The sequence below is a fragment of the Xenia sp. Carnegie-2017 genome, unplaced genomic scaffold, assembly GCF_021976095.1.
Source record: "Xenia sp. Carnegie-2017 unplaced genomic scaffold, XeniaSp_v1 HiC_scaffold_20, whole genome shotgun sequence".
Classification (NCBI taxonomy): domain Eukaryota; kingdom Metazoa; phylum Cnidaria; class Anthozoa; order Malacalcyonacea; family Xeniidae; genus Xenia; species Xenia sp. Carnegie-2017.
Window position 1 is genome coordinate 3911216 of NW_025813483.1, and position 57922 is coordinate 3969137.

General features: G+C 33.9%; 5 protein-coding genes and 1 pseudogene across 6 annotated transcripts; 3 read left to right on the plus strand and 3 right to left on the minus strand.

The window, feature by feature from the left end:
- Positions 1-3618: 3618 nt before the first annotated feature.
- LOC124442705 (major facilitator superfamily domain-containing protein 9-like) lies at positions 3619-6544 on the plus strand. The gene is made up of 5 exons (XM_046993195.1): positions 3619-3972; positions 4145-4232; positions 4323-4366; positions 4604-4733; positions 5258-6544. Exons 1-5 carry the CDS (start codon positions 3922-3924, stop codon positions 6250-6252), a joined length of 1308 nt encoding a protein of 435 aa, XP_046849151.1. The 5' UTR covers positions 3619-3921; the 3' UTR covers positions 6253-6544.
- Positions 6545-8342: 1798 nt separating this feature from the next.
- On the plus strand, positions 8343-13738 carry LOC124441069 (major facilitator superfamily domain-containing protein 9-like). The gene is made up of 6 exons (XM_046991500.1): positions 8343-8573; positions 8746-8833; positions 8924-8967; positions 9205-9334; positions 9859-10245; positions 12831-13738. Exons 1-6 carry the CDS (start codon positions 8523-8525, stop codon positions 13445-13447), a joined length of 1317 nt encoding a protein of 438 aa, XP_046847456.1. The 5' UTR covers positions 8343-8522; the 3' UTR covers positions 13448-13738.
- Positions 13739-13839: 101 nt separating this feature from the next.
- On the minus strand, positions 13840-29466 carry LOC124441094 (kinesin light chain 1-like). 2 transcript variants are annotated; one of them, XR_006946867.1, is made up of 2 exons: positions 27429-27456; positions 13840-14158 (listed from the first exon to the last, which is right to left on the minus strand). XR_006946867.1 is itself a non-coding variant. In XM_046991526.1 (2 exons), exons 1-2 carry the CDS (start codon positions 29424-29426, stop codon positions 14140-14142), a joined length of 1140 nt encoding a protein of 379 aa, XP_046847482.1. In that variant the 5' UTR covers positions 29427-29466; the 3' UTR covers positions 13840-14139. The 2 variants fall into 2 exon arrangements, 1 of the variants encoding a protein (XP_046847482.1); XM_046991526.1 differs by lacking the exon at positions 27429-27456 and adding an exon at positions 28306-29466.
- Positions 19692-27107, minus strand: LOC124441090. The gene is made up of 5 exons (XM_046991523.1): positions 26812-27107; positions 24645-24816; positions 23274-23551; positions 22020-22206; positions 19692-21463 (listed from the first exon to the last, which is right to left on the minus strand). The coding sequence occupies exons 1-5, from the start codon at positions 27101-27103 to the stop codon at positions 20515-20517; spliced, it is 1878 nt and encodes a 625-aa protein (XP_046847479.1). The 5' UTR covers positions 27104-27107; the 3' UTR covers positions 19692-20514.
- A 9918-nt stretch (positions 29467-39384) lies between the features above and the next one.
- On the plus strand, positions 39385-40130 carry LOC124441070 (annotated as a pseudogene).
- A 10508-nt stretch (positions 40131-50638) lies between these two features.
- Positions 50639-56466, minus strand: LOC124441093. The gene is made up of 5 exons (XM_046991525.1): positions 56195-56466; positions 54901-55072; positions 53537-53814; positions 52279-52465; positions 50639-51725 (listed from the first exon to the last, which is right to left on the minus strand). The coding sequence occupies exons 1-5, from the start codon at positions 56412-56414 to the stop codon at positions 50777-50779; spliced, it is 1806 nt and encodes a 601-aa protein (XP_046847481.1). The 5' UTR covers positions 56415-56466; the 3' UTR covers positions 50639-50776.
- Between the last annotated feature and the right edge of the window lie 1456 nt (positions 56467-57922).

A 57922-nucleotide genomic window follows, 5' to 3' on the forward strand; every position in this document is an offset into this window, starting at 1 on the left:
ATGATCTTCATTTTTCTTAAGTTGAAGCTTTAGGTGGAAGTTTTCGAGCATGGCTATCATTATATTAACAAAAACATATTCCGAGAAGGGTAACTTTCTTTATCACACTACGATTCAACGAAACTTACAAGTCCAAAACGAGCTTTTCGAGGTATCCAAAGACCAAACTCTATTTCATTGACATCAGTTGACTTTTTAAAGAAAACACCTAAAAAATGTAACAATAGAAAACCAAAAATGACGAAACGCGTTTACTTAAATCGTAACCAATTGTCAAAAATTAGAGAAAAGTAGCAAATAATAAGTCTTCACATATATTTATTGAGCTAAACGAAGATTGTTCAAATTTTTTTTCCTACCAGTAAATGAACGTGAACTAATCCTTCTACAATGTCAAAGAGAATCCGCCACATTCTCTGTTGGTTCTTGTACTATCCCTCGTCAATAACATTCCTTAGAGTACTCTTTTCACAGTACTCCTTCTGTTTAGACAAAGTTTGCTGAGTACAATTTAAGTCTTCTTGCAAATCTCTAGTGGTGATTGCTTCCTCTTCACTTTCGAAATAAGATTCATGAGCAGTTCCCACTACTATATAACACGTGAGCCAACGAGCTTCCAAACTGTATATGCGATTCATGGATATTTCTTTCGAACATATCTTCAGTAGACTCCGTGATTGTTTTTGTATTGGAGCGTAGTCTTCCCTTGAGTTTTTATCGTCGTCAACATGCTTGGAATTATTCGTGTTTTCATTGGTCAACGAGTCCTCATCCGAAACTCCCGAGCGTACGCTAGGTGCTTGAACTACGTTCAATTTGTTTCTTCTCTGTCGCGCTTGATTTTGTTTGACTGTTTGAAGTTTCATTTTCGAGTATTCTCTATCTCAATCCACGAATCTGTTATGAATATTAGAGCATTGTTTATGCACAAAATATGCAGATACAAAGTTATGGCGAAAAACAAAAACACCTCTAACATTGACACAGATATTACGAGTGGCGTAACAAAGTGTTGACGAGTTTGATATGCACTTGTCAAAACAAGCTTAAGAAGACAAAGAGCGTGTCAAAAATATATGATTGATAATTTGCTAAGCCCATATACAAGCACCAATTTCAGAGCTCGCTAACTTGACAATTTATCTCAGCATGCGTAGTCAACTGTACCAACTCTCCAAATTCATGGTTATCACAACGACCAACTGTATGTACTAGTACCGATTATGGAGTAATTAGCTCGCTCAGTCACAAATTTTCAGAAAAATCATCTGCGCATGCGCAGTCCGCTTGAGCATGCGCAGTTGAATTGACCAGCTGCCCAAAGTTATGGTCATGGCAACGACTAAATGCATCTACTACCAATTTTGAAGTAAATAGCATGTTTAGTAACAATTAAATAGAAAAAACATCTGCGCATGCGCTCGAGCATGCGTAGTCCACTCGATTAATTGTTCATAGTCATGGCAACGGTTAACTATATGTACTTGCACTACATTTGTGGCAATTAACTCACTTAGTCGCAAATTATCAAAGAAATCAACTGGTCATGCGCAGTAGTGACTTTACTACTACCACAACTTTCGTAAGCCTTTGAATTTATGTATATATATAAAGCTAATACTAGGTGTAGTAGATGTCAACTGGCAGTGGAAGCTGGGTGCGATATAGTATGCAGTGCCTTAGGGACCCAGACTTCGGTCGCGACCGCACTCTCCATGCGTAACCTGAGCAAAGCCTATCGCAGGTGATCTCAGGGTCTGATGGGTGGAAGCTTGCTATTGCATCTCCCAAGTAGGATAGCGTGGAGGGGCCGAAATCTCCGACCGAAACGTTGACATGCGGCGTTCTAGTGCCTTACGCTTAAGAAGGTATCGGCAAGCATGGACTGAAAACGGTTTCGAATTTTATCTTTTTCTTTACAAGAGTACTTCTAATAAAATAAACATCTTCTGACACTGTGCCTTTTTCTGACACTTATAATTTAAGACAACCTGAAACATGTTGTATACAATTTTTATGGGTTTATATCTTTCTGATTTTATTCTCTCATTTACTGTTTCTCCTGTATCACAAGCAAACCATCCATGGGCTTTATGGCAGACAGGATTATCTGGTTCCCTTAATTAACATTAGACGTTCAAGTGCTTAACTATCTCGTGCTATTGCAAGGTATGCACAATACTTAAAGAAAAATTTAAAAAAATTTTGTAAATGTGTTTACAAGGCATAACAGGATTTTCTTTGATGGGGTAGGAGACATATTACTTGCTTACTTGCATAGCATTAACTACTAATTAGTGTAGCATTATCTACAAATTAACCCAAGACATGTGAATGTAATTGGTTAATTATATTTGGGAAGTAATTTTGAAGTTTTTAATTTATGCAAAGGAGAGAGATCTTAAGTACCAAGTTTGATGAAAAAGCAATACTTAAAGTACTGCTACTGAATTTTTTTAGTGAAATTGCTGACATGAAAACTTGTTGGCATTCTCAATTTTGGTCATGTATCGAGCCGTTACATTTCAAACAACAAGCCAGCTTCAACTGTGGTGTAATCATTTGCCTTGTAAGTGAGCACTCCCACAGACAATTGACTCTGTTAATTTATACACTGCTCATTTCTTGTAGTTATAGCACTAGATTTCTACACAATTTAAATTATGGTCACAAACCACAAGCATAAATATATATAAATATATATTATGGTTCATTTATGTACATTAGTTTTAATAATTTCCTTTTCACAGTTTGCAAGGTGGTGTATTTGTGAAAATTCAAGCTTAAACATAAATTTTAAAATGGAATTAGAGAGAGAGAGAGAGAGAAATTAATATCACTCATATTTGGCTCTTGCTGACACGATGACATTCATGAGTATGTTTTAACCAGTCTTTAAAGCTTTATTTAGTGCATGAGAAACTTAAATTCATTTTAAATTCATTTCTTTGTTTTGTTGTAGACGAAAAGCTGGTGTTTGAAAAATATGCAAAGACAATTATGGTGAAGATTGGCTTGGACGCGACAAATGCTTTCAGTTTTTCCATTCCAGCTGTTTAAATTTAGACTTTTCTGCTGCTCTTTCAACTATTTGTTTTGTCCACGCTAAAACTCTTAGCATGATATCTCACAAATTTCTACATTTACCATCTCAACATTAAATAAATTTCCAAGAAAACAGGTGAACAGTCTTAAGTGCTTAAATCATCATGTTGGATTTAGAAGAAGTAAACTTGAATGGGTAGCACTTAAAGCTTGGCACAACTTTGTCATAATGTCTTATCCATTTCCTGTGTTCTGCTTGCAAACCTCTTGCTTTATACACTCTCAAAGCATGGTTGCAGTTTCTTAATTCAGATGCTTAACTCAAAAGTCAAAAATTGATTACAGTCAAAATACAAAAACAGTTAAAATCATAAAAATAGATAAGAAAAGAAGGAGAATACATGCCTGCTTTAGACGAGTGCAGAAAAAAGTTTTCTGATTCAGCAATCAATTGTGTAGCACCATCCATAAACTCATAGAACACGTACATCGTTTTTTGTTGACTCTTCAGTTTCTACATAATGCCACTTATAAGCACATATTGTCAATATCAGATAATTTTCTTATCTTTCTACATTTGAAATACAAATCATTTTAAAGTACAAATCAAATTAATAATTGCAACTTTATCCACAACACTGACCATAATGCATCGCAGATGCATAAATGTTTCCCGTTTCCTACAGGCACCTTAGTGCCTCAGATCATAACATACCGGGATCGTATCAGAAATTTTGATGTTTGTTTTTATATAGAATTCTCACAAATTTCTTTTGTTAAGCAAATTTTTATGAACATCCGGTCAAAGTGTTACAAGTACAACTGGCTTTCGCTACGTCTTTCTTATTCTTCCGTGGATAATCGTAATAAGTCGCGATGCTTTCTCGTCAAAAGTTGATCAAGTGTTGTTATTTTGTTGCATTTATGGTAAGTTATAGGAAAGTAGTTTATTATAAGACATTCATGTACTAATTTTTCATTTTCTACGATATGTAAATTGATTGTGGTCGCTTTTCAGAATTATTCGGCAATTGAAACGAAACGGGAGATAAAGCTAGTCTCGTTTATGAGAATGTATTATATATTTTCTTTTTTAAAGGATTTGTTCGCAGTTGGTATGTTGCTACCATTGTTCAGCCGTCGTGGTCGTGAACTTGGAGGGTCTCCTTCGATGATTGGTCTCGTAGGTCAGAAACAACCTTCTGTTGTATTTTATGCCCTTTTCTTCATCTACCAAACAATTTTCTTATAAAATTTTACATTTGGTTACGTTCCAGGATCCATTTATGGCTGTTTACAGTTCTTGTCGAGCCCAATAATGGTATTTATATATTTATATACATAAAATTACATTTGGTTGTAATTATAGAATACACTGCCACATACTAAACTACCTGCATACCTGATCAGAACCCTAATCCTTCCCTTCTCATCACCAAGCTTGATTGTTGTGTGCAATCTTTGTGGCAATGTAGTCTATATTCTACAATTGTGTCAATACATCGAATAATGTAATGTATAAAAAGGCCACATCAACTCTATTTACAAACATATATAGGGCAAGGCAAGTGATGTTTGGGGTCGGAAATCGGTCTTGCTTCTTAGCTTTTTTGGTTGTTTCATTGGTTATTTATACATGGGTTTGGCAAGCACGATTCTCATGTATGCTCTGGCTCGATTACCTACAGGTTTGATATTTTATAATATACAGATCTTTGAACTTGTTTCCAAACTAGTTAATATATAAACCTCGAAGAAAGTACTCAACCCACTGAACCCAGTTAAAAGAAGCAAATTGTACAATAATTGGGCATTAAAATATCTCGAGATTGAGAAGAGAAAGATGTAAAAACTCTTAGTTTGATTACTTTCTTTTCAATACTTCTTTTTAATGAAGCAATTTCAATAGCAAAATTTTTGTTTTATACGCTCTTAAACTCTATCACTCCAGGCAAAAAGACTATACTAAATGGTCACCTTGCTTTATGAAAATAAGCTTAAAATCACCCAACAATTCTCAAAAAAATTTTTTTATGTCATTCAATAATGCATAACACATCCTATTTCTAAGGCATGTTGTCTCATGTATGTTCATGGTGTGTATAGTTTTTAACTTACAACATGGTAAAGTTTTATTTTAGATGTATGCTATGTGGCTGTTATGAAGTTCTGTTATAAAGCATCTTATCTACCAATTTTTAACATCTTATAGGCCTTTTGAAACATAGTCAGTCATCAGCAAAAGCTTATTTATCGGACATCACATCACCTGAGGAAAGATCAGGTGTATTTGGTTGGTTCAATGCATTTGGAAGTTTTGGTTTCATAATCTCACCCATTATTGGTGGTACTGTTGCTATGCACGACAATGGATACTTCAAGGTTTCACTTTTGAGCTGTAGCGTGTATGTGTTGGCTATAATATTTGTATGGTTTGTCTTTGATGAAAATAAAATAAAGTTGGAAAACTCCTACGTGGATAAAAAAGTTGTGGAAGTGTTGGAGGGTGATGAGAAGGTCAATATGAATCTTAACAGACATAAAAAGTTTGAAATGGAAAGTGACTTGGTTAATGACAAACAGAATGACAAAGAGAAATCATTTTTCTCCAGAATCGTCAATGTTGTTGCTGTTTCATCAATTGTGAGTGTTTTTGACTTGTTGCTGATACGCATCATTATGGCTCTAGGTATGTTAATATATCGTAGTAATTTTACTGCTATGTTGGATTATCGTTATGGTGTAAATGCTAAAACAACAGGCTACATTATATCCTATGGTAGTATTGCTGGAGCAATATCTGGTATGTCAGTGGGCTCTATATATAGTTACATACAAAGTGATGTAAAGATGATGTCGATTGGTGGAATTTTGATGATGTCATCTTTATTTGGGATAGCGATGTCACCAAGTATTTATACAGTACTTATATGTATGATACCATTGGCTCTCTCCAGTGCCATAATGAGAGTTAATTCGTACAATCTAATGTTAAAGCGTGTCAAACCAAAGGAAAAAGGTGCCGTCATGGGTATCGCAGACTCATTGACATCCATTGCAAGAATGTTATCACCAGCTATTGCAGGTTTTGCTGAAGAAGTTAGTGCTATTGGACCATGTTGGATTGCTACACTTTGTGGCTTCATTGGTGTTGTAATTATGTTGAATTTAAAACAGGATGATGATAGACGTGAGAAAATTGAATAATTATAAAATAATGCTGTAGTTAATTTTTCATTTCTAATTTTAAATTTAGACATGGGCATTTGTTATCACATTCCAAAGAATAAGGTCTCACCACTGAATGCGCTGTACGTTTACTTAATTTATCAAACACTTCATCCACCCATGACTGTAACATAGCTCTATTGTCTAGAAATAACTCATCAAAATTATTTCGCAAAGTTATTTCTTAAATTCTCTTAATGTTGTACAGTTTTCTAATATCTTCATGAATTAGACGTTAATAAATTGAGCTAGTTTCAAAATGAACCAATAATAAGACTCGTAATTTAGCTTTTTCTTATTTAAAATATCCCAATGTATTTCTTTAGAATAAAATTTAGAAACCGTAAGTTGAACTTTCTGTGAGAGAGAGGGGGGCAGTTACTAGCCTGCTAAAACCTTGCCTTAGCTGCTTACCTTGTTAATGTATATACTGAACAAATAGGACCGCACGAACGTCTCGCAAATTGGATTTATTTAATGAAAAAAATCTTTAATAGTGGATAGACAGCCTATAGATTTTCCATACCTTAATAAACTGCGGAACGTGAACATGGTTATTTCCAAATAATTTCGTTTCAATTTTATCGATTGCCCGTTAAAATCCTTTCCTTTTTTTTGTAATTTCCCATTTTACTGTCAACTGATTGCAGATTTTTTTCAGTAATTGCAATATTGACAAGGTCAGGTCCGAATGTTTTCGTTTGAATTTTTATCGCTCGTTCAAAAAGATCTTTTGCTTTTTCGTACTCTCCCATATTATCGTAAACCAAACCCAGAGTGTTGTACGTTTTCGCAATAATAACATGGTCAGGTCCAAATGCTTTTGTTTTAATTTCTATCGCTCGTTTATAAAAATCTTGCTTTTTCGTACTCTCCAATATCTCTGTAAACCGCACCCAGATTGTTGTACATTGTCGCAATATTAACATGGTCAGGTCCAAATGCTTTCGTTTTAATTTCTATCTCTTGTTCATAAAAATCTTTTGCTTTTTCGTACTCCCACATATTTTTGTACACTGAACCCGGATTATTGTACTGGGATGCTGTTCCCTCAAATTGTTATTAACTGTCTAACGTAGTCAGAATGAATTTGAGAGCTTCAAAATATGCAAGTCTCACAAATCAGAGTTTTCATCAACAACAGACTTTACTACTACCACAACTTTCGTAAGCCTTTGAATTTATGTATATATATAAAGCTAATACTAGGTGTAGTAGATGTCAACTAGCAGTGGAAGCTGGGTGCGATATAGTATGCAGTGGCTTAGGGGACCAGACTTCGGTCGCGACCGCACTCTCCCTGCGTACCCCGAGCAAAGCCTATCGCAGGTGATCTCAGGGTCTGATGGCTTGGATGCGACAAATGCTTTCAGTTTTTCTATTCCAGCTGTTTAAATTTAGACTTTTCTGCTGCTCTTTCAACTATTTGTTTTGTCCATGCTAAAACTCTTGGCATGATATCACATAAATTTCTACATTTACCATCTCAACATTAAATGAATTTCCAAGAAAACAGGTGAACAGTCTTAAGTGCTTCAATCATCGTGTTGGATTTAGAAGAAGTAAACTTGAGTGGGTAGCACTTAAAGCTTAGCACAACTTTGTCATAATGTCTTATCCATTTCCTGTGTTCTGCTTGCAAACCTCTTGCTTTATACACTCTCAAAGCATGGTTGCAGTTTCTTAATTCAGATGCTTAACTCAAAAGTCAAAAATTGATTACAGTCAAAATACAAAAACAGTTAAAATCATAAAAATAGATAAGAAAAGAAGGAGAATACATGCCTGCTTTAGACGAGTGCAGAAAAAAGTTTTCTGATTCAGCAATCAATTGTGTTGCACCATCCATAAACTCATACAACACGTACACATCGTTTTTTGTTGACTCTCCAGTTTCTACATATTGCCACTTATAAGCACATATTGTCAATCTCAGATAATTTTCTACATTTGAAATACAAATCATTTTAAAGTACAAATCAAATGAATAATTGCAACTTTATCCACAACACTGACCATAATGCATCGCAGATGCATAAATGTTTCCTGTTTCCTACATGCACCTTAGTGCCTCAGATCATAACATACCGGGATCGTACCAGAAACTTCGATGTTTGTTTTTATATAGAATTCTCACAAATTTCTTTTGTTAAGCAAATTTTTATGAACATCCGGTCATAGTGTTACAAGTACAACTGGCTTTCGCTACGTCTTTCTCTTTCTTCCTTGGATAATCGTAATAAGTCGCGATGCTTTCTCGTCAAAAGTTGATCAAGTGCTGTTATTTTGTTGCATTTATGGTAAGTTATAGGAAAGTAGTTTATTATAAGACATTCATGTAGTAATTTTTCATTTTCTACGATATGTAAATTGATTGTGGTCGCTTTTCAGAATTATTCGGCGATTGAAACGAAACGGGGGATAAAGCTAGTCTCGTTTATGAGAATGTATTATATATGTTCTTTTTTAAAGGATTTGTTCGCAGTTGGTATGTTGCTACCATTATTCAACCGTCGTGGTCGTGAACTTGGAGGGTCTCCTTCGATGATTGGTCTCGTAGGTCAGAAACAACCTTCTGTTGTATTTTATGCCCTTTTTTTCATCTACCAAACAATTTTCTTATAAAATTTTACATTTCGTTACGTTCCAGGATCCATTTATGGCTGTTTACAGTTCTTGTCGAGCCCAATAATGGTATTTATATATTTATATACATAAAATTACATTTGGTTGTAATTATAGAATACACTGCCACATACTGAACTACCTGCATGCCTGATCTGAACCCTAATCCTTCCCTTCTCATCACCAAGCTTGATTGTTGTGTGCAATCTTTGTGGCAATGTATTCTATATACTATAATTGTGTCAATACATCGAATAATGAAATGTATATAAAGGCCACATCAACTCTATTTACAAATGTATATAGGGCAAGGCAAGTGATGTTTGGGGTCGGAAATCGGTCTTGCTTCTTAGCTTTATTGGTTGTTTCATTGGTTATTTATACATGGGTTTGGCAAGCACGATTCTTATGTATGCTCTGGCTCGATTACCTACAGGTTTGATAGTTTATAATTTACAGATCTTTGAACTTGTTTCCAAACTAGTTCATATATAAACCTCGAAGAAAGTACTCAACCCACTGAACCCAGTTAAAAGAAGCAAATTGTACAATAATTGGGCATTAAAATATCTCGAGAATGAGAAGAGAAAGATGTAAAAACTCTTAGTTTGATTACTTTCTTTTTAATACTTCTTTTTAATGAAGCAATTTCAATGGCAAAATTTTTGTTTTATAGGCTCTTAAACTCTATTACTCCAGGCAAAAAGCATATACTAAATGGTCACTTTGCTTTATGAAAATAAGCTTAAAATCACCCAACAATTCTCAGAAATTTTTTTTTATGTCATTCGATAATGCATAACACATCCTATTTCTAAGGCATGTTGTCTCATGTATGTTCATAGTGTATATAGTTTTTAATTTATAATATGGTGAAGTTTTATTTTAAATACATGCTATTTGGCTGTTATGTAGTTCTGTTATAAAGCATCTTATCTACCTATTTTTTACATCTTATAGGCCTTTTAAAACACAGTCAGTCATCAGCAAAAGCTTATTTATCAGACATCACATTACCTGAGGAACGATCAGGTGTATTTGGTTGGTTCAATGCATTTGGAAGTTTTGGTTTCATAATCTCACCCATTATTGGTGGTACTGTTGCTATACACGACAATGGATACTTCAAAGTTTCACTTTTGAGCTGTAGCGTGTATTTGTTCGCTATAATATTTGTATGGTTTGTCTTTGATGAAAATAAAATAAAGCTGGAAAACTCCTACATGGATAAAAAAGTTGTAGAAGTGTTGGAGGGTGATGAGAAGGTCAATATGAATCTTAACAGACGTAAAAAGTTTGAAATGGAAAGTGACTTGGTTAATGACAAACAGAATGACAAAGAGAAATAATTTTTCTCCAGAATTGTCAATGTTGTTGCTGTTTCATCAATTGTGAGTGTTTTTGACTTGTTGCTGATCCGTATCATTATGGCTCTAGGTATGTTAATATTGTTGATATTTGAGTGATTCATTACAATCATAAATCAGGAATACATAGAATAGAAATATAATTGATAGAAAAAATAGTTCATGGCTTCCCGTATAACATAACATGTGCTAAGTTAACATAAATACTTCATGCAATAATATTATAGTGTAACATTACATCATCAATAATACTTCATATTGCTAACACTCCCACTTAATGTGCACTATAATATTTTCTTTTTCTCCTTTAAGACATCAGCATTATGAGCTATCTCATTTTCAAGTCCCTGGAGATTTTTCTGTGCTTCCTCGAGTTCTTCGCGAACGCCCTTCAAACGCTTTTTGACATCATCGCGGCCAAGCCTTAGATCGCCATTACACGCCTCTAACTGGTCGATGTGATCTTCTTGCTCCTTCAAAACTTGCTTCAATTCAGTCATGGTTACTGTATCCATGTCGCAGCGACCTTTAAGGGTTGTGATCTCGCCTAGTCTTTTCTTTCGCCTCAAGCTTTCTACTAAAGTTTTTAATAAGTTTCTTGTGCACTTCCAACATTTCCTTTTTCTCCTTTAAGACATCAGCATTATGAGCTATCTCATTTTCAAGTCCCTGGAGATTTTTCTGTGCTTCCTCGAGTTCTTCGCGAACGCCCTTCAAACGCTTTTTGACATCATCGCGGCCAAGCCTTAGATCGCCATTACACGCCTCTAACTGGTCGATGTGATCTTCTTGCTCCTTCAAAACTTGCTTCAATTCAGTCATGGTTACTGTATCCATGTCGCAGCGACCTTTAAGGGTTGTGATCTCGCCTAGTCTTTTCTTTCGCCTCAAGCTTTCTACTAAAGTTTTTAATAAGTTTCTTGTGCACTTCCAACATTTCCTTTTTCTCCTTTAAGACATCAGCATTATGAGCTATCTCATTTTCAAGTCCCTGGAGATTTTTCTGTGCTTCCTCGAGTTCTTCGCGAACGCCCTTCAAACGCTTTTTGACATCATCGCGGCCAAGACTTAGATTGCCATTACATGTCTCTAACTGGTCGATGTGATCTTCTTGCTCCTTCAAAACTTGCTTCAATTCAGTCATGGTTACTGTATCCATGTCGCAGCGACCTTTAAGGGTTGTGATCTCGCCTAGTCTTTTCTTTCGCCTCAAGCTTTCTACTAAAGTTTTTAATAAGTTTCTTGTGCACTTCCAACATTTCCTTTTTCTCCTTTAAGACATCAGCATTATGAGCTATCTCATTTTCAAGTCCCTGGAGATTTTTGTGCTTCCTCGAGTTCTTCGCGAACGCCCTTCAAACGCTTTTTGACATCATCGCGGCCAAGCCTTAGATCGCCATTACACGCCTCTAACTGGTCGATGTGATCTTCTTGCTCCTTCAAAACTTGCTTCAATTCAGTCATGGTTACTGTATCCATGTCGCAGCGACCTTTAGGTTGTGATCTCGCCTAGTCTTTTCTTTCGCCTCAAGCTTTCTACTAAAGTTTTAATAAGTTTCTTGTGCACTTCCAACATTTTTTTCTCCTTTAAGACATCAGCATTATGAGCTATCTCATTTTCAAGTCCCTGGAGATTTTCTGTGCTTCCTCGAGTTCTTCGCGAACGCCCTTCAAACGCTTTTGACATCATCGCGGCCAAGACTTAGATTGCCATTACATGTCTCTAACTGGTCGATGTGATCTTCTTGCTCCTTCAAAACTTGCTTCAATTCAGTCATGGTTACTGTATCCATGTCGCAGCGACCTTTAAGGGTTGTGATCTCGCCTAGTCTTTTCTTTCGCCTCAAGCTTTCTACTAAAGTTTTAATAAGTTTCTTGTGCACTTCCAACATTTCTTTTTCTCCTTTAAGACATCAGCATTATGAGCTATCTCATTTTCAAGTCCCTGGAGATTTTTCTGTGCTTCCTCGAGTTCTTCGCGAACGCCCTTCAAACGCTTTTTGACATCATCGCGGCCAAGACTTAGATTGCCATTACATGTCTCTAACTGGTCGATGTGATCTTCTTGCTCCTTCAAAACTTGCTTCAATTCAGTCATGGTTACTATATCCATGCCGCAGCGACCTTTAAGGGTTGTGATCTCGCCTTTTCTTTCGCCTCAAGCTTTCTACTCAAGTTTTGAATAAGTTTCTTGTGCAATATCTTTATTGCTACATATCGCTGCCTTGGATGACATGTATCCTCTGCTTGTACCATCACAGATGACTGACCTTCACCAACATTTGCGATAACTTTGTACCGACCAGCAAGGAGAGCTCCAATTACTGGCTTGAACTTATCTTCTTTAAAACTGCTGTTGAGACACAACGACTTATTTGTTTGTTTCTTGCTTGCTTTATCATCAATACTTGAATACAACATTTTAAGACCCACAGTCATTTGAGCAAATATAGAACGTTCAGAAGGATTCGGACAAACACACAATCGCTGAAAACAGTCCCTAGACTGGTGAGGAGGTCGAAAAGAATGCATATATTTTTTCGTTCCTTTCTTGTGTAAAATAAGCTCAAAATTTCATTGTCTATTCAAACGGCAAACAACCATCTTGCAAACACATTACAAAATCTAACGATATATGTTTCGCATCCATTTTCTGGCATATACAACCACAAAAATATCGTAGTAATTTTACTGCTATGTTGGATTATCGTTATGGTGTAAATGCTAAAACAACAGGCTACATTATATCGTATGGTAGTATTGCTGGAGCAATATCTGGTATGTCAGTGGGCTCTATATATAGTTACATACAAAGTGATGTAAAGATGATGTCGATTGGTGGAATTTTGATGATGTCATCTTTATTTGGGATAGCGATGTCACCAAGTATTTATACAGTACTCATATGTATGATACCATTGGCTCTCTCCAGTGCCATAATGAGAGTAAATTCGTACAATCTAATGTTAAAGCGTGTCAAACCAAAGGAAAAAGGTGCCGTCATGGGTATCGCGGACTCACTGACATCCATTGCAAGAATGTTATCACCAGCTATTGCAGGTTTTGCTGAAGAAGTTAGTGCTATTGGACCATGTTGGATTGCTACACTTTGTGTCTTTATTGGTGTTGTAATTATGTTGAATTTAAAACAGGATGAGGATAAACGCGAGAACATTGAATAATTATAAAATAATGCTGTAATTAATTTTTCATTTCTAATTTTAAATTTAGACATGGGCATTGTTATCACATTCCAAAGAATAAGGTCTCACCACTGAATGCGCTGTACGTTTACTTAATTTATCAAACACTTCATCCACCCACGACTGTAACATAGCTCTATTGTCTAGAAATAACTCATCAAAATTATTTCGCAAAGTTATTTCTTAAATTCTCTTAATGTTGTACAGTTTTCTAATATCTTCATGAATTAGACGTTAATAAATTGAGCTAGTTTCAAAATGAACCAATAATATAACTCCTAATTTAGCTTTTTATTATTTAAAATATCCCCAATTATTTCTTTAGTATAAACATTTAGAAACCGTAAGTAGAACTTTCAGTGAGAAAGTAATCGCTCATAAAAATCTTGCCTTTTCGTACTCTCCCATATCATCGTAAACCTAACCCAGATTGTTGTACATTGCCGCAATATTAACATGGTCAGGTCCAAATGCTTTCGTTTCAATTTCTATCTCTCGTTCATAAAAATCTTTTGCTTTTTTGTACTCTCCCATATCTCTGTAAACCGAACCCAGACTGTTGTACATTGTCGCAATATTAACATGGTCAGGTCCAAATGTTTTCGTTTCAATTTCTATCGCTCGTTCGTAAAAGTCTTTTGCTTTTTCGTGCTCTCCCATATCTCTGTAAACTAAACCCAGATTATTGTACTGGGATGCTGTTCTCTCAAATTGTTATTAACTGTCTAACGTAGTCAGAATAAATTTGAGAGCTTCAAACTATGTAATATGCAAGTCTCACAAATCAGAGTTTTCATCAACAAGCGTGTGATTATTTAAACAAAAATCAAGTTTATAGTCTTTTCGATGGTCTTTTCTAGCCGCCATTACTGTGACCCCGCGCTTTCTATTCCTTTTAATTATATATAGTTCAGATGAAAATTAAGATCGATGGAAGCATAAATCAGGGGCGGATCTAGAGTATGTCAAATCCGTCGCGCGACTGATGTTTGAAACTCAAAAATTACCTATTCATATTAGTTAAAAATCATTAATTATTCTTACTTTATTATTGCATTTACTTCGTGATAAAAATCCAGCTTTATTTATTATTGAAAACTAATGACTAATCCAATGAATATCTCCTTGGTAACCAGATCAGTTGAATTTTAATTGACCTGGAATAACCGACTGATAAGCGGGGTGGCTTGACTGGTTCGACTTATAAAGGAGTCTATGAACGCCAGAAACGCTATTTTATTGGTCAATGGCCAGATCAGTGGACAGTCTGGAATAATCTCGACCGATAATAGGGGTGGCCGGACCTATAAGGGAGTCCACTTGCTATCGTGTAATTGGTTCGTTTAAATTTTTGTCTTACTGTGATTGGTTTGACCTATTTCGACTGATAGCCAACTGAACTAACATAGTCAAGCTCACTGTCTGAATTGAATGTTTGATCGTTTCTCTATAATTTTCTAAAGCATGATAGAAACTAAACTACAATCAGATGGAATTTATGGAAATCTTTTACAAATTCATATGTTGACATGAATGCTGCTTTACCAAACTGGGAATTTTTTCAAGAGGGCGAAAAATTTATGGATGAATTGTAAATGCTTGGCAAAGACGATCTCGCGAGCGACATTTCAGTCATTGATGTTCAAAAGCAAGCCAACATTGTTTTGAGTTTTATCTGCAGAAATTTACATCGAAAATTGTAAGTAAAGGACAAGTGAAGTGTATGCATGAATGTAATATATCAAAGTCAATTTATGCGAGTGTGTGATGCGATTTATGTTAATATGGCGTATGGTAAGCAGATAGATGCTTCTAAGGGGCTGTTTACCTGATCCCGGCTAGCCGAGTTTCAGTGAGGCGTGAAATGATTTTGAGGTATTGAAAGGAGTCGAAACTTCAACCGTAAAAATTACAACTGTTTGTTTAAGCACCACAAGTCATTCCTGTTGTAGTTCTCAAATTAAACCAAATTGGTTGTTGTAATTTTAAATGTTTTGTGTAGTTATCAAACCAGAATATTGTGAAATTGCCAGAAAAGATTTGTCTGATGAAGAGTATTGAATCGTTTCCATTTGCCAAAATCATTTAACGCTTGACTGAGTCCCGGTTATCCGGGCTCATGTAATCAGCCCCTAAAATTGTTGTTGCCGAAGGACTTTTAGCTATGATTTCTTTAGTGCTTAGGGAATCGTGACCGTATATGGCAGCGAAATCCTACATTCCTGCAAATATATTTCAATGGACAAAAAATCTGTAGCCATAAGGCGCCATACTCTTATTTACTTTATCATAAACAAATGTTTGGGGCTTTTCAGTTTATGATCATTGATCATTCAATCATTAGACAGTTATACTACATATTGTTTAAGATTTGAGAAAACTAACATTGATTACATGAGAAGCTGTTTACTATAACCTGTGATTTTGAGTCTTATGATCCATGAAGCTTTTTATTTTGACAATTTGACTGGAATGGTATTAAACCTTAGTATTTCAGATACGTGAAATGTTGTCCCATGTCACATATTGTCCCCTTTTCTAACTGAACACCTCATGTAGAGATGTAAAGTTGTGTTAATCTACGGCTCATACCAGATTGTTTGCCATAAATTCCAAAGGGCTATTGATGTATGAAAAGCATTTTCTATAAAGTAAAAATGTCTTCCTATGTATGCAGATAAACCTTGAAATTTGGCAAAACAGCAAAGTATTTTTCATGATCACTAGGTAATTTTTCTGATGATCATTATAATTTCTAAACTAAATTATTTCAGATTTACATTTAAATGAGCTTTGATCATATGAAATGATGTTTATCTAGCATGACACATGAACCAATTTTAACATTCATGTAATTATATAATTAAAGACATGTTGGTTACATTCTGTTTGTAATTGATAATACAATGCTACTAGTGATTGCTATATAGCACACCTTGAAGAAGATAATAGTCAAGTGAAATGCCTAATAAACATTTATGGCATTCAGCTGTCCTTATCTGCAAATTTTCACTCTGATAATTTTGCTTAAGCTTTGGCAGAAAAAATTTTGAGTTTTCCTCAAAAGGTGAATTTGCTAATACTGATGTGGAGATGGGTAAAGGGTTACAATAAACGTGCATGGTTTGAAGTCTGAGCTTTTCTATATCTATGAACTGTCACTTATAGTACCAAATTTCTAACTTAACTCATTACATAGAGGTTTGAATGGGGTCTCTAGGGGGGTCTATGCCTGACAACTTGGTAGAAATTTTTAAAGGCTATATCTGTTTTTGAATATAGCATTATTGTAAAATAAATTTTACGTTCCTAGACATGCTAATGAGCCATATATTTGGCATAATAATGAGCCTAAATATTAGGCAAAACATTCAAGTATTGTTCACTTCATTTTTTTTTTGAAAAAAAACGTAACCAAAATGTGTTGTATTTATGCAAAAACGATGCCCACAAAATACATTTTGTAATGCTCTGAAACGCTGAAAATGGCATTTTTAAGGCTCAGAAATTCAAAATTTCTCAGGAGAGATAGCCTCAGACCCCCCCAGGTGCGGAGCGCCTCTGATGTTTTATGACTGATGTTTGAAAAATCCTAGATCCGCCCCTGGCATAAATATTTTAGTGTTCTAATACATCAAAGATAATCAGTTTTATGGAGCAATTGAAATTGCTCAACCAATAGTGTGCTCATGTTCCATGAAGGATGTTCTAAGGTATCTATGAAAACAGTAAAAACATAAAAAGAAAGTAAATAAAAGCTACTCAAGTTTTTGCATGAATTGCCCAGTGGGATTTCTCACGCTCCAAACATGTTTTTCTAAACTTAAGAACTTTCAGTTCTTTTCATGTTTCCTACATAACTTAAAACTTCCCACAAATCACCGATTTTACTAAAGGGGGAGGGGATGGTAGCTGCCTCACGCCAGTTTACCATGATACCATGATTTCTGCCACTGTGTACAATGAACGAGAAAAGATATAATATAATCTCTTAATGCTTGGCACTCATAGACGCGTTTAAAGTTGCCAGAGAATTTAATTAGCATGGTTACGAGTGATAGCTTTTTGGGAAAATTATGGACAAGCATGTTTTTCAATAAAATTGAGACATTTTGTTCAGAAACTATTTTAGAATTGAGAAATTATTTCATGTCTATTATTAGCTCAGAAAACAGACAGCAGATTAAGATTACAAAATTGTAATTTCTAGATTTATTAGAACGTGTAAAATATATCGTACATAAACTGCAAAAAGAGAAAAGTGTTTTGACATTGGGTTAGAGACACACACAAAAAACAGTATTTACACAATATAAATAGTGAATCACTTAAAACATATAATTTATGAAAGCTGTAGTCTTATTTCATTTAGTTCATTTATCCTTCGAGTTAACAACAACATAACTGTAGGACCAATGGGTTTGTCAGACGACATGCGAGGAGTAAGGAAGTAAAACATTTACGATTTATGGTTAATGAGTTCACGGGTCTTGATTTATGTTCACAACAAGAGTATTAAGTTGGTTCATTGTGGGTTTACAAACACTTTACTATTTGTGAGTAAATATCAAAGTTGTTATTTATCCATAACATATATTTTGATTCCAATTTTTATGTAATTTTACAAAACCTCATTTTTTGTAAAATCATACCCCACTTGCGTAAGAATACGTGGAACAGTGTGTCAGCAATTTAAATTTTTAAATCTTTTTTGGGCTCATAGATACAAACAACATCATAGTAAAGTCTGTGTATGTATGAATATAGCCTTTGGAATCAAATTATCTCTTTTAGTTTTTTTCATCAAACCTCCTTTGGGTTGAGAAACGCTTGTTTTTCACAAAAACCAATCTATAGTTGTTAACATTTTGTCATATTTTACAGATAGAATTGTGTATACACTGCATATTTAAAAAATTGAATTTTATTTAAATAATCATGTACCAAAGCTAATTGTAAAATTGTGTTTTATGGGTGAAATTTATCACAAAAAATTGTTTCAATCTTCCCAGTGTTGTAGAGTATGTTATCCATTGTATGTTTTATATTGTAAATTGTAACTGTTAGTTTCTCACTTACTGCAACATTTGTATTTTGTAAAACCTGAACCAATCATCTTTTTATCTGACATGTAGGTGTTTCAATGAACTATAAATTTTGACGTTCTGTAGGCCTTTCAAAAAAGTATTCAGTCATCAGCAAAGGCTTATTTATCAGACATCACTTTATCTATCAAAGACAGTATTGTGTCTTTTAGCTTTAAAAACAGTCCTTTCAGAATTGTTGGGTTGGTGTTGTGGTTTTAAACAGTGCTTTTAAGAGCTTTTGCTTTATTATTTTAAACATTCACCATGGTATTTGCTGTTTTCAAAAAATATTTTACATTTGTCACCACGACAATGGCTCTGTTTTACTAATGATAGGTTTATAATATGAATCAGAGGTTTAGAAATAAACATCGAGCCATCCTTAAGTAATCGTGAGGGTATTCCATCGAGACCTGTACCTTTGTTGAACTTCAAATTTTTATTAAGTGTTTAAAAACTGTGGGGACTTAGACGTGATGAAAAGTAAATTCACAACCAAAATCAAATTTATCTGGAATAGGTTGACTCCAGATGCAATGGTCCTTTTATCTTAAAATATTTTACTTTTGAAAAACTTGCAATTGTTGAAAAATATCTGCAAACTCACTAACAATCGGGTGTTTATGGCTTGTCGTTTTCCTTTATTTGAAATGATGTACAGGTACTTGTATTGGGGTTCTTTGACCGCATTTCTTTTCCTTTCAACCATCAACTGAAATCTGCTGAAAACACCTACTTTAAAAACCTACTTGATGAGAATGCGTCATCTCAGGAGAATTTCTGTAAGTGCATCAAACAATTGTTTCCATCAAAAAACCCCGATCCAAGTATTTGTACATTGTTTCAAATAAACGTAAAATAACAAGAAGAGGGCATAGGTAGCAAAGTCCTTTTGACACAAGTACGTCTTGTTAAAATTTTGCACGCAATACTATAACTGAGACAAAAGAAACATCAACACAAAATGTGCTCTGTTAATGTGACGCTGTTGTGATAGCAAGATAAACATCGTACTAGATACAGTAATTATTAATCATTAATAGCATTCTGTGCTTTTTACTGACACATAAATTAGAAATTTTAATAAAATATATACGTTTGCGGTTTAATAAAAAAGAGGAAAGGAATTCTTCCTATTTCTTTGCAATATTGAAGTTTTATTTGCCAGTGTTGCATAGGAAAAGAAAGCTCACGAAATGTGTCTCACTTTACAACTATATAACAGCATTCTATGTTTGTTTTCAAAATATTACAAACGTTAAAAGAAACTAAAATGAAGCCAGCCCGTTTTTATTCATGCAATTAAAATATTTATATAGCTTTTTAAAAAACTTGCATTGTGTAGTTTCTAGTGAAAATTCGGAAGTCGAACTCTGTTACTCTGTATCGCTTTGTTGCTTCAGCATAGCCTCGTAATGCGTCCAAATTCATCCAAAAAACAGGATTTGCATTTGTGTTTTTATTCTTTACATACTTTTGTAATCTTGAATTTCAAACGATTGCAATTGTGGATATCTTTGTCTAGTTAATTTTTAATGTTTTTAGACATGATTGTTGGAAAATAATATTTGCATGAATTAATGCACAAAATACGGTTCTTGGTGGCTATACAGTGAGGAATAATTTTGAGTGATTTGCCTTTATCCAATGAACATCAAGTTTTTGGCTTCAAACAAAAACGTCATTGGTTTCAACTTTCAAAAGGATTTTTAAAACGGAGAAATGAGCGAATTTTCTCTCTAAGGTGTTCCTTTGTCGCCTATTACCACCGTGAGAGTCTTAGGTAATGATAGCTTTATAACATGAACCAGTACTCAATGATTTGTTTTAGATTTCAATCATTCAGGAGATATTTAATACTTCTTTTAATATGAACTGCAGTCTACCATGTAGCATGCTATAGATAGCTATATAATTAAATGAAATATAATTAAAAATGAGAAGATGTTTTAGCTACAATCAAACATCATTCGCACACTCATGGAAACAGCCACAGTTCTCTTCACCAAATAAATTTTCCAAAGCTATATCTAGTTTGAAACATAAACAGTACTCATACTCAGGGTTGCAGATCTTTTCGTAATAATACGCACCAACACCATAACAAAAAGGAATTCTTCTACCATCTTCATCATGGAAATATACCAGCACACCTGACTCACCCTTTTCAAGGAAAGTTTCATCACACTGCACCAAAACAGCATCATCAATATCAATCCTGTTTTCAGGATCATGACAGAAATAAGAATCATTAACAATTTCTCCTTTCAAACGCCTATTGTCATATTTTTTCACTTCAACTAGCTCACGTGCTATGTTAACTCGTTCGTGCAGCTCCTCCCATACACCATTCCAAGTTGGGTTTTGTATTCCTCTTCGTCTACAATCCACTGTTTCGAAAAAATTTCCATTGACTTCTATTGACAAAATGTCCGTATTCTTTTCTAAATTATAGCTGTTGAAATGCCCTAATGGACTTGGAGGCGACGTGTAGTTGTATTGATTTGTATTCAAATGTAATTTGAATTTGTTTGGGTCATTTTTGTTCTGATTTTGCATTTCATACAATGTGTCAACACCATCTCCATTGTAACAAACATGGCAACATGTCAACGCGTAATGTATCCCGTTGTGACAACAGAACATTGTTAATGTGCCTCTTGAAACTGTCCCATTGTTACTTCCTACTTCAATCTTTGATAGCAGTTGAAGCTTCGGTGTCGTGGATGGTTTCGGACGAAATTCAAAATACCTCAAAGCATAAGGTTCAAAATTCTTATTTATTTCATTTTTCAATATATCTTCATCAAAATCTCCATTATCATAATCAACTGTGATAAACAAATGGAAATATGGTATCTTCTCGTTTGGACCGACTTTTCCATACTCTCCCCGCATCCAAGGTAAACTGTAAAATAAAAAAGTGAAATGTTTAGCAAATAGCAATTATGTATGTGTAATCGAATTTTAATAGTGAACATTTGGGGAGGGGGAGAACGTAGCCAATTCTTGTTGATCGTACTTGTGCTTAATTTTACGGTAAAATACGTAATATTATTAATAACATCGCTGCGTCGAGATCTTCTGTTATCACAGGGACAGCTACTGATGTATTATCTCCTTAAACATACCATGAGGGACGTTTAGACAAAATATGCCCCATCAATATTAAAACCAGTGCTCCTTGTTTCCACATTTTAATCTCATTGCCTGTAGAATATATGCTGCTCCACAATTTATGTTGTTGAGTGGTAACAGATGCTTGTCTTTTCTTTGCATTGGCAACTTCCTTGTCACTTACTTATGAAAACCGGTAATAAACCATGAACTACTTTGCCGGACAAAAATTAAAAACTGCTACACAAGATTTAGTTTCAAGTTGTTGATTGAGGCTATGATTGAATTCATCCTTATGTATCAACTGTAGTCTTTTTAGACCTAAATGACTGTAGAGAAAAGTTCACCTTTTGAGCTTCATACGCACATCTTTTCGAATGGCAAATCTTTTATCAAGAAACATTTCTTCAAATAAACGATCATCATTGGATTTATGACGAGAGTACTTCTTTGACGTACTATAACCAGGGTTAACATCGATGGAACTTTCTTCGTTAGAATCGTCTTTAAAACTGGCATAGTGATCAGGAAGACCTTAAAAAACATAACATATAACTTAAAATAATTAAAGTACTGAATTTGTAAACATATTTGTTGGTTCTGGCGAACCATGGTACGGTTGTTCAATTGACAATCTGAACAAACGTACATCAACACACGCTTTACGTACAACACAATTTAACAAAAGATGGAGTCGCATGGTCCACCAAGTCACAAAGTACATTGTGACCCAACGACGCTTTACGACTTGCAATTTAAATCAACCTTTAAAATGTGTTATATACATTTATGATTAAAGCTTTATTTCCAAAACACATGCATATCATTAGGTTTCATATCGTTATTTTATTTAAGGGAGCCTGGCATTTCACCCTGCTTCTTTTGCTTGCTTTTTGGACAAACCTTTTGTTATCCGTCTTTATGAGCTTAGTGCACACGCATATAATTTGCAAGCCTCAGATTAAACTTGCTGACGAATATCGATGCATAAATACAAGTGTAGATATATAAGACTGCTAAAAAGAAGAGCCTGCTTTCCAATCATATGATGACATCGTCAAGAGAACGTACTTATTAAACATCAAATCAACTTTATACTATGACAACATCAACATAAGTTGTTGCTTATCTAAAAATCGTACCCAAGAGCTGTATCACCTGTGGGCTATTCTATGCTGTTTTTCATTAACACTCCGGAATCTATCTTACTCAGAAAAGGACGCTCGCATTTAGTGGTGACAACGTTCTTTAGAGCATCTGTGTCTAAGCTGACGTCCGAAATATTTCTACACTTCCTTCTCCAAATCTTTGCTTATCTTCAATTATTTCCCATATTGTTTCCAGTCGGGCTCTATGATGCCATTTAGAGTGCAAAAAATGTTTTTATCATCAACTACTCCAATGTCATAAGGTCAGTGGTTTGTTAAATGTTTATTTTTTTAATGTGTATAATGCGTTAAAAGCAACAAGCATCTGTTTTTATCTATTGTTTTATCTCTTTGAGTTCTTACAAAAAATATAAAATTTGTACCAGATCGTGACCGTTTTAACGAATCAAAGATGTTGCTTCTTATCTTTGTTACAAAACATTGCGACAGTACCTTTTGCCTTTGTTTCACATTCATCTTCAATATTTCCTCTCGTGGGATTTGGACCTTTCTCCCTTTTTATGACTTCTATGTCTGGTGACCAACGAAATTGCGATTGCTCTTGTGGTTCCGGTATAAAGTCAAAGTAATGAGAAGCTTTCCATCCAAAAGTTTCATCAATTTCTTTTCTTAATGCATCTTCATCATTTTGTCTTTCTGCTGCTACAGTCACAAACAAAGAAAGACGAGGCTTCCACCGTACACCATATCCACCACAAATCCAAGAAAAACTATAAAATATTATTTTCAAAGTCAAACAAATATTGAAAACAATTAATCTTAATACATAATCTACCATGTTAAATGAATATTAATTTCATATTCATGATACAATAAATCAAAGTAGTGTCGTTCAGAGGTTACTATAGCGTTGGACAATTTTGGTACTGATATTTTAGCAGTAAACTTAATTCAACAGTCGCTTATAAAGACTCTGTATAATAAACAGAGTATCTTTACCGCTTAATTTGGTACGTCTTTGGTACAGCAAATAATGAAATTTTTGAAAATGCAAAATGTTTTACCAGGGAAAATACCGTTGTTAAAAGTCCTTCAAAACAGGCTTTGTGTACGAAAAATTTATCGGAGAACAATTCATTATTCCCTTTGAGTAAAAATATGGACTGTTTTGCACAAGCTATCAAAATTTTAAGCAATTTGGGGCAAGCGCTGGCCATCGCCAGTTCTTTAAAACTTGATTTTTTTTTCGTTTTTGACTTTTAAAACAAAGTTTTATGACATCATCCCAAATTAATTATATGCATTTCTGAATTTGTCATAAAGTACAATATGAAATTAGCAAGCCAGTTACCATACGTATGAATGTTGCAGATAATAAAACTTAGCTAGTGTGAAAATAACATGGTTGCCTCGAGATCTTCTGCTATCACAGGGACAGCTTTTGATGTAATATATTATCATATCAAAAATCATCCAAATTCCCCTTAACCATACAAGCTTTTACAATACGAGTTTAATGAAAACCGTTACTATTCAGTCTAAAACAAAACCCGTCAATAGTGTTGATTGTTTACGAAATTAATATGTTAACCTAGGGTTAAGAAATTCAATGCACCTAGCGAGTAGGTTAAAGTTAATCCTTGTTTTAACACTAACCGAAGTTTGAGCAACGGAAATTAAACCATAATAAACCTACTTGTCTATCCAGTGGTAGTAAAAACTTTTCGAGTTTGCAGATTTTTTTTTTCAATAACAACCGATGATGTCATCAACAATAAAACGTAAATTTCTGCTTAGTGTGCGCACTCATCTTAACGAAATATTTAATTAGAGGAAGTGTAGAAACGATTTATCGAGACTTACCTCTTTAATTTGTCAATAATCTCATCTCGAATATCGTTATGTTCGTTAAGAAAATTTTTGATAAAGAAATCATCATTGTTCTTTACATCATCTATGGGAGGTACATAATGCTTCTTCACGGTATCAACTGTGAGATCTAAATCTTTCGTTGCTTTTATGGAAAATTGCATGTCTATAACAACAATTGTAATGATTATTAGTTGGTAAACAATTTACGAGGATTACCTAATCAGTAAAGTAGCGATGTCAAACATGCATACATGATTTTTCACAAAAGTACTTTTATCTAAAGCTGACGAATTAAGGTTCAAGTTAATTTGAAAAATACAATTTGATACATTGATGATGTTTGCGTTAAACACTGAATGTTTTGACGAATATTCAAAACGTTCATCAAAAATTTTAAAACGTGAAATTTTCTTATTTCATTTTTTGAAACTAACGTTTTCTCTGCATTTTACTCATCATTTTGAGCTATCGCACACTGAATTTGGTCGACAGAAAGCATTGAAATTTGCGTTTGAATATGACATATTTCCTTGTTGTAATGCGAACTTCAATTTCAGCCCCTGACTTCATTTAAAGGACGGAAGAAAAATTTTAAAGCTATTAAGTTAATAAAAATATATAGGAACCAGAACATTTCCAAAATGAGTTTTACATTTTTTTATGAGTTTTCTTTGCAAAAATCGAGTATAGTTGGTGAAAAAGAGTAATACGAATAAATAAACAACATATACAAGCCGTTATATTTTATAAACTTCTAAAATAAACTTATAATTCTCGATGAACTGGGTGCCGCATCCTTGCGCAGTCTTTAGTTTAATACACGCGCAATGCATGTTGTCAGAAACCAACTGCAATTCGCTTAGTTCCAGTCTACTATAGTTTTATAAACTTCTCAATAAGACTCATAATTCTCGAAGAAATGGGTGCCTTCCTTTACGTAGTCTGTGGTTTTGTAACCCATGCAATATCAAAATGCACATAAAATAAGGAGAATTTTTTTACCAAGCTAGTAACGTAACGATACACTGGAAGTAAAAATATGGCGATTACGCAAAATTCGGCAAAAAAATCGTCAATGAGGACAATATTGTGTTGCTGGTTGGCCAAACGGGAAAAAGTTGTACAAACGGTAAACACAAAGAAGGAGTCTTACACATCGTTTTCCCCTGATAGACAAGGAGAGGCTGAGTATATGAACAAAAGTGGTGAGGAGACATCGACTAAAATTGTTTCTCAACAGTACTCAAGCCGTACTATGTTCAATGCATTTCGCTGATTCTGCATTCACCGCAAACGCAGCGTTCAAAATCATTAAAAGTACGAGACGACAAACGACAGTTGGATAGTGGCTAAATTAACAATTGATTTAGCTACTATTGTATCCTCAACGATGGAGTTCGAAAGTAAATTTTCATTTGCTATATCAGAGTTTTCAGGATCCGAACCGCATTCGCTTTTACTGCTTGATTTCAGTCAAACCGTCAGGAAAAAAGATTCGATTTAGTGGGATGTACAGACATTTTGTTATATAAAAAATGATGATAGACAGGCTTCATTGAAAGAGCAATCGGACTTAAGCGAAAAAAATAGTTGAATATACAAATACTTCCCCCGTCCGATTTGGCGTAAAGAGTTTAACATTTTACCCCTGATACCAAGAGTTTTATTAATGAAAATATTAAGATAATTTGATGATTAAAAGTCACAGGTAAGCATCAAAAAACTCTGCGTTTGTTTTATACTGGTGCAGTAGCAGAACAGTTCGATTGTACTGATACAAAAAATGCAACAAGAGCTTATTTGTCAGCAAAATGTAGCTAACTATAAAAAAAATTGATCACGTGTTTTGATAACACAAACTATGAGGTTCAATCTAATATCTTTCATATTTTCAAAATCATCCGTTTTAACAGTTTTCAATTATTTCAGAAACACTTAGCTAATACACCATAACGAATAAGCTGTTCCGCGCAATGTTTAAGTTTTCGACAACAGCTATGTCTTTGTTTTACTGTAGTTTCACGTTTTCATTTCTTAAAAAGTCATTTGTTTTCATTTTTTGAAAAATCAACAAATAATAATTTCAAATTTCAGTGGAAAATAGCACGAAATCATCAGATTTTATGATTATCATTTGGCTTACTTATGTTACACTTACTTTTCTCATCAGCACCAATTAAATTGGTTAAAATTTTCATTGCTCGTTCATAAAAATCTTTTGCTTTTTCGTACTCTCCCATATTACTGTAAACCAAACCCCGATTGTTGTATGTTGTCGCAATATTAACATGGTCAGGTCCAAATGCTTTTGTTTCAATTTCCATCGCTTGTTCATAAAAATCTTTTGCTTTTTTGTAATCTCTCATATCTCTATACACCAAACCCAGATTGTTGTACGTTGTCGCAATATTAACATGGTCAGGTCCAAATACTTTTGTTTGAATTTTCATCGCTCGTTCATAAAAATCTTTTGCTTTTTCGTACTCTCCCATATCTCTGTAAACCAAACCCAGATTGTTGTACATTGTCGCAATATTAACATGGTCAGGTCCAAAAGTTTTCGTTTTTATTTCTATCGCTCGTTCGTAAAAATCTTTTGCTTTTTCGTACTCTCCCATTTCACTGTAAACCAAACCCAGATTGTTGTACATTGTCGCAATATTAACATGGTCAGGTCCAAATGCTTTTGTTTGAATTTCTATCGCTCGTTCATAAAAATCTTTTGCTTTTTCGTACTCTCCCATTTCACTGTAAACCAAACCCAGATTGTTGCACATTGTCGCAATATTAACATGGTCAGGTCCAAAAGTTTTCGTTTTAATTTCTATCGCTCGCTCATGAAAATCTTTTGCTTTTTCGTACTCTCCCATATCTTTGTAAACCAAACCCAGATTGTTGTACGTTGCCGCAATATTAACATGGTCAGTTCCAAATGTTTTTGCTTGAATTTCCATCGCTCGCTCGAGAAAATCTTTTGCTTTTTCGTACTCTCCCATATCTCTGCAAACCGAACCCAGATTGTTGTACGTTGTCGCAATATTAACATGGTCAGGTCCAAATGCTTTCGTTTGAATTTTGACTGCTCGTTCATAAAAATCTTTTGCTTTTTCGTACTCTCCCATATCTTTGTAAACCAAACCCAGCTTGTTGTACGTTGTCGCAATATTAACATGGTGAGGTCCAAATGTTTTCGTTTTAATTTCTATCGCTCGCTCATGAAAATCTTTTGCTTTTTCGTACTCTCCCATATCATTGTAAACTGAACCCAGATTGTTGTACGTTGCCGCAATATTAACATGGTCAGTCCAAATGTTTTGTTTGAATTTCCATCGCTCGTTCAAAAATCTTTTGCTTTTCGTACTCTCCCATATCTCTGTAAACCGAACCCAGATTGTTGTACGTTGTCGCAATATTAACATGGTCAGGTCCAAATGCTTTCGTTTGAATTTTGACTGCTCGTTCATAAAAATCTTTTGCTTTTTCGTACTCTCCCATATCTTTGTAAACCAAACCCAGCTTGTTGTACGTTGTCGCAATATTAACATGGTGAGGTCCAAATGTTTTCGTTTTAATTTCTATCGCTCGCTCATGAAAATCTTTTGCTTTTTCGTACTCTCCCATATCTTTGTAAACCAAACCCAGATTGTTGTACGTTGTCGCAATATTAACATGGTCAGGTCCAAATGCTTTTGTTTCAATTTCTATCGCTCGTTCATAAAAATCTTTTGCTTTTTCGTACTCTCCCATATCATTGTAAACTGAACCCAGATTGTTGTACGTTGCCGCAATATTAACATGGTCAGTTCCAAATGTTTTTGCTTGAATTTTCATCGCTCGCTCGAGAAAAGCTTTAGCATTTTCATATTCTCCATTCTTCCAAAGCAACCCACCCAGCTCGTTGTACGAATATGAAACATCAATATGATCAACACCTAACATTTTAGTTTGAATTTCTGTTATTTCATAAAGCACTTTAGTTGCAAGTTTATAGTTGCAAAATCTTACTAAAACATCCACAAAATATTTTGCAATTTTCCAATTTCTTTCATCAAGTTTTTGTTTTGATGATTTTACATCGATCAACTTATTTAGGAAATGTTGAAATGATGAATTTGTTATGAATTTAATTAGATGTGGAATTATTTTGATTTCATCTTCTCTGTCTTCAAAACGATTTAGTGCCCAAGCAACTTGACAGGCAAGATCAGCTGCAGACTTTTTAGAATTGTTTTCGCTTTGTTTGCAGCCAAAGGTCTGCGACGAATAATTTACGATGGCTTCGTGTACAACGCTGTGCACGCGGATGTCGTTGTTTTCCGTTTGAAAGAATAAAGAACAATGCTTTAATTGAAGACAGATATCTTCTGCAGATTTTTGGGGATCGATGCTTTTAATGAATTGTATTATAACATCTTGTGGTAAGGGATCGAAAGATATTATTGAGAAAAGTTTAAAAACATGTTCCAATAAGATGGATTCTTCGGCATTTTTTTGTACTGCTAACATAACAGTTTTCATTCCTAAGTAAGATGAGTTTATTTTTTGAAAATAGCCATCCATGTTCTGTCGCTCTCCTTCATTCAACTTATCAAAATATTTCTCCCACGTGAATGTCGGATTTACACTTTTTACTCTACCTACGTAGGAAGCAGAATTTGCCAGAAACAACGGTTGACGATCTAATTTGTCTGATACATTCTTTAAAAATTTTTCATCTTCATTATGAATATCAGACAAGACAGATAGAAGTTGTCGACATTCTTCATTGTTCATACCATGACTAATTGAAATGTGTTTATTTAGATTTCCATTTGGTGGTATAGCATCTGTATTTTGAACATTTACTATAATTTGACCATTTTTCCAACTATGATCACCAACTTGAGGTAATAATGGATAAATTTTATGAAGTTCAACCACGTTATCTACAACAATCCACCATGTTTGCCATGATTTCAGTTGTTGTGTCAGCAATAATTGAAAATCTTTGATTTTGTCTTCGCTGCTTTTTGTTTCTTTTAAAATATTTACAATGACAGTTTTCTCATTGCTTAATCGTTGACAAAGTTCAGCATAAGTTTTCAAAAGAGAGTCGATATCTTTTCCGTCGAGTGTCATCACAAATGTCGTATTCTTTTCCCAGTCAAATGAGTTATACATTTCTTCGCAAATTTGTCTAGCTGTTTGAGATTTACCACTGCCAGGATTACCAGAAATATAGTAATATGTCAGTTCATTATTGTTAGTACTGCGCAAGTTATTGAGATCTGCTGTGATTTGATTAAATAATTCTGTACGTTTAACCACATCGTGATTTGCTTTGCAAGGAAGTACTTGAAAAGAATTAAATCTATTTTGCGGATATATAATTTCATAAATTTCATCTAATCGAAATCCTAGATCTTGGAACGAATGTTCAATATCACAAACCATTTTGTAAAATTCGGTATCAGATACTTTACCACCACAATCATGGATAAACTTGTTTCTAACAATGCGAAGTACATCAACTGCAGATCTAACTTTTGGGTGGATTCTTGTTCCAATTGAGTTGGAATACAGTATTGCTGCAAATAGTGTTGTACAATCCCAATTACTAGTGTCACCCACTTGAAACTTTAACAAAATATGTTTGTCAAGACGTTTCTTTTTTGACATTTCAATACCGAACAACTTCTGGCCACTAACTTTAGTATTTTCCCATGCTCCAAGGGATCCTTTGTAATGTGTGTCCCACTCATGGATAAATAAATCAACAAGTTTCTTTTCAACAACATCTGTAAGTATTTTTTGCATATAGTAGCTATTCCTTTCTTCTCTTAAATCCATCTACGGGAAATAAAAGAAGATTTAGATAAACATCATTTGTTTTGTTTTTCAATTCTAATTCATGGACAAAGAAAATAGTTGAATGAAGTTTGATAAGGTAAAGTTTCAGTTCCACATACATGTAAGTGGTTTTAACGAGTATGGCATTAGAAAACTGTCAAAGACTTGTTTGAAATTTGATAGTTACACTCAGAGTAAAATAATTTGTGACAAGCAGTGAGCCCAGCCAATAGTAAGTGAGAAAAATGAAATGTCAAGTAAATTATAGTTATTATTTTATATTATTTTCTAGAAATGTGATCGGGGGAAATATGTTCAATACCACAATTTCCAGTCTAAAAAAAGTTTGTGACTGTGAAGTGTTGAAAGAAACTTAGGAGGAGGCCTCCAATAAAAAACAACAGTAGTCGTCCTGCAATTAGGTATTTGTGGGACAGTCGGACATTTTGTTCAGTTTTATCCCCCTTTAAATAAAATAGTGTATCATATTGCAAGCATCATTTCCGGCAAAATGGCGCACTTTGATTGGCTCAGCAACGTTTTTGCCGGTCCATTATTTTCCCGTAATGGACCGGCGGTCCAATGCGAGTAATTTTCCAATTAAACGTAAACAAAATTCGTCAAACAAAGAGAAAAAAACGCAAAAAAAACGCATAAAAAAATATAAGTCGAAGGAAAAACACTCGAAAAGTGAGTTATTATTCATACAACATAATTTCAAACGATTTATTTCTTACTGACGAGAACTAGAGTAGTGAAAGCCAGCCCGTACAAAACAGCGAGAACAAGAAAAAAAAGAAAGCTTCCCTTATAACCCTCACTTTCTTGTTCTTTACTGAGAATTTACTCCAGTCGATTGTTGCAACGGAGTGATATGAAAAGTACAAATGAATGCCATAAAACGTAAAATTTGCTGCTTTCTTTAGGATGAATTGAAAAATTTCCTAATAAAAAATTTCCTTGTGGGTTGAGGGGGGGGGGGGAGAGGGGTACAAGGTGTCAAGTCAATTTGGCCAAAGTGAAGTGAAAATATATTTATTTATTATGTTAACCCTGCCCTTCAGAAGCAGATAAATCGTTTGTAAAGCAACCATTATACTGTCAACATCCTATGTTTTCGTATACCAGAATTTGAAATTTCGAAGTGACAAAAAAGTGTGATGGCAAGTCTGGAATGGAAGCTTTCATATTTAAACTGGTAAATCAGGTTACGCTCAACATGGTCGCCAATTTGATTTTCTGAAAGCACTAAAGAAAAGCCTATTTCTCTTAATGGAAGAATAAGATTACTTTTTATCAAAACAAACAGTAAAATGCATACAAGAATGTGTGTGCAAAAGTTGATTATTATCAGGTTCATCATCTGTGGCCATCCATGTTATTGCACTGGAAAAGCACATGTCGGGTCATTTAAATCCTGCTTTCGGACAAGAATTTTCTACTCAACAAGACCTACATCAAAAGCAGTTCTAAATTTTTTCTTGCACAAGCCTTGGCCCCTAAAATTTTTTCTGGCGCATAACTTTTCCTTTCTTAGCACAGTAAAGCCCTTATCGTAGCATATCGACATTCTGAGCTTTTTGCATTTTTTAACGAATAAACTACTCAAAATTCATTGAAAATACTATCTGAAATTCTACCTCCTAATTCTGCCATTGACCAAACATAGCTGACGTTCTTCATGAGAATTTAAATTGGTCTTAATTTACCTACATATAAATGGCAAAAAGCCCCAGAATGTCATTATGTTAGGATAAGAGCCTTACTTGTCTAAGGCACAAAAAGTTGAACAGAAGCTCTTTTGTTAAGAACAGAAGGTCTTTTGTTAAGAACTACGTCCTTAACTGATGCGCACCAACTGTCGAACAGTCATCTGAAAAAAGACTCGCCACAGCACTGTCTGAAAAACAATTTCACGTGTACATGGGTGGAAAGTTATCAATGAATCTTATAAAAGCACGTTTGAAATTGTGTGTTTGGGATAAAGGCCTGTGCCAAAAGAAATTTAGAATTGCTTTCGTGTGCATGCAAAATATCTTGTACCGAAGAATATTAATTGTTATTTAAAAGAATATTAAGTTGTTTATCCCAAAACCTAAAACAGATTATTTAAAGCGTTCCTTCTCACACAGTGGAGTTTAACTTTGGAAAAGCTAGCCTGAGCCACTTAGGTTATCTTTATGTCAATAATATGGGTTCCATAATATTTATAAGAATGTAAATAACAGTTCATATAGGCAAAACAATTCTTAAGAAAATGATGTTGTTCTTTTCCATTTAATGTTCAAACATTGAAGAAGGCTATATTTACTCAGAAATCTTTAAGCACAACAAAAATGCAAAAATAACTAATAGGAAAGTTTAGACAAATGACGTCATGTGTGACGTCATAAGTCATAGTCTTTCTCGGGGGGGGGGGGTTAGGGGCATGCTCCCCTGGTTAAACTTCTAAATCTAGAGTCCTTCAGTATCGAATCCAAACTTTCAGAGTTTAATAAGGACAATTTTTACAGTAAGTAAACACTAAAAATCAGCATTATTGAAGTAAATTTAATATTTCAAATACCACGCATTAAAATACGTGTGTCCTTTAGAAAGAACTAAGATTCATTGGTTTTATTATGCCAACATAATTCCTCTTGACACTAAATAGTACTTTCAAAAGAAATCAGTGTGGTAAAGCAGAATGTATAAATATGTTCCCTCTCAAATAATGTTAGATTGACACCATGCATAAACATAGGACTTTGCAGCCTTTCTTGGTTCATAGGCAATAAGCAATTGCAATGTGTCATTTAGTAAGAATAATTTCATTGCGTCAAAGTATGCTTGTAGTAGCCACTGAAAATATTATTTTCTGCTTCTAGATTTTATTAAAACTAGAAGCTTTGTAAACGTACAAGTTGTGAATTAAAGAAGTTAGGATTGGTAGTAACATAAGCAATCAATAATATATCGTCCCCTCCCACCCTTTCATAATTTTTACACTAATTTTATCTTTCTGAAAAGGCATTACCTCTGTGCATCAGGAGGGCAAAGCCCCCCTTGTCCGTGCCACTGCAAAACAGCTAGGCGGTAAAATGAAAAATGCAAAATTTATATTTTAGCAATGACCAACATCTATAAAAAGAAACAGTAATTTTAAAATTTTTTAGCAAATTCAATTTTCATTTGATTCAATTTAATAAATCTTGCACATTTTATAATTACTACTATTTGTTTCCATTATTAAATGTCGTGACTTATCTGCAAATTAATTGACATAAACATTAAAACACACACGGCAGCCTAATCATATATTTTAATGTAGTGTAAAGACTGTTCTTATGTTTGCTGCTGTTGATTATTGTAAAATATGTGCCAAGGAAGAATAACACAATATTAAGAAAACACGACTGCTTTATCGGTTTTAGCTTTAACAGAAGTTTAACCACAGTACCCTGGCAAATTGAATAATTTGATAGCAAATTCAATTTTAATGCACTTTAATGTAAATAAAATTTACACACAGTTTACTTTTATTCATGTATTTTGAACTATTTTGATTATCAAACACCCCAACTTATATGAAAGCTGACGGAAATAGCCATGAAGTAAGATGAAGCATCCAGCCGAACAATTTTTGATAACAGACGTTACAAATTTTTAATATAGCTAAAAAATTAGAAGTAAAATCTTTTCAAAATATTTAACGACTTATGTTGTGCAAATAAAACTGCAAATAAAAGTCTTGTCCTATTATATTAAATGGCTAAATGTCAATACAAAATGTCGCAGCGTTTTTGTGAAATTTGATGTTTTAATGGTCTTAAACATTGAGCTGGAACTCCTTTCTAGTTCTATTGACCATTTTGTAGCTCGCAACTTCACACGGCTATAAATTATGAGACTATAAGAGTCTGACTATTAATATCACAGTCAGCTAATGTTTATACAACACCTTATGTATGACCAACCTTATTACTACCGTGAAATTGGCACCACATTGGCCACCACATTCAACGCAACATTCATCACAACATTCATCACCACATTCAACTAAAATTTATCATTCAAAATGATAAATTGAAAAATCGTCTTTACAACACTTTTTCTACCAAATACAACAGTAAAAAACAATTCTTAACTATTTATTAATATTTTACTGTCCTTAACCATCACAAAGAAAGTAGAAAGGTCAAGAAATTGAAACACTAAACTTTAGGTTACAGTGTACTTTCCATTTCTCTTAATTAGCGTATAATTTAAAAACTACACGGTAGAATTTTTTTAAACTTGGCCAGAATATAGATAATTATATTGTCTAAAATATATCCAAAATCTGGAGAGTGCACAAAAAAATAAGTTGTAGAAAATCATCTACAAAGTCGGATGACACGAATACGCTCAATATAATCTTATATAATTAACTTCCTATATCCAGGTAACTTTGCAAACAAAGGCCTATAAATAAAAAACTACACGGTAGAATTTTTTTAAACTTGGCCATATTGTAGATATTCTTATTGTCTATAACATATCTAAAATCTGGAGAGTGCACAAAAATATAAAAGGAATAATATTCCTTGAGAATGTACTCTGGTATAAACTGTGAAGTTGTCACCACATTCAACAAACAGCTCTATAGCTAAAAAACTACACAGTACAATTTTCTTAAACTTAAGTATATTATAGAATTTTATATTGTCTAAAATATATCCAAAATTTGGAAAGTGCACAAAAATATAAATGATAGAAAAACATCGACAAAGTTGGATGACTCAAATGCGCGTAATATAATATATTTCTCAACTTAATTATATAAGATCATATTACGCGCATTTATGTCATCTAACTATGTCGATGATTTTCTATAACTTATTTTTTTGTGCACTCTCCAGATTTTGGAATATTTTACACAATATAAATATCCACAGTATAAAAAAATTTAAAAAAATTCTACCATGTAGTTTTTTATTTATAGGGCTTTGTTTGTTAAAGAACCGGAATTCTTAACTTAATTATTCAAGATCATATTACGCGAATTTGAGTCATCCAACTTTGCCGATGTTTTTCTATCATTTATATTTTTGTGCATTTTCCAAATTTTGAATATATTTTAGACAATATAAAATTCTATAATATACTTGAGTTTAAAAAATTCTACCGTGTAGTTTTTTAGCTATAGAACTGTTTCTCGAATGTGGTGCCAACTTCACAGTTTATACCAGAGTACATTCTCAAGGAATATTATTCCTTTTATATTTTTGTGCCACCTCCAGATTTTGGATATGTTATAGCCAATACGAATATCTACAATATGAATATCTAAAAAATTTCTATTGTGTAGTTTTTTATTTACAGGCCTTTGTTTAGCAATGACTTGAAATTCTCAACTTAATTATATAATATCATATTACGCGTATTGGTGTCATCTGACTTTGTCGATGATTTTCTACAACTTATTTTTTTGTGCCACCTCCAGATTTTGGATATGTTATAGACAATAAGAATATTTACAATATAGCAAAGCTTAAAAAAATCTACCGTGTAGTTTTTTATTTATAAGGCTTTGTTTAGCAATGACTTGAAATTCTCAACTTAATTATAAAAGATCATATTACGCGCATTCGTGTCATCTAACTATGTAGATAATTTTCTATAACTTATTTTTTGTGCACTCTCCAGATTTTGGATATATTTTACACAATATAAATATCCACAGTATGAAAAAATTTAAAAAAATTCTACCGTGTAGTTTTTTATTTATAGGGCTTTGTTTGCAAAGTTACCTGGATATAGGAAGTTAATTATATAAGATTATATAACGCGTATTCGTGTCATCCGACTTTGTAGATGATTTTCTACAACTTATTTTTTTGTGCACTCTCCAGATTTTGGATATATTTTAGACAATATAATTATCTATATTCTGGCCAAGTTTAAAAAAATTCTACCGTGTAGTTTTTAAATTATACGCTAATTAAGAGAAATGAAAAGTACACTGTAACCTAAAGTTTAGTGTGTTCTTCAATTTCTTGACTTTTATACTTTCTTTGTGATGTTTAAGGACAGTAAAATATTAATAAATAGTTAAGAATTGTTTTTTACTGTTGTATTTGGTAGAAAAAGTGTTGTAAAGACGACTTTTCAATTTATCATTTTGAATGATAAATTTTAGTTGAATGTGGTTATGAATGCTGTGAGGAATGTTGTGAGGAATGTTGTGTTGAATGTGGTGCCAATTTCACGGTAGTAACCTATACAATACCATGCCTTCCATACATAAAACTTATTGTCGATTTCAGTTAACTTTTCAAATGGCGGTTGCCAAGTTACTTTCTAATGTTGCCAGTTACATTTCCAAATATGGAATATTCGATATGAACTTGTCAAATTGAGTTGACAAGTTGTGTACTTGAGTACTGAAGTTGTGTACTTGAGTACTGAAGTTGTGTACTTGAGTACTGAAGTTGTGTACTTGAGTACTGAAGTTGTGAACTTGAGTACTGAAGTTGTGTATTTGAGTACTGAAGTTGTGAAGTACTGGCAAACGCGAAAGGTCTTTGCACCCTGTAGACATTTGGCAATGAATCCGTTCAGTAAGCAAGGAAAAGCTTGAAGTAAGAAATGAAATACTGAAATGTGGTTAAATAACGAGCGTTTGACAAACATTTCGAAAACAACTAAATCTACCGTATAAGACTATATCAAATATAATAGATCTATGGGTAGACACTGGTTCTATTGCACCTCGCCAGGGCGAACGTGATGTTCGAACCACGCGTACAGATGACGTTATTGCATACACTGAATATCTAAAAATTAATAAACCATCTATTTACGCTAAAGAGATTCAGCAACACTTCGAAAATAACAAAGTTTGCCTTCCAGCAAACATAACGAGCAGGTCATCCATTAGTAGAATTTTGAATAAAGATCTTGGTTACTCTTACCAGATAATAAGTCAAATTCCTCGAGAGACAGAACGGCCGGATGTTATGGAGAAGTAGCAAATATTACATTGATTGATTGCAGCCGAATGCATTTCTTTGATGAGTCGTCTGTAGTTGTTACGAGTGGCAACAGACGTCGAGGGCACAGTATGCAGGGTACTCCTGCATTTAAAATCCAACGATACGCTTCTAATGCCACATTTACTGTAAATTTATTACATAATGTAAACGTATCACATTATAAACGTATCGCATTATAACACTCTTAGAGGGCCGTCAAACGGATTAGAATTGCTAAAGCTTTTCCTTGCTTACTGAACGGATTCATTGCCAAATGTCTACAGGGTACAAAGACCTTTCGCGTTTGCTAGTACTTCGCAACTTTAGTTCACAACTTCAGTACTCAAGTACACAATTTCAGTACTCAAGTTCACAATTTCAGTACTCAAGTACACAACTTGTCAACTCAAATTGACAAGTTCATATCGAATATTCCATATTTGGAAATGTAACTGGCAACATTAGAAAGTAACTTGGCAACCGCCATTTGTAAAGTTAACTGAAATCGACAATAAAAAATACTTATAACATCACAAGGAAGCAAAACTGCTTTTGAATTTAGTCATTATAGCAATATTATGTTTCCTGCGTTTTATTTCAATAGTTTTACCAATATTCATTTATTATTTTCTCGAAAATAGAACGTGAAAAAGCACACGAATCATGGGCGTAGTAAATTCCTCAGTCAGTGTCTTTTTAGGCCAGTGGGCCTCTGTTTGGAATCTTTGGATGGATAAAACGTGACAAAATGAATAACAAAAGTAAATCTTTTCTGCATTTTAACGACACTCATGTCAGAAAGTACAAAACTACAGTGCACAATGACATCCATAACTGAAATTCGGTGACGTGTCCCTAATTTGACAAATCTTGTTAATTTTGTAGCTTCGCCATACAAATATTTGAAACAATCTATTTGAATGTATTGTTAGTATGGTGAAGCTGAAAATGTCAGTACTTTTCTATAGTAGATAATTCATAATGCATTTGAGCTTGTTTGAAACAAATGTTATCAATATAAAACATACATAACGCGGATATGGCTTAGGTTATTTATGACAAATTACAATATTCTGGACATAAAGTCAAAATACAATATTACAATAACAGGTAAACATTAACATCAACATACCTTCACAAGTTCAGAAAGATTAAAGAAGACGCAAACAACTACATGATGTCTTTGCTTTTGCTTGACAATACAGAAATTGGAATGTGCACTAATGAGGTATATTCCGGTTGCCAGTCTCCCTTAAATTTGCGCGGTTTTTGCAATGCATTCTGGGATCGCCAGGGGACAAACATTGTGTATCTTTGTAAATATATCTCTTCGTAAAAAGTTTATATTCAAATTATAATGGGAAAAGGGGATCACTGTGCTGTTTATGGCTGTGATAACGATAGGAGATATCCTGAAAAGTATATCGTTTCCGATCACGTTGGTATTCTTCGCTTTTTTTCTCCGAAAAACGCGAAAGACAAAAGTGCTTGGAAAAGCTGATCAACAGGAAAAACTTTAAAGTCACTACTAATACGAAGGTTTGTTCTAATCATTTTCTTGCTGTTTATCGATCCGAAGGCGGTCCCAATCGAACTTTGTATCTAAAAGAATGCCAATCAAAAGAAAGCAGTAAACGATTACCGCCGAAAGATAGAAGCAAATCAAATATTCCGAAAAGAAAGAGACGAAAAATTCTGTGTGAAGGCAGTACTGAGAAAAGCTTTGAACATGAGGATGAGGCTTTTTTTGCAGCTGAAATCACTGTTCCCGATTAGTTTACTGAGCCAGAGTCTGTGCACCAAGACAGTCCACAAATAAATTGTACAACAGACTTGGATGTTACAAGTAATGATTCTGATGATAGCTACAGCTTTGAAAGTGATAAACATGACCTCATTGATGTTTTTGCCAGAGCGATGTTAAAACGTTGAAAAGAAACTTTTTTATTGAACAAGCTATTTGCCAGAAGAATTGCTACCACCACACTGGATTGTTACTAGAAAAGTTGAACTTAGTTTTCAGTTTGATTAAAGAGAAAGTAAAGAGTCTAAGGTATTGGAGAGGTTCCACTGATAAAGCCACTGCCCAGCCTATTAAAAGAGGGCATGTCTCAAGAGTATTGACACATTGGGAAGAATTCATTCTTACTCTTGTCAGGACATGAAAACGATTTGATGTCATGTTTTTGGCTGATACATTTTCTGTTTCAGCTAGCCATGTTTCCCGGATTTATACGACTTGGGTTAAATTCCTGTCTAACGAGCTTTCATTCTTTGTGCCTTAGCCAAGTTAGTCTGAAATCAAAGAGAAACTACCTAAGCAATTTCAGAAATTTAAAAACTTAAGGATAATTATTGATTTGCACAGAATTTTTTATATAAAAACCTAAGATACTTGAGAGCCAGAAAATCTCATGGAGCAGCTATAAGCATTGGAATACCGCTAAACTATTAGTTGGCTTTACCCCAACTGGTATTTTTTCCTTCATCCCACCCCCTTTGGACTGGTTCAGTCTCTGACAAGGAAATTGTCACCAACTCTGGTCTCATAAACTTGCTAGAAAAAGGTGATGGTGTCATGACTGATAAGGGATGCCTTGTTAAAGATCTACTTGTGGTGAAGAAAGTTCACCTTGTTTCTCCTGCCTATTAGCAATTTCAGATTTTACCAGGAGTTATTCCATTGACATTAAAACCAGTTTTGGACAACATTTTCTTTCTGTGTGCCGCTATATGTAATTTAGGAAAGCATGCTATAAAGTAGTCCTTACATAATCTAAAATAAATTATACTTAATATTTTTGTTTTGAAAAACTATTATTTGTAAATATAAAAGTCTATCATTGCACATATTTCAATAAAAGACTACTAATCATATAATTCTTATAGAAAAGAAACACAGTTTTAAATACATCACTCCAGAAGTCAGCATCAAATGGTATTTGTACTATATCAATTTCTTTTTCTGTAAATACAATAAAATTACATTTGTCGATTTGGCTTATAGCCATACACATTTGGACTTGAAAGTATTATAAATGGTTCCTGTTCAACACTTTCTTTCCACTATCATTAGTTTTCCCACAAATAGCTGTTGAGAAAAATGCAGATTTGGGATGCATATTCTTGGATGTTAGAGGGCACTTAATTTCAAGAGTCCTTGAGCCACAGCATTCACATTGGCAAATTCCATCCAAACTCACCCCATCCATAAATTTTTGGGGTCAACAAGCAACTCTGGTTCTTCTATTTTAACTTTTTCATGCTTCTTTGTGCGCAGTCTCTTGTAAAGATACAGAGTTCTTTTTCTTTGTCTAGTCCATATTGCATAGCATTTGAGTTTATCAAATTGTTCTTGTCTTCAAAAATTACCAACAGTTTTGTTAAATCAGCTGAAGGGTGAGTTTTTGTCTAGTGTAAATAGCTTTGATTTTTTTGCCTGTTACCATAGCATGTCTCATTTTATGCCATTCTTCATTTTTGGATTGTCCTTTTGTTGCAGCTGAAATGAACAATTGTTCTTCTTCAGTGCATTTTAATGCGCTAATGAAGGTATCACAGGCTTTTTTCACTCTTTTTAATCAAATGTTGATTTTCCTTTGCAAATATTTTAGCTTTCTATGTTTCTATGTTAAGACTATTAAGTTTAAAAACAGTTTTCATTTTTTTTTTACTTTGTCTGAATGTGGGCATTCTGGAAGAAAATCCAAAGTACCAGAATTTTCATCAATGTCTCTCAACTTCCTGGCAAATTATACTTTGTCTACTTCACTTATTGTGGTTCTCATACGATTTAGCATTGGGTGAAATGAGTCAACATAAGAGTCCTTGAGAGACACATGTTTCCTTTTCCGTTTGGGTTTCACCGAGTGACAAATTTTCATTTCCAGCAATGGTAAGGGCTTATTTCTTGCTGTTGGCTTTGGTGGACAGTATGTTGGAAGTAAAGTCATTGAAATTATTTCACCTGAAAAAAACTCTTCAAGTTCAAACATACAAGTACCCAAGTGCTTGTATCCCTGATCTGAACCACCTTTACATTCACAAAATGCAAAAATCACAGAGCCGTTTGGTGAAAGTATGAACCAGGATCTGTAATCTTTCATGCCTTCTGGTGTTTTGTCCCTTTGTGAGGGTAAAACACTGCCAATGACAATGTGAAACTTGCTATCATCATTGTCATAGACAATAGTTCCACATAAATTCATTACATGACCATTTATAATCATCAAGTGTTCTCCAGGATACCAACATTTCTTTGTCATATTCTGCTTTACTAACTATTAAATGATTGAAAATATCCAACAGTCCAAATGTTGGTAAAGCTGACATGTCATTTGATGTATGGGTCCCTTTAAGTGGATCTTCTATGCGCTTTACAACAGGAAGTGTCATTTGTTATTGAAGATAATGCTCCAAGGAAACCTTTGAAAAATCACAATCAATTACTAGTTTTGCCTCCTCAGTGGCTTCTGCTAACTTTGTGAGATCGGATTTTAAATAGTTTGTAGTTGGTACACCACGGTCACTGATATACTTTTTCAAATCTTTAACTTTCCAGTCTTTGAAATTATTTCTCTGGTGAAATTGCTCATCCCTGACAACTGTACTAGTGTCAGCATTCATCGCAATGTTTTCATTTTCAAGCTTTTCTTGTTTGGTTTTACAAAATATTGTTTTTTTTAGATAGACAAGATGTGTTTTTGGGTTTGGATTTGCAGGATATTGTTTTAGGTTTTGATGGACAAGGTACAGTTCTAGTTTTGAGTGGAGATGATTGGTCATTAGAAAGAGATGGTTCTTCCTTAAGTTCAAGATCAACCAACACAGGTGGTTGGTATTCATTGGCAGGTATTGGGGCTAGACAACAACTATTGATAGGTTGCGAAAGATTGAAATGGCAAGCAGCTCTGTGAAAGTTACGCAAGACCAAAGTGATTGGACAATCACAGATTCGATCATATATTAACAATGGACATAAAACCAGGCGAGGAGTGAAATAAAACCATTTCTGCTCAAGCATAGCATAAACACAAATTTCATGCTGCAAGGCGGTGGCACAAGCGTACATATCCACTGTTTCTCTCCACGTACCGGACATAATATTTCGCTTCAGATGCTTTTCCATCGATTCGTATCGAAATAAATACGGTCGAAAAGTAGCCGGATTTTGTATCAAAACATCGTTACACATTTCTAGAGTATGAGCTAAGTTTTCGTCACTTTCACCGTTTATAACAAACGCAACTGCTCGATAAAAGCAATTGCCGTCTCCACATACTTTTACTTCTTTTCTCCCAACTGGTATCGAATACCCATTAGAACGAATAGTCATTATAATGGAATAGCCATTATAAGGTGCTTTAAATTGAGAATTCTCAGAAATATCACTTTTGACCCTTTGCAGTGACGTCACGCACGCTTTAGCAACTGTTGCTGGGGGAGCACCTGGAGGACAAGCACATGTGCACGCTTTATATGTTAATATGGCTAGTAACATAAAGTCAGCGCTTTCTAGGTCGAAAAAACTTTTTTTTGCCTCGATATGTAGAAAATATTCAGTGTAAGGATACTAAAGCGCGTTACAAAATGAATTTAGGACATTGCAATGGAGATGATCCGTACGAAATAAAAACAAATTAATGGCTCGAAGATATCGATCTGTGGCCTGCTGTAAGCTACACTCATGTTGGCATGTATTTATTATTTTCGGTTATTCCGTACACTAAAGAGCAGTTAAAAAACTATCAGTGTCTTGATAGTTATCAAAATTTTGTGAATGGATGGATGCGTGAAGTGTTGGTGAAGAAATATGACAAACATTGCTTGCTTATTGCTAAGGTAAATGCTTCTCAGTTGTCACTAAAAACATTGCACATTGGCTGCACTTGTGCTCTAATGATACTGAACGCCTTGTTTCTTTTTTCACTACACCAGGTTAATCACTCTCAAAGAATGTCGGAGAAGCCACTTACTCCTTGGGTTGTTTGCGAAAAGAACAGCAAAGTATTAGCAGCGCACTGCGATTGTATGGCAGGAACAAGTGAAAGCTGCTCTGAGGTCGCTTCACTTCTGTGGGCTGTTGAAGCTGGTGCACGAAAACGAGATTTTCTAACTGTGACTGATAAGAAGGCATACTGGGCCTTCATCAGAATGAGGAAATTAACTATTTACAGTTGCTTTCAGCTTGTAGACGCTTAGAGCGTCTAATTGGATTAGCAGGTGGATTAATGTGTTTGGATGGGGTGAAATGCGTTGCCATGGGTTTTGGTGTATTGTGAATATGATCGGTGTTAATATTATGTAATGTTGTAGTTTTTAGTGTAATGTTGTAGTTTTGGTGTTGTTTGTAGTTTTTTGTCCTTTTTCCTTAGTTGTGAGTATATGATGGGTATGTCGATATGTCTGTTTATTGTGTCGTTGTCTTTACTGTACCAAGCTTCTTTAAATTCGCGTGCGTGTTTAGTCTGTGCGTCCGAGTACTTTAGTTTCTGTCCAGTCGAATGTGTGGTTGTTTCCGTGGGTATGTTCTGCCGGTAGTGAGTTCGGATCTTGTCGTTTTATGGCGTTTTTCTGCTATGTGAGTCTTGTTTCGATTTTCTTTGATGTTTGTCCTTTGTAAACCTCACACCATCAGAAATGCCACCACTTTCCTCGCCAGTATTGAAAACATTAAACTACGACCAGACGAAATCATGATATTCCACGACGTGACATCACTCTTCACATCCATACCACTAGAAATAGCCAAACAAATTATAAAGAAACTACTCACAAACGACAAAACTTGGCAAGCTACAACACAACTAGACAAAAATGACATCCTAGACTTACTCAACCTTTGCCTCTCCACTGAATTCTCCTTCCAAAACACATACTACAGACAAATTTCAGGAACACCTATGGGGTCACCACTATCCACCTTCCTTGCAGAAGCCATCATGCAACACCTCGAAACACAATCAGTCACAAACATCACAGACATCAGACTATGGAAAAGATATGTCGGCGATATCCTTGCTCAAATCCTACACACCATAATCAATACCACAAAGAACATAACTTTCACTAAAGACGAAGAGCACAACAAACAACTTACTTTCCAGTTAGAGTTACAAAAAGCATCGAGCAACCCCTTTTGGAGACTTAGCATTCTTCAGACTCATCATGAACAAGCTGAGTCTAAGAGGGGGGTAATTAGTTCCTGTTGATTCGTAAATATAGAAAGCATGTACAGTAAAACTATTCTTTTCAGCAATAAATAAAACACAATCTAACGAAGAACTAACGCTTAGGATTCAACGTGGTATTTGGCGCGCTTTAACTTCACAATGTACTTTTTAGCTACAGATTATTTTTGCGCATGGAAACGTCACTTTGCAACGCACACCTCAAACGTCACAAAAGTTTCCCTTGAACGCTCATCCTCAATCGTCTTAATCTTTACAAAGGAAACTACACGTACGACGGATATACTTTTCATAAGTGCACGTAATTTCTCAATTACTTATAGTTTTAATTCCTCTATTCCAATGATCACGTGTTTATCACATGTGTATATCACGTGTTTATCACATGATTGCATGAAAATGTTTTTCAAACCTGTGTCGTTTGAAAAGTTGAACGAGTAGCTAACGTTTTAAGATACATTACCACCTTATAAATTTTCAGATCACAAAGTGCAATCGAATAATGAATTTACAAAGAGTGATTTATTGAAAGTATGGTGGAATATTCAAAGAGTTTCTCTATGATGTAAAGCATTGAGCCGTATATGAAATCAACATCTGGCTCTTATAGCTTAGTGTGAGATGCATGTCTCTCTTTCATCCGCTTTCTTATGTTTATTGTTGGATTGAAAAATTAACAAATTCCGAGTACACTAATTGTGTTGATTTGGGTATTCCAGTTGTTCTATTATTGTTTGCAGTTCTTTTATTATAATGCAACTGCAAACACATGCTGTAAAATAATATAGGTGTATATCTTAAGTCTGGTGCACAGATTTCGTCTTTGTGAAGCTGTTCTCTTAACTGTTTATCCACAAGCTTTTTCTTCAAGGGTGCGAGGGTGTTTCGGAATATTAAAGACACTCATGCATGCTTTTTGAGCCAGTTATGAGTAAATTTCACAGATTTTCTTGTTCGTGTGAACATTTCCGTTATATAAGTGCATCAAAAAACATTGCCATATCCTGCAACAATATTGCATGTCCTTCGTGTGTGTGTCAGAGAATTGTGATTCTTTGATTTGGTTGCCGTAATAATATTAAAAGGATGACGTCGTCGATACCTTGAAAATTTATCTCTTTACATATGACGTAAGATGTCCCGAATTTGAGTAACCTCTCAACTATAATTTCAATATAACAATATTGCATTTAAAGTAGCTGGGAAATTCATTGACAAAAAATGTTGCTCCCTAATTTCAGTGTTTATTTATAGACATTCTATATTTCAAATGCGCATTTTCATTAACTGTAATATTTATTATCAGTAAAATTATTTGTCTTTATATATAACCTGTTTTTGACAAAAAAATAAAAGGTACATTGTAACATCATTCAAGAACTAACTCATGCTAATTGACACAAGTGCCTGAAAGTAGTAAAATCCTATTTCACATTCGAGGAAAAACTTTGCACCCACAGTAACGAGTGAAACTTTTCCATAAGATCTTTACAGCAGAAGATTAACTATGCTTTTGAGGTAAACGAAAAAAATCATGAAAATCATGTTTCTACCTAGGTTTTCTTACGTCTCGAAGAATAGAAGAGGAAAAATAGAAAAAACAAGAAAAATTTTTGTCATTTATTTGTAAACCTCTGGAGAAAAAGAAGCAAAATCTTTTTGTAAACCAGGCAATAACTTTTTAACTCTCGCAAGACTTGCAAAGAGAAAAAAAACGGAATTTTCATCACTTGGTCACTTCTATAAAATGCTTTTCAGACACTTCTATAAAATGCTTTTTCGTACTCTCCCATATTTTTGTAAACTGAAACCGGAATATTGTACTGGGATTCTGTTCTCTATCAAATTGTTATTAGCTGTCTAATGTAGTCAGAACAAATTTGAGAGCTTCAAACTATGTAATATGCAAGTCTCACAAATCAGAGTTTTCATCAACAAGCGTATGATTATTTAAACAAAAATCAAGTTTATAGTCTTTTCGATGGTCTTTTCTAGCCGCCATTACTGTGACCCCGCGCTTACTATTCCTTTTAATTATATATAGTTCAGAGGAAAATTAAGATCGATGGAAGCATAAATATTTTAGTGTTCTAATACATCAAAGATAATCAGTTTTATGGAGCAATTGAAATTGCTCAACCAATAGTGTGCTCATATTCCATAAAGGATGTTCTAAGGTGTTACGTGCGTGGTCCCGAAAGAATAACTATTAATTTTGGTTCTATTTCCACACGCAACAAAGATAGTGTGAACCAGTTATATTTCTCAAACAATTTATTAATCAACGCGTAAATATAAAAAGTAGATAAGTGTCTTAATAATAATATCAATAAGTATGAGTAAAACTTATCTCCTCTGTCTGAGTACAACCGTGAGTCTTTATTCTTGAGCGTTCGTGAGTCCAACAATGACTCACAATAGTTTTCCAATAGATTAAAGCACAGAAGCCAAAAGATAGTTTTGGCACAGAAGCCAAGATAGTTGTCTGGTAGATTGTAGCTTGTCAACCTACTTCGGTAGGCTATGCCTCCTAAGTTTGTCTCCTCGTAGCTTGTGCTCGTAGGTTTACCTCGTAGGTTGTACTCAGTGGTCTAATCTACTGATATATATATAATATCTAATCGGAAGTATTGTGTTTTTGTGACCTACATCCCATACGCAATACAGTATGTTACAGCAAGATGTAGTTAACCACAACAACAACAAATGCGGTTACGGTTCCAAAGTGTTTACGCATGTAAGCAAGTTTCTAGCGCATGCAAGCAAGCTTCTAGATAACGTTCTAATTAATTATATATGAAATTATAATATGATATAATAATGATATTACATGATAGTAGTTGCTATCATGTAACATAAGGTATCTATGAAAACAGTGATAACATAAAAAGAAAGTAAATAAAAGCTACTCAAGTTTCCAAAAGCTCCAAAAATGTTTTTCTGAATTTAAGAACTTTCAGTTCTTTTCATGTTTCCTACATAACTTAAAACTTCCCACAAATCACCGATTTTACAAAAGGGGGGGGAGGGTAGCTGCCTCACGCCAGTTCACCATGATTTTTGCCACTGTATACAATAAACGAGAAAAGATATAATATAATCTCTTAATGCTTGGCATTCATAGACGTGATTAAAGTTGCCAGAGAATTTAATTAGCATGGTTACGAGTGATAGCTATTTGGGAAAATTATGGACAAGCATGTTTTTCAATAAAATTGAGACATTTTGTTCAAACTATTTTAGAATTGAGAAATTATTTCATGTCTATTTTTAGCTCAAAAAACGGACAGTAGATTAAGATTATAAAATTGTAATTTCTAGATTTATTAGAACGTGTAAAATATATCGTACATAAACTGCAAAAAGGGAAAAAAAGTTTTGGCATTGGGTTAGAGACACACACAAAAAACAGTATTTACACTATATAAACAGTGAATCACTTAAAACATATAATTTATGAAAGCTGTAGTCTTATTTCATTCAGTTCTTTTATCTTTCGAGTTAACAACAACATAACCGTAGGACCAATGAGTTTGTCAGACGACATGCGAGGAGTAAGGAAGTAAAACATTACAAACACTTTTATTATTTGTGAGTAAATGTCAAATTTGTTATTTATCCATAACACATATTTTGATTCCAGTATTTACGTAATTTAAGTAATACCACATTTTTTATAAGAATCATACCCCAGTCGTGTAAGAATGGGCGGAACAGTTTGTCAGCAATTTAAATTTTAAATCTTTTTGGAGCTCATAGATACAAACAACATAATAGTAAAGTTTCTGTATATATGAATATAGCCTTTGGAATCACATCGTCTCTTTTAGTTGTTTTCATCAAACCTCCTTTGGGTTGAGAAACGCTTGTTTTTTCACAAAAACCAATCTATAGTTGTTAACATTTTGTCATATTTTACAGATAGAATTGTGTTTACACTGCATATTTAAAAAAATTGAATTTTATTTAAATAATCTTGTACCAAAGCTAATCGTAAAATTGTGTTTTATGGGTGAAATTTATCACAAAAAATTGTGTTGTAGAGTATGTTATCCATTGTATGTTTTATATTGTAAATTGCAACTGATAGTTTCTCACTTATTGTAACATTTGTATTTTGTAAAACCTGAACCAATCATCTTTTCATCTGACATGTAGGTGTTTCAATAAACTATAAATTTTGACGTTCTGCAGGCCTTTCAAAAAATATTCATTCATCGGCAAAGGCTTATTTATCAGACATCACACTATCTATCAAAGACAGTATTGTGTCTCTTAGCTTTAAAAACAGTTCTTTTAGAATTGTTGGGTTAGTGTAGTGGTTTTAAACAGTTCTTTTAAGAGCTTTTGCGTTATTATTTTAAACATTCGCCATGGTATTTGCTGTTCTCAAAAAATATTTTCCATTTGTCACCACGACAAAGGCTCTGTTTTACTAATGATAGGTTTATAATATGAATCAGAGGTTTAGAAATAAACATCGAGCCATCCTTAAGTAATCGTGATGGTATTCCATCGAGACCTGTACCTTTGTTGAACTTCAAATTTTTTTTAAGTGTTTAAAAACTGTAGGGACTGAGACGTGATGAAAAGTAAATTCACAACCAAAATCAAATTTATCTGGAATAGGTTGACTCCAGATGCAATCTTTTATCTTAAAGTGTTTTACTTTTGAAAAACTTGCAGTTGTTGAAAAATATCAGCAAACTCACTAACAATCGGGTGTTTATGGCTTGTCGTTTTTCCTTTATTTGAAACGATGTACAGGTACTTGTATTGAGGTTTTTTGACCGCATTTTTTTTCTTTCAACCATCAACTGAAATTTGCTGAAAACACCTCCTTTAAAAACTTGCTTGATGAGAATGCGTCATCTCCGGAGAATTTCGGTAAGTGCATCAAACAATTGTTTCCATCAAAGAACTCCAATCCATGTATCTGTACATTGTTTCAAATAAACGTAATATAGCAAGAAGAGGGCATAGGTAGCAAAGTCCTTTTGACACAAGTGTGTCTTGTTAAAATTTTGCACGCAATATTATAACTGAGACAAAAGAAACATCAACACAAAATATGCTCTGTTAATGTGACGCTGTTGTGATAGCAAGATAAACATCGTACTAGATACAGTAATTATTAATCATTAATAGCATTCTGTGCTTTTTTACTGACACATAAATTAGAAATTTTAATAAAATATATACGTTTGCGGTTTAATAAAAAACAGGGAAGGAATTCTTTCTATTTTTTTGAAAAATTGAAGTTTTTTTTTGCCAGTGTTGCATACGAAAAGAAAGCTCACGAAATGTGTCTTACTTTACTACTATATGTTTGTTTTCAAAATATTACAAACGTTACAAGAAACTAAAATAAAGCCAGCCCGTTTTTATTCATGCAATTAAAATATTTATATAGCTTTTTAAAAAACTTGCATTGTGTAGTTTCTAGTGAAACGTCGGAAGTCGAACTCTGTTACTCTGTATCGCTTTGTTACTCTGTATCGCTTTGTTACTCTCTATAGCTTTAGCATAGCCTCGTAATGCGTCCGAATTCATCCAAAAAACAGTATTTGCTTTTTAGTTTTTATTCTTTACATGCTTTTGTAATCTTGAATTTCAAACGATTGCAATTGTGAATATCTTTGTCTAGTTAACTTTTAATGTTTTTAGACATGATTGTTAGAAAATAATATATGCATGAATTAATGCACAAAATATGGCTCTTGGTGGCTATACAGTGAGAAATAATTTTGAGTGAATTGACTTTATCCAATGAACATCAAGTTTTTGGCTTTAAACAAAAACGTCATTGGTTTCAACTTTCAAAAGGATTTTTAAAACGGAGAAATGAGCGAAAAGGTTAGTGCGCGAGTTTTAACCTTTTTTTTCTCTCTAAAATGCTCCTTTGTCGCCAATTACCGCCGTGAGAGTCTTAGCTAATAATAGCTTTATAACATGAACCAGTACTCAATGATTTGTTTTAGATTTCAATCACTCAGGAGATATCTATTACTGCTTTTAATATGAACTGCAGTCTACCATGTAGCATGCTATAGATAGCTTTATAATTAAATGAAATATAATTAATAATAAGAAGATTTTTTAGCTACAATCAAACATCATTCGCACATTTATGGAAACAGCCACAGTTCTCTTCACCAAATAAATTTTCCAAAGCTATATCTAGTTTGAAACATAAACAGTACTCATACTCAGGGTCGCAGATCTTTTCGTAATAATACGCACCAACACCATAACAAAAAGGAATTCTTCTACCATCTTCATCACGAAAATATACCAGCACACCTGACTCACCCTTTTCAAGGAAAGTTTCATCGCACTGCACCAAAACAGCATCATCAATATCAATCCTGTTTTCAGGATCATGACAGGAATAAGAATCATTAACAATTTCTCCTTTCATACGCCTATTGTCATATTTTTTAACTTCGACTAGCTCACGTGCTATGTTAACTCGTTCGTGCAGCTCCTCCCATACACCATTCCAAGTTGGGTTTTGTATTCCTCTTCGTCTACAATCCACTGTTTCGAAAAAATTTCCATTGACTTCTATTGACAAAATGTCCGTATTCTTTTCTAAATTATAGCTGTTGAAATGCCCTAATGGACTTGGAGGCGACGTGTAGTTGTATTGATTTGTATTCAAATGTAATTTGAATTTGTTTGGGTCATTTTTGTTCTGATTTTGCATTTCATACAATGTGTCAACACCATCTCCATTGTAACAAACATGGCAACATGTCAACGCGTAATGTATCCCGTTGTGACAACAGAACATTGTTAATGTGCCTCTTGAAACTGTCCCATTGTTACTTCCTACTTCAATCTTTGATAGCAGTTGAAGCTTCGGTGTCGTGGATGGTTTCGGACGAAATTCAAAATACCTCAAAGCATAAGGTTCAAAATTCTTATTTATTTCATTTTTCAATATATCTTCATCAAAATCTCCATTATCATAATCAACTGTGATAAACAAATGGAAATATGGTATCTTCTCGTTTGGACCGACTTTTCCATACTCTCCCCGCATCCAAGGTAAACTGTAAAATAAAAAAGCGAAATGTTTAGCATGCAATCATATATGTGTAATCGAATTTTAATAGTGAACGTTAGAGGAGGGGGAGAACGTAATCAATTCTTGTTCATCGTACTTGTGCTTAATTTTACGGTAAAATACGTAATATTATTAATAACATGGCTGCGTCGAGATCTTCAGTTATCACAGGGACAGCTACTGATGTATTATCCCCTTAAACATACCATGAGGGACGTTTAGACAAAATATGCCCCATCAATATTAAAACCAGTGCTCCTTGTTTCCACATTTTAATCTCATTGCCTGTAGAATATATGCTGCTCCACAATTTATGTCATTGAGTGGTAACAGATGCTTGTCTTTTCTTTGCATTGGCAACTTCCTTGTCACTTACTTATGAAAACCGGTAATAAACCATGAACTACTTTGCCGGACAAAAATTAAAAACTGCTACACAAGATTTAGTTTGAAGTTGTTGATTGAGGCTATGATTGAATTCATCCTTATGTATCAACTGTAGTCTTTTTAGACGTAAATAACTGTAGAGAAAAGTTCACCTTTTGAGCTTCATACGCACATCTTTTCGAATGGCAAATCTTTTATCAAGAAATATTTCTTCAAATAAACGATCATCATTGGATTTATGACGAGAGTACTTCTTTGACGTACTATAACCAGGGTTAACATCGATGGAACTTTCTTCGTTAGAATCGTCTTTAAAACTGGCATAGTGATCAGGAAGACCTTAAAAAAACATAACATATAACTTAAAATAATTAAAGTACTGAATTTGTAAACATATTTGTTGGTTCTGGCGTACCATGGTATGGATTGTTCAAATAACAATCTGAACAAACGTACACCAACACATGCTTTACGCACAACACAATTTAACAAAAGATGGAGTCACATGGTGTTGTCCACCAAGTCACAAAGTACATCGTGATGCAACGACGCTTTACGACTTGCAATTTAAATCAACCTTTGAAATGTCTTATATACATTTATGATTAAAGCTTTATTTCCAAAACACATGCATATCATTAGGTTTCATATCGTTATTTTATTTAAGGGAGCCTGGCATTTCACCCTGCTTCTTTTGCTTGCTTTTTGGACAAACCTTTTGTTATCCGCCTTTATGAGCTTAGTGCACACGCATATAATTTTCAAACCTCAGAAGAAACTTGCTGACGAATATCGATGCATAAATACAAGTGTAGATATATAAGACTGCTAAAAAGGCAAGCCTGCTTTCCAATCATATCATGACATCGTCAAGAGAACGTACTTATTAAACATCAAATCAACTTTATACTATGACAACATCAACATAAGTTGTTGCTTATCTAAAAATCGTACCCAAGAGCTGTATCTATGGGCTATTCTATGCTGTTTTTCATTAACACTCCGGAATCTACCTTACTCAGAAAAGGATGCTCGCATTCAGTGGTGACAACGTTCTTTAGAGCATTTGTGTCTAAGCTGACGTCCGAAATGTTTCTACACTTCCTTTTTAAATCTTTTGCTTATCTTCAATTATTTCCCATATTGTTTCCAGTCAGGCTCTATGATGCCATTAAAAGTGCAAAAAATCTTTTTATCATCAACTACTTAAATGTCATAAGGTCAGTGGTTTGTTAAATGTTTATTTTTTTAATGTGTATATTGCATTAAAAGCAACAAGCACATATTTTTATCTATTGCTTTATCTCTTTGAGTTCTTACAAAATATAAAATTTGTTACCAGATCGTGACCGCTTTACAGTGTCGAAGCGTATTGTTTCTTATCTTTGTTACAAAACATTGTGACAGTACCTTGTGCCTTTGTTTCACACTCATCTTCAATATTTCCTCTCGTGGGATTTGGACCTTTCTCCCTTTTTATGACTTCTATGTCTTGTGACCAACGAAATTGCGATTTCTCTTGTGGTTCCGGTATAAATTGAAAGTAATGAGAAGCTTTCCATCCAAAAGTTTCATCAATTTCTTTTCTTAATGCATCTTCATCATTTTGTCTTTCTGCTGCTACAGTCACAAACAAAGAAAGACGAGGTTTCCACTGTACACCATATCCACCACAAATCCAAGAAAAACTATAAAATATTATTTTAAAAGTCAAACAAATATTGAAAACAATTAAATTTAGTACATATTCATGTATTTAATTTCATATTCATGATACAATAAATGAAAGTAGTGTCGTTCAGAGGTTACTATAGCGTTGGAAAATTTTGGTACTGATATTATAGCAGTAAACTTAATTCAACAGTCGCTTATAAAGACTCTGTATAATAAACAGAGTATCTTTACCGCTTAATTTGGTACGTCTTTGGTACAGCAAATAATGAAATTTTTGAAAATGGAAAATGCAAAATGTTTTACCAGTGAAAATACCGTTGTTAAAAGTCCTTCAAAACAGGCTTTGTGTACGAAAAATTTATCGGAGAACAATTCATTCACTTTGAGTAAAAATAAGGACTGTTTTGCACAAGCTATCAAAATTTTAAGCAATTTGGGGCAAGCGCTGGCCATCGCCAGTTCTTTAAAACTTGATTTTTTTTTTGCGTTTTTGACTTTTAAAACAAAGTTTAATCACATCATCCCAAATTAATTATATGCATTTCGGAATTTGTCATAAAGTACAATATGAAATTAGCAAGCCAGTTACCATACGTATGAATGTTGCAGATAATAAAACTTAGCTAGTGTGAAAATAACATGGTTGCCTCGAGATCTTTTGTTATCACAGGGACAGCTTTTGATGTAATATATTATCATATCAAAAATCATCCAAAATCCACGTGACCATACAAGCTTTTACAATATGAGTTTAATGAAAACAGTTACTATTCAGTCTAAAACAAAACCCGTCAATAGTTGATTGTTTACGAAATTAATATGTTAACCTAGGGTTAAGAAATTCAATGCACCTAGCGAGTAGGGTTAAAGTTAATCCTTGTTTTAACACTAACCGAAGTTTGAGCAACGTAAATTAAACCAAAATAAACCTACTTGTCTATCCTGTGGTAGTAAAAGCTTTTCGAGTTTGCAAATTTTTTTTTTCAATAACAACCGATGATGTCATCACGATAAAACGTAAATTTCTGCTTAGTGTGCGCACTTATCTTAACAAAATATTAAATTTAGAGGAAGTGTAGAAACGATTTATCGAGACTTACCTCTTTAATTTGTCAATAATCTCATCTTGAATATCGTTATGTTCGTTAAGAAAATTTTTGATAAAGAAATCATCATTGTTCTTTACATCATCAATAGGAGGTACATAATGCTTCTTCACGGTATCATTTGTGAGATCTAAATCTTTCGTTGCTTTTATGGAAAATTCCATGTCTATAACAACAATTGTAATGATTATTAGCTGGTAAAAAGTTTACGAGGATTACATAATCAGTAAACTAGCGATGTCAAACATGCATACATGATTTTTCACAAAAGTACTTTTATCTAAAGCTGACGAATTAAGGTTCAAGTTAATTTGAAAAATACAATTTGATACATTGATGATGTTTGCGTTAAGCACTGAATGTTTTGACGCATATTCAAAATGTTCATCAAAAATTTTAAAACGTGAAACTTTCAACGCAAACGCAGCGTTCAAAATCATTAAGTACGAGACGACAAACGACAGTTGGATAGTAGCGAAATTAACAATTGATTTAGCCACTATTGTATCCTCAACGACGGAGTTCGAAAGTAAATTTTCATTTGCTGAATCAGAGTTTTCAGTATCCGAACCGCATTCACTTTTACTGCTTGATTTCAGTCAAACAGTCAGGAAAAAAGATTCAATTTAGTGGGATGTACATATACATTTTGTTATATAAAAAATGATGATAGACAGGCTTCATTGAAAGAGCAATCGCACTTAAATGAATAAAACTAATTGAATATACAAATACTTACCCCCGTCCGATTTGGCGTAAAGAGTTTAACATTTTACACCTGATACCAAGAGAGCTTTTATTAATGAAAATATTAAAAAATTTGATGATGAAAAGTCACAGGCAAGCATAAAAAAAATCTGCGTTTGTTTTATACTGGTGAAGTAGCAGAACAGTTCGATTGTACTGATACAAAAAATGCAACATGAGTTTATTTGTCAGCAAAATGTAGCTAACTATAAAAAATTGTTCACGTGTTTTGATGACATAAACTATGAGGTTTAATGTAATATTTTTCATATTTTCAAAAACATCCGTTTTAACAGTTTTCAACAATTTCAGAAAAACTTAGCTAATACGCCATGACGAATAAGCTGTTCTGCGCAATATTAAAGTTTTCGACAACAGCTATGTCTTTGTTTTACTGTAGTTTCTGGTTTAAATTTTTTAAAAAGTCATTTGTTTTCATTTTTTGAAAAATCAACAAATCATAATTTCAAATTTCAGTGGAAAATAGCACGAAGTCATCAGATTTTATGATTATCATTTGGCTTACTTATGTTAAACTTACTTTTCTCATCAGCACCAATTAAATTGGTTAAAATTTTCATTGCTCGTTCATAAAAATCTTTTGCTTTTTCGTACTCTCCCATATTACTGTAAACCAAACCCATATTGTTGTACGTTGTCGCAATATTAACATGGTCAGGTCCAAATGCTTTTGTTTCAATTTCCATCGCTTGTTCATAAAAATCTTTTGCTTTTTTGTAATCTCTCATATCTCTATACATCAAACCAAGATTGTTGTACGTTGTTGCAATATTAACATGGTCAGGTCCAAATACTTTTGTTTGAATTTTCATCGCTCGTTTATAAAAATCTTTTGCTTTTTCGTACTCTCCCATATCTCTGTAAACCGAACCCAGATTGTTGTACATTGTCGCAATATTAAAATGGTCAGGTCCAAGTGCTTTTGTTTGAATTTTCATCGCTCGTTTATAAAAATCTTTTGCTTTTTCGTACTCTCCCATATCTCTGTAAACCGAACCCAGATTGTTGTACATTGTCGCAATATTAACATGGTCAGGTCCAAAAGTTTTCGTTTTTATTTCTATCGCTCGTTTGTAAAAATCTTTTGCTTTTTCGTACTCTCCCATATCTCTGTAAACCGAACACAGATTGTTATGCATTGTCGCAATATTAACATGGTCAGATCCAAATGCTTTCGTTTTAATTTCTAACGCTCGTTCATAAAAATCTTTTGCTTTTTCGTACTCTCCTATTTTACTGTAAACCAAACCCAGATTGTTGTACGTTGTCGCAATATTAACATGGTCAGATCCAAATGTTTTCGTTTCAATCTCCATCGTTCGTTCATAAAAATCTTTTGCTTTTTCGTACTCTCCCATATGTCTGTAAACCGAACCCAGATTGTTGTACGTTGTCGCAATATTAACATGGTCAGATCCAAGTGCTTTTGTTTGAATTTCTATCGCTCGTTCATAAAAATCTTTTGCTTTTTCGTACTCTCCCATATCTCTGTAAACCGAACCCAGATTGTTGTACATTGTCGCAATATTAACATGGTCAGGTCCAAATGCTTTTATTTCAATTTCCATCACTTGTTCATAAAAATCTTTTGCTTTTTCGTACTCTCCCATATCTCTGTAAACCGAACCCAGATTGTTGTACATTGTCGCAATATTAACATGGTCAGGTCCAAGTGCTTTTGTTTGAATTTCTATCGCTCGTTCATAAAAATCTTTTGCTTTTTCGTACTCTCCCATATCTCTGTAAACCGAACCCAGATTGTTGTACGTTGTCGCAATATTAACATGGTCAGGTCCAAATGTTTTGTTTCAATTTCCATCGTTCGTTCATAAAATCTTTTGCTTTTCATACTCTCCCATATCTCTGTAAACCGAACCCAGATTGTTGTACGTTGTCGCAATATTAACATGGTCAGGTCCAAATGTTTTTGTTTCAATTTCCATCGTTCGTTCATAAAAATCTTTTGCTTTTTCGTACTCTCCCATATCACTGTAAACCGAACCCAGATTGTTGTACGTTGTCGCAATATTAACATGGTCAGGTCCAAATGTTTTGTTTCAATTTCCATCGTTCGTTCATAAAATCTTTTGCTTTTCGTACTCTCCCATATCACTGTAAACCGAACCCAGATTGTTGTACGTTGTCGCAATATTAACATGGTCAGGTCCAAATGTTTTGTTTCAATTTCCATCGTTCGTTCATAAAAATCTTTTGCTTTTCGTACTCTCCCATATCACTGTAAACCGAA

Excerpts from the sequence above, each read along its gene's own strand:
- LOC124441094 (XM_046991526.1), bottom strand. The coding sequence starts at position 29,426 with ATGAACAATGAAGAATGTCGACAACTTCTATCTGTCTTGTCTGATATT.
- LOC124442705 (XM_046993195.1), top strand. The coding sequence starts at position 3,922 with ATGCTTTCTCGTCAAAAGTTGATCAAGTGTTGTTATTTTGTTGCATTT. Across the intron at positions 3,973-4,144 it reads GTTATTTTGTTGCATTTATG|GATTTGTTCGCAGTTGGTAT; the intron begins GTAAGTTATAGG and ends TCTTTTTTAAAG. Across the intron at positions 4,233-4,322 it reads TTCGATGATTGGTCTCGTAG|GATCCATTTATGGCTGTTTA; the intron begins GTCAGAAACAAC and ends GTTACGTTCCAG.
- LOC124441090 (XM_046991523.1), bottom strand. The coding sequence starts at position 27,103 with ATGAAAATTCAAACAAAAGTATTTGGACCTGACCATGTTAATATTGCG. Across the intron at positions 24,817-26,811 it reads AATTGGTGCTGATGAGAAAA|ACATGCAATTTTCCATAAAA; the intron begins GTAAGTGTAACA and ends TTGTTGTTATAG. Across the intron at positions 22,207-23,273 it reads ATGTGAAACAAAGGCAAAAG|GTCTTCCTGATCACTATGCC; the intron begins GTACTGTCGCAA and ends ATGTTTTTTAAG.
- LOC124441069 (XM_046991500.1), top strand. The coding sequence starts at position 8,523 with ATGCTTTCTCGTCAAAAGTTGATCAAGTGCTGTTATTTTGTTGCATTT. Across the intron at positions 8,968-9,204 it reads TCTTGTCGAGCCCAATAATG|GGCAAGGCAAGTGATGTTTG; the intron begins GTATTTATATAT and ends AAATGTATATAG. Across the intron at positions 9,335-9,858 it reads TCTGGCTCGATTACCTACAG|GCCTTTTAAAACACAGTCAG; the intron begins GTTTGATAGTTT and ends TACATCTTATAG.
- LOC124441093 (XM_046991525.1), bottom strand. The coding sequence starts at position 56,414 with ATGTATAGAGATATGAGAGATTACAAAAAAGCAAAAGATTTTTATGAA. Across the intron at positions 53,815-54,900 it reads ATTATTGACAAATTAAAGAG|TTTTTCTTGGATTTGTGGTG; the intron begins GTAAGTCTCGAT and ends AATATTTTATAG. Across the intron at positions 52,466-53,536 it reads GTGTGAAACAAAGGCACAAG|GTCTTCCTGATCACTATGCC; the intron begins GTACTGTCACAA and ends TGTTTTTTTAAG.